Source organism: Bos mutus, chromosome 7 (genome assembly GCF_027580195.1).
Source record: "Bos mutus isolate GX-2022 chromosome 7, NWIPB_WYAK_1.1, whole genome shotgun sequence".
NCBI lineage: Eukaryota > Metazoa > Chordata > Mammalia > Artiodactyla > Bovidae > Bos > Bos mutus.
The window spans coordinates 81879082-81951170 of NC_091623.1; the positions used below are offsets into that span (position 1 = coordinate 81879082).

General features: G+C 37.3%; 3 protein-coding genes and 1 pseudogene across 3 annotated transcripts; all 4 read left to right on the forward strand.

The window, feature by feature from the left end:
- Positions 1 to 28083: 28083 nt before the first annotated feature.
- Positions 28084 to 29025, forward strand: LOC102275228 (olfactory receptor 2T27). Its single transcript, XM_005896328.2, has one exon. The coding sequence runs from the start codon at positions 28084 to 28086 to the stop codon at positions 29023 to 29025; it is 942 nt and encodes a 313-aa protein (XP_005896390.2).
- A 12690-nt stretch (positions 29026 to 41715) lies between these two features.
- On the forward strand, positions 41716 to 42684 carry LOC102278058 (olfactory receptor 2T2). Its single transcript, XM_014478397.2, has one exon. It carries the CDS (start codon positions 41716 to 41718, stop codon positions 42682 to 42684), a length of 969 nt encoding a protein of 322 aa, XP_014333883.2.
- Positions 42685 to 50876: 8192 nt separating this feature from the next.
- LOC102277772 (olfactory receptor 2T11-like) lies at positions 50877 to 52594 on the forward strand (annotated as a pseudogene).
- An 8870-nt stretch (positions 52595 to 61464) lies between these two features.
- On the forward strand, positions 61465 to 62400 carry LOC102277487 (olfactory receptor 2T11). The gene has a single exon (XM_014478398.1). It carries the CDS (start codon positions 61465 to 61467, stop codon positions 62398 to 62400), a length of 936 nt encoding a protein of 311 aa, XP_014333884.1.
- Positions 62401 to 72089: the final 9689 nt, after the last annotated feature.

Consider the following 72089-nt stretch of genomic DNA (forward strand, 5'->3'; position numbering starts at 1 on the left):
CACACTGGGCATTGCTGGTGGTACACACAGGCCTACTACAGGCCAGATCATGGCAACATCTCTTTGGTTTCTGCTGGTCTGTTAAATTTTAACCTGAGATAAAACTGTTAGATTGCATGCTGCCTATTACTCAGACTCCATGTAACAATAAATTTTTCATGGCATGGGTTAGGTTGACGCAAAGTCATCTGCCACCTCAAGAAAGTTCCTGTGCATTGATGTACACTGGAAAACATCACACAACACCCAACCTAGTGGTACAACTGCTTAGGTATTAGGTTGGCTTTGAAAGATTCAAAAGCTAAGGAAATGGGATTCTCAAATTTCAAAGAATTGAGTGTGTGACCTTCCAACACATCTGCTTTATTTATGTATAAGAACTCAATACCCTTTATTTGGATGTCATCTGTACCTTGTGCCTTGGATTAAACCTTTATTTACTTAAATTCTGAAGACATTTGGGCACATTGTACCACATTTCACCTTGGCTAATAGGCATCTACTTATTAGTCCCTCAATTGACCTACTCAATAAATAATGACGTATTTTACATTAAAAATCTGATACCACGTACTTATGATTTCAGGTAAAGGGAAGTCAGATTATGACTAAAATTCTGAGACTATTACAATGGCTGCTTCACAGAGAGTGAACGGTAGGGGGAAAAAAAACACATTAAAGCAGAAAGACCTCTTTGGCTGTCTTTCATATGTTCTGAAGAAAGATGCTCCTCTTACAGCTTAGAGTTTCAGGAGTAAAGATGTTAAGATGTACTGTAACTTGACACATATTTTGAAGGCATGGGTAATAGAAGCTCATGATATGTTGAGTTTGAGGTGTGAAAGAAATAGGAGAGTCAAGAAGAACTTCTAGATATCAGGCCTAAACAATAAAGTAGATGGTGAATATCTTTGTTGAAATAGAGTGAAGCAGGGTTTGTGCATAGAATTGAGATTTCTTTTTAAGAATGTTAAATTTCAAATGTCTATTGAGTATCTAAGTGGAAATACAATATAAAAAGCTGGATATTTTAATCGGTATATAATTTGGGTTACTAAGGCTTTAGGGGTCATTTCATGCAGATGAATGCAAAGACATGCTTATCCTCCTGCTCAGGTTTAGTTGCTCAGTCATGTCCAGCTCTTTGCAATCCTTTGGATTGTAGCTCGCCAGGCTCCTCTGTCCATGGGATTTTTCAGGCAAGAATACTGAAGTGGGTTGCCACTTCTTCCTCTAGAGGATTTTCTCGACCGAGACTGAATTCACATCTTCTGTGTTTCCTGCATTGGCAGGTGGATTCTTTGTTCCTCAGCAGTTTCTCAGGGATTAGGTTAAAAGATATACCTAGAGAGGCATTGTATAGAGAAGAAATGAAAACTGCAGAACTTGGTCAGAGAAATTTCAATATACTGATGTCAGGCCATGGAATAGGTGGCAACGAATTATTAGAAAAGATGTGAAAGGGAGGAGCCCACCATCTGAAATACTGGGTGTAGTTTGACTAATGTGAAACAGAAAGTTGAACACCTGAGTAACCAAGTTCATAGACACATTTATTCTCTCTAGAGATATTTCCGTGGCATGATTGAGAACACCCAATAAAGTGTGTTTATAAACACCCTACAAACACCCTATCAGAAGAAAGGTGAAGTTATATCTTAAGAGTTATGTGGGGTTAAGGTAAGGTTTAACAATTCCTTTTGGTATGAATAATATTAATACCATTTGGGTTTTGCCAGTCAATCCTAAAGGAAATCAACTCTAAATATTCATTGCAAGGACTGATGCTGAAGCTGAAGCTCCAATACTTTGGCCACCTGATGCAAAGGGCCAACTCATGGGGAAAGGCCCTGATGCTGGGAAAGATGAAGGCAAAAGGAGAAGTGGGTGGCAGAAGATGAATGGTTAGCCCCAGTGGCTTAATGGACATGAATATGAGCAAACTGTGGGAGATAATGGAAGACAGAGAAGGCTGGTGTGCTACAGTCCATAAGATCACAAAGAGTCCTACATGACTTAGTGACTCAGTAAAAACAGCAACCATTTAGATTTTGACAAGAAATGTCTGGTGTTGAAGGAAAAATCAAGTGATTCCAGAAAGGAGTATTTCAGGATGCAGGTTTGTTAATTGGGTGAAAGAGATTGGAATACAGAGTCCAGGTGGAAGGTTTAATTTTGAGTGGGAGCAGAAACACTTGCTCATAAAAAGCAAGGCTAGATTACATAAAATGAGGAAAAATAAAATTGAATATTTTAAATTTGTTCCCTTACTTCCATTATTCCTACTCCCTAATCCATCACTATTACACAGCTACCTGCTTATTTATTGTTTGTTAACACATGCCTGATAGATGAATTTCTATGGTCTTGGAAACACGATCTATGACAGCCAAATTTTTGGTTGAAATTATTATTTGAGTTCTTTTAAACTATTAGATTGATTTAAGCAGAAGAATGTGAAAAATTCTAAATCCCACAGTTAGAAACTTCACAAATTTTTGACATTTTGCCCTTCAGTTTTGACCTGTCTCGTTTACTGAGAATTGATAAGAAAGCTCAGTATGCAGTCCATTTACAGTGCTATTTGCTTGGAATTTTTGAATTTACGACTACCTGAGTTTAATATCATTACAGAAGAATGTAATGGGTGACTAAATTGTGTCAACTTATACAACCTGCTTCTGTGCTTTGGCCTGAGTCTTCAATAGATCAGATATCTGGTTGGCACATGACCAGCTAGTTCTCCTTTCTTTTTTTCTTCATAGCTTTATCACTTAGGTATGCATCCTTAAAAATCATAGTTTATTTTTGCCTATTTTTGAACTTAAAAATATTGCTATACCACATTTATTGTTTTCACATTTGGTTATTTCACTGAATATTGCATTTGTGATATTAATCTTTTTTTTTTTTTTGGTATAGATGCAGTTTATTCACTTTTCCTTAGTGTTTGGCATTCCGACTGAATATATTCCAATTGATCTATATCCATTCTATGGTTTTTAGGTACATTTTTTGTTTCCAGTTTTGTCTATCTGAAATAATTTTGCTTTTGATATTTCTGTACCTGTGTTCTCACACACAAATGGCCCCAAAATAGGGTGTATACCTAAGAGTGAAATTTTTGGAAAGCAAAGTTTGCACACCTTAAAATCTACTACAATCTGTATTTCAAAATAATGATATAAGTTTATAATCCATCTAGCAGTGTAGCCCTTCATTTGGTTAATATTTGGTATTGACTGAATTTTTTATTATGTGTATATCTATTGATTATATAATGCTACCCAACATGGTTTTAGTATCTATTTATTTGATTTCTAATGTATTTGAATAACTCATTTGTTTTTCAGTCACTTACACTTCTTTTGTAAAGTGGCTACTTTTTACCCATTTTTAATTAGATTTCTGCTTTTTTCTAAAGATGCACACAATTTTTAAAAAAATAAATATGCTGTGTGTTTTTAGTTTGTTATATAATGTACAATTGGTGACATTTGCATTTTTGATTCTCACTTATATGTAAATAGAATTATCAATATTTATTAATGTCATTGTGTTTATGTCTTATTTAATTAATTATTCTACAACAATAAAGGGGCTTCCCAGGTGGCTTTAGTGGTAAAGGACCCACCTGCCAATGCAGGAAATGTAAGAGGTGGATGTGATCCCTGGGTCGGGAAGATTCCCAGCAGGAAGGCATGGCAACCCCTCTAGTATTCTCACTTTGAGAATCCCATGAACAGAAGAGCTTGGCGGGCTACAATCCACAGGGTCACCAAAGTCAGACATGGCTGAAGCGATTTAGCATGCATAACAATAAAGTCATGAAGATATTCTTCTATTTTGTCTTCTAAAGACTCATTAAAAAAAACTTCACATTTTTATTTCTAAGCAACTAGAATGATTTATATAACATAAGAAGCAAAGCAAATTTTTCATTTTCCATATTGATAATTTTTCCAGCATAGTGAATTGATAAAATTTCCATTTTCTCTAATCCGCAATGACATCTCTGTTGTTTTAAAATCACATACTTACAAAGTGTTTTTGTTCTTGATGTCTGTAATTTCGATCCCCTCTTTTTTTCATATGGCTTCTCTATCAGGATTTACACCTAATCACTTTAGTAACCTCCACGTGGGTAAATCCAATTATTAATTCTCAGGCCTCATTGTATTTAACCCATCGGCAGCATTTCGTCATCAACTGAGGATATGCGTTTTGTTGTTTGTTTATTTCTCTTTAGTTTGGCTTCAGGTGTACTATATTGTGATGGTTTTATTTCATTCTCATTGATTTTTGTTTGCTTTTCCTTCTAAAATCTTCATTTTTTTCATTGTTTCCTTTATTCTGGCTCACTTCTTAACATTGCAGCGCCTCCAGCTCAGTTATGTGTCTTTCTATATCTATTTCCTGATCAGCTCTTCTAGCTTATTGGTTTATTCATATAATATCTCTATAATGATGACTCCAGTTCAGACCTCTTTCCTGAATTCCAGACCCATCCATTCAACTCCTTACTTGATATGGCCACTTGGATATCTAACTGTTTTTACAAATACACCTTTCACCAAACATGTAGACTTTTCTAGGCCCACCAATGGCAGTTAATCCCTTCCTGTAGCTCTATGTGAACTCTTGAGTTATCTCTGAAACTTTTCTTTCTCTTTATAACCATATACAGTCAGTGAGCAATTCTAGTTGGCTCTATCTTCAGATTACTTCTAGTCTCTAGCCACTTCTGAAATAGGCTCCAGGTTTATCTTAGTCCCCTAATATATTTCCAAAGCAGCAGCTAAAGTGAAGACCCATGAAATCATGTCACTTCTGTGGTTAAAACCCTGCTATAGCTTGCTGTTTCACATTTTAGATCTTAGTGAAATTTAAAATCCTTGTGATAGCTTCAAGGACCCCTCCAATATGCTCCCTCTTATTACCTCTTGATGTCTGTTCCTACTATTCCCAGCTCCTTACTGTGCTCCAGCTACCCTGGGTGTCCCGCCCTTTATTAATAGGCTAAGCACACTCCTACCTCAGGACTCTTCCAGTGGATTTTCATTCTGGAACTCTCTTCCCCCAAACTATCTTTATGGCTAAATTCTATATCTCTTTATGATTTAGCTCAACTGTTATTCTCCTAAAATAATGTACAGTGGTCAATGTTATTTTTAAAAGCAACAAACATTACCTCATCCTCAACAATTCCTTTCTTCCCTCACTTTACTATTTTTTCTCCAGCATTTGAAATTGTTTATCATGTTATACTGTTAACTAATTCTATTTAACTTTAATATTTGTGTCCCTGCTAAAATGAAAGCTCCATGAGATCAGAAGCCTTTGACTATTTGACAGCACAGAGTAGAAGCTCAGTAAATATTTATCTGATGAATTAACACTTCATAAAAATGCTCATATATGCATGGACCTGTTTATGAACTCTTTATTCTGTTCCTTTGATTTAATTGTCTCACAATGTATCAGCTTTACATTGTTTTAGTTAGGATAGCTTTAAAATAAAGCTTGATTTCTGAAATAGCAATTTTGCCTAAATTGTTCTTATTTAACATTGCGGCACTGGAGCAGTGGCTGTGCAGCACTGGAGCGACATTGAGGAGATACCCCATGTCCAAGGGAAAAGGAGAAGCCCCAGAAAGATGGTAGGAGGGGCAAAATTGTGTTTAGAATCAAAACCCAAACCCGCCAGAGACACTCAGAGAACTCAAACAAACCTTGTGCACACCAGGACCCAGAGACCCCACAGAGACTGAGGCAGAACTGTGTGTAAGTGTCTCATGTGGAAGTATGGGTCTGCAGTGGACTACCACAGAGGCAGGGGCTCTGGGTGCAGCAGACTTGGGTATGGCATAAACCCTCTTGGAGGAGGTCATGATTAACCCCACTATAGAGCTGCAGAACTAACTCAAAACTGGGAAAATAAGACTCTTGAAGGGCACAAACAGAACCTTGTGCACACCAGGACCCAGGAGAAAGGAGCAGTGACCCCATAAGAGACTGACCCAGATTTGCCCGTGAGTGTCTCTGGTGGAGGTGTGGGTCAGCTGTGGCCTGCTGCAGGACTGGGGGCACTGAGTGTAGCAATGTGTGCATGGGACCTTCTGAAGGAGGTTGCCATTATTGTTATTATCTCCACCATAATTTGGCCCCAGGTAAATAACTGGGAAGGAACACAGCTCCACCTATCAACAGAAAATTGGATTAAAGTTTTACTGAGCATAGCCCTGCCCATCAGAACAAGACCCAACTTAGTCAGTCTCTCCCATCAGGAAGCTTCCATAAGTATCTTATCCTTCTCCATCAAAGGGCAGAAAAAATGGAAACCACAATCACAGAAAACTAAGCAAAATGATCACATGAACCAGAGTCTTCTCTAATTCAATGAAATTATGAAACATACCACGTAGGGCCACCCAAGATGAACGAGTCATGGTGGATAATTCTGACAAAATGTGGTCCACTGGAGAAAGGAATGGCAAACCATGTCATTATTCATGCATTGAGAACCCCATGAACAGAATGAAAAGGCAAAAATATAGGACACTGAGATGAACTCCCAGGTTGGTAGATGCCCAATATGCTACTGGAGTTCAGTGGAGAACTAACTTCAGAAAGAATTAAGAGATGGGGCCAAAGCAAAAACAACACCCACTTGTGGATGTGACTGGTGATAGAAGAAAAGTCTGATGCTGTAAGAGCAATATACATAGGAACCTGGAATGCTAGGTCCATTCAGTTCAGTTCAGTTCAGTCCTTCATTCGTGTCCCACTCTTTGCGACCACAGAACCGCAGCATGCCAGGTCTCCCTGTTGATCACCAACTCCGGAGTCCACCCAAACCCATGTCCATTGTGTTGGTGATACCATCCAACCGTCTCATCTTCTGTCGTCCCCTTCTCCTCCTGCCCTAGCAGAACTTTAGTTGTTTTTCACTTTCTACCATAAGGGTGGTGTCATCTGCATATCTGAGGTTATTAATATTTCTCCTGGCAATCTTGATTCTGGGTTGTGCTTCATCCAGCCCCATGTTTTTCATGGTGTACTCTGCATATAAGTTAAATAAGCAGGGTGACAGTATACAGCCTTGATGTATTCACACACACAATCATTCCTAGCATCAGGGTCTTTTCCAATGAATCAGCTCTCCACATCAGTTGGCCAAAGTATTGGAGTTTCAACTTCCCTATCAGTCCCTCCAATAAACACCCAGGACTGATCTCCTTTAGGATGGACTGGTTGGATCTCCTTGCAGTCCAAGGGACATGCAAGAGTCTTCTCCAACACCACAGTTCAAAAGCATCAATTCTTCGGATTCAGATTTCTTTATAGTCCAACTCTCACATCCATACATGACTAATGGAAAAACAATAGCCGTGACTAGACGGACCCTTGTGGGAAAGGTAATGTCTCTGCTTTTTAATATGTTATCTAGGTTGGTCATAACTTTCCTTCCAAGGAGTAAGCGTCTCTTAATTTCATGGCTTCAATCACCATCCACAGTGATTTTGGAGTCCAGAAAAATAAAGTCAGCCACTGTTTCCACTGTTTCCCCATCTATTTGCCATGAAGTGATAGGACCAGATCCATGATCTTAGTTTTCTGAATGTTGAGTTTTAAGCCAACTTTTTCACTCTCCTTTTTCACTTTCATCAAGAGGAACTTTAGTTGTTTTTCACTTTCTACCATAAGGGTGGTGTCATCTGCATATCTGAGGTTATTGATATTTCTCCTGGCAATCTTGATTCTGGGTTGTGCTTCATCCAGCCACATGTTTTTCATGGTGTACTCTGCATATAAGTTAAATAAGCAGGGTGACAGTATACAGCCTTGATGTATTCATTTTCCTATTTGGAAACAGTCTGTTGTTCCATGTCCAGTTCTAACTGTTGCTTCCTGATCTGCATACAGATTTCTCAAGAGGCAGGTAAGGTGGTCTGGTATTCCCATCTCTTTCAGAATTTTCCACAGTTATTGTGATCCACACAGTCAAAGGCTTTAGCATAGTCAATAAAGCAGAAATAGGTGTTTTTTTGGAACTCTTTTGCTTTTTTGATGATCCAGTGGATGTTGGCAATCTGATCCCTGGTTCCTCTGCCCTTTCTAAAACCAGCTTGAACATCTGGAATTTCACCATTCATATATTGCTGGAGCTTGTCTTGGAGAATTTTGAGCATTACTTTACTAGCGTGTGAGATGAGTGCAATTGTGTGGTAGTTTGAGCGTTCTTTGGCATTGCCTTTCTTTGGGATTGGAATGAAAACTGACCTTTTCTAGTCCTGTTGCCATGGCTGAGTTTTCCAAATTTGCTGACATATTGAGTGTAGCACTTTCACAGCATCATCTTTCAGGATTTGAAATAGCTCAACTGGAATTCCATCACCTCCACTAGCTTTGTTCTTAGTGATGCTTCCTAAAGCCCACCTGACTTCACATTCCACGATGTCTGGCTCTAGGTGAGTGATCACACCATCGTGATTATCTGGGTCGTGAAGATCTTTTTTGTACAATTCTTCTGTGTATTCTTGCCATCCCTTCTTAATATCTTCTTCTTCTGTTAGGTCCATGCCATTTCTGTCCAATATTGAGCCCATCTTTGCATGAAATGTTCCCTTGGTATCTCTAATTTTCTTGAAGAGATCTCTAGTCTTTCCCATTCTATTGTTTTCCTCTATTTCTTTGCATTGATTGCTGAAGAAGGCTTTCTTATCTCTCCTTGCTATTCTTTGGAACTCTGCATTCAAATGGGTTTATCTTTCCTTTTCTCCTTTGCTGGTCCCCTGGAGAAGGGAATGGCGAACCACATCATCTTTCTTGCCTTGAGAACCCCATGAACGATATGAAAAGGCAAAAAGATAGACATTAAAAGATGAACTCCCCAGGTCAGTAGGTGCCCAATGTGCTACTGGAGATCGGTGGAGAAATAATTTCAGAAAGACATGTTTTCATGGTGTACTCTGCATATAAGTTAAATAAGCAGGGTGACAGTATACAGCCTTGATGTATTCACACACACAATCATTCCTAGCATCAGGGTCTTTTCCAATGAATCAGCTCTCCACATCAGTTGGCCAAAGTATTGGAGTTTCAACTTCCCTATCAGTCCCTCCAATAAACACCCAGGACTGATCTCCTTTAGGATGGACTGGTTGGATCTCCTTGCAGTCCAAGGGACATGCAAGAGTCTTCTCCAACACCACAGTTCAAAAGCATCAATTCTTCGGATTCAGATTTCTTTATAGTCCAACTCTCACATCCATACATGACTAATGGAAAAACAATAGCCGTGACTAGACGGACCCTTGTGGGAAAGGTAATGTCTCTGCTTTTTAATATGTTATCTAGGTTGGTCATAACTTTCCTTCCAAGGAGTAAGCGTCTCTTAATTTCATGGCTTCAATCACCATCCACAGTGATTTTGGAGTCCAGAAAAATAAAGTCAGCCACTGTTTCCACTGTTTCCCCATCTATTTGCCATGAAGTGATAGGACCAGATCCCATGATCTTAGTTTTCTGAATGTTGAGTTTTAAGCCAACTTTTTCACTCTCCTTTTTCACTTTCATCAAGAGGAACTTTAGTTGTTTTTCACTTTCTACCATAAGGGTGGTGTCATCTGCATATCTGAGGTTATTGATATTTCTCCTGGCAATCTTGATTCTGGGTTGTGCTTCATCCAGCCCCATGTTTTTCATGGTGTACTCTGCATATAAGTTAAATAAGCAGGGTGACAGTATACAGCCTTGATGTATTCATTTTCCTATTTGGAAACAGTCTGTTGTTCCATGTCCAGTTCTAACTGTTGCTTCCTGATCTGCATACAGATTTCTCAAGAGGCAGGTAAGGTGGTCTGGTATTCCCATCTCTTTCAGAATTTTCCACAGTTATTGTGATCCACACAGTCAAAGGCTTTAGCATAGTCAATAAAGCAGAAATAGGTTTTTTGGAACTCTTTTGCTTTTTGATGATCCAATGGATGTTGGCAATCTGATCCCTGGTTCCTCTGCCCTTTCTAAAACCAGCTTGAACATCTGGAATTTCACCATTCATATATTGCTGGAGCTTGTCTTGGAGAATTTTGAGCATTACTTTACTAGCGTGTGAGATGAGTGCAATTGTGTGGTAGTTTGAGCGTTCTTTGGCATTGCCTTTCTTTGGGATTGGAATGAAAACTGACCTTTTCTAGTCCTGTTGCCATGGCTGAGTTTTCCAAATTTGCTGACATATTGAGTGTAGCACTTTCACAGCATCATCTTTCAGGATTTGAAATAGCTCAACTGGAATTCCATCACCTCCACTAGCTTTGTTCTTAGTGATGCTTCCTAAAGCCCACCTGACTTCACATTCCACGATGTCTGGCTCTAGGTGAGTGATCACACCATCGTGATTATCTGGGTCGTGAAGATCTTTTTTGTACAATTCTTCTGTGTATTCTTGCCATCCCTTCTTAATATCTTCTTCTTCTGTTAGGTCCATGCCATTTCTGTCCAATATTGAGCCCATCTTTGCATGAAATGTTCCCTTGGTATCTCTAATTTTCTTGAAGAGATCTCTAGTCTTTCCCATTCTATTGTTTTCCTCTATTTCTTTGCATTGATTGCTGAAGAAGGCTTTCTTATCTCTCCTTGCTATTCTTTGGAACTCTGCATTCAAATGGGTTTATCTTTCCTTTTCTCCTTTGCTGGTCCCCTGGAGAAGGGAATGGCGAACCACATCATCTTTCTTGCCTTGAGAACCCCATGAACGATATGAAAAGGCAAAAAGATAGACATTAAAAGATGAACTCCCCAGGTCAGTAGGTGCCCAATGTGCTACTGGAGATCGGTGGAGAAATAATTTCAGAAAGAATGAAAGGATGGAGCCAAAGCAAAAACAACACCTAGTTGTGGATGTGACTGGTGATAGAAGCAAGATTCGATGCTGTAAAGACCAATATAGCATAGGAACCTGGAATGTTAGGTCCATTAATCAAGGCAAATTGGAAGTGGTCAAACAGGAAACGGAAAGAGTGAACATCGACATTCTAGGAATCAGCAAACTAAGATGAACTGGAATGGGTGAATTTAACTCAGATGACCATTATATCTACTATTGTGGACAGGAATCCCTTAGAAGAAATGGAGTAGCCATCATAGTCAACAAAAGAGTACAAAAGGCAGTACTTGGATGCAATCTCAAAAAAGACAGAATGATCTCTGTTCATTTCCAAGGCAAACCATTCAACGTCACCGTAATCCAAGTATATGCCCCCACCAGTAACACTGAAGAAGCTGAAGCTGAACACTTATATGAAGACCTACAGGACCTTCTTGGACTAACACCCAAAAAAGATTCCTTTTCATTATAGGGGACTGGAATGCAAAGGTAGAAAGTCAAGAAACACCTGCAGTAACAGGCAAATTTGGCCTTGGAGTACAGAATGAAGCAAGGCAAAGGCTAACAGAGTTTTGCCAGAGAATGCACTGGTCATAGAAAACACACTCTTCCAACAACAAAAGAAGACTGCACATGGACGTCACCAGATGATCAACACCATAATCAGATTGATTATATCTTTTGTAGCCAAAGATGGAGAAGCTCTATACAGTCAGCAAAAACAAGACTGGGAGTGGACCATGGCTCAGTTCATGAACTCCTTATTGCCAAATTCAGATTGAAATTGAAGAAAGTGGGGAAAACCACTAAATCATTCAGGTATGACTTAAATCAAATCCCTTATGACTATACAGTGGAAGTGAGAAATAGATTTAAGGGCCTAGATCTGATAGACAGAGTGCCTGATGAACTATGGATGGAGGTTCATGACATTGTACAGGAGACTGGGATCAAGACCATCCCCAAGAAAAAGAAATGCAAAAAAGCAAAATGGCTGTCTGAGGAGGACTTACAAATACCTAGGTCCATGAATCAAGGCAAATTGGAAGTGGTCAAACAGGAGATGGAATGTCAACATTTTAGGAATCATGGAACTAAAATGGACTGGAATCGGTGAACTTAACTCAGATGACCATTATATCTACTACTGTGAGCAAGAATCCCTTATAAAAAATGGAGTAGCCATTACAGTTAACAAAAGAGTCCAAAATGCAGTGCTTGGATGCAATCTCAAACATGACAGAATGATTTCTGTTCATTTCCAAGGCAAACCATTCCTTATCACAGTAATCCAAGTCTATGCCCTGGCCAGTAATGCTGAAGAATCTGAAGTTGAATGGTTCTATGAAGACATACATGACCTTCTAGAACTAACGCCCCAAAAAGATGTCCTTTTCACTATAGGGGACTTGAACTCAAAAGTAAGATGTCAAGAAGTACCTGGTATAACAGTCAAGTGGGCCTTAGGAAGCATCACTACAAACAAAGTTAGTGAAGGTGATGAAATTCCAATTGAGCTATTTCAAATTCTAAAAGATGATGCTAAGTTCTGCATTCAATATACCAGCAAATTTGGGAAACTTATCAGTGGCCACAGGCCTGGAAAAGGGCAGTTTTCATTCCAATCCCAAAGAAAGATCATGTCAAAGAATGCTCAAATTACTGCACAATTGCAATCATCTCACAAGGTCGTAAAGTAATGCTCAAAATTCTCCTAGCCAGGCTTCAACAATACATGAACTGTGAACTTCCAGATGTTCAAGCTGAATTTAGAAAAGGCAGAGGAACCAGAGATCAAATTGCCAACATCTGTTGGATCATCAAAAAATCAAGAGTGTTCCAGAAAAACATCTATTTCTGCTTTATTGACTATACCAAAGCCTTTGACTGTGCGGATCACAGCAAACTGTGGAAAATTCTGAAAGAGATGGGAATTCCAGACCACCTGATCTGCCTCTTGAGAAACCTGTATGCAGGTCAGGAAGCAACAGTTAGAACTGGACATGGAACAACAGACTGGTTCCAAATAGGGAAAGGAGTATGTCAAGGCTATATATTGTCACCCTGCTTATTTAACTTATATGCAGAGTACATCATGAAAAACGTGGGGCTTGATGAGGCACAAGCTGGAATCAAGATTGCCAGAAGAAATATCAATAACCTCAGATATGCAGATGACACCACCCTTATGGCAAAAAGCGAAGAAGAACTTAAAAGACTCTTGATGAAAGTGAAAGAGGAGAGTGAAAAAGTTAGCTTAAAACTCAACATTCAGAAAACTAAGATCATGGGATCTGGTCCCATCACTTCATGGCAAACATATGGGGAAACAGGGGAAACAGTGGCTGACTTTATTTTGGGGGGCTCCAAATCACTGCAGATGATGACTATAGCCAAGAAATTAAAAGTCCCTTGCTCTTTGGAAGAAAAAGTAGCACCAACCCAGACAGCATATTAAAAAGCAGAGACATTACTTTGCCAACAAAGGTCCATCTAGTCAAATTAATGGTTTTTCCCATAGTCAAAGAGGGATGTGAGAGTTGGACTATAAAGGAAGCTGGGCACCAAAGACTTGATGCTTTTAATCTGTGGTGTTGGAGAAGACTCTTACGAGTCCCTTGGACTGCAAGGAGATACAACCAGTACATCCTAAAGGAAATCAGTCCTGAATATTCGTTGGAAGGACTGATGCTAAAGCTGAAACTCCAATAATTTGGCCACCTGATGTGAAGAACTGACTTATTTGTAAAGACCCGGATGCTGGGAAAGATTGAGGTCAGGAGGAGAAGGGGACGACAGAAGATGAGACAGTTGGATGGCATCACTGACTCAATGGACATGAGCTTGAGTAAACTCCTGGAGTTGGTGATAGGCAGGGAGGCTTGGTGTGCTGCAGTCCATGGGGTCACAAAGAGTCAGACACGACTGAGCAACTGAACTGACTGAACTGAACATTGTCTTGGCTGCTTTTTTTGGCCCTTTACTGTGTGGTTCAGCTGGTAAAGAATCCACCTGCAATGTGGGAGCCTGGGTTTAATCCCTCGGTTTGAAGATCCCCTGGAGAAGGGTGGGTACTCCAGTATTCTGGCCTGGTGAATTCCTTGGACTGTATAGCCCATGGGTTCGCAAAGAGTTAGACACAACTGAGTGACTTTCACATTCACTCTTTTTGAAAAGAATCAGCTTTTCAAATTATATTTATATATGTAAATTTTATTGAGATTACATTGAATCTAAATCTCTATTCTATGTTTACGTCTATCTCTAAGTATCTATCTGTATCCACTGTCTCAATAAACCAATTTTATTTTTAACTCAACCTATTTTTATATCAGAACATTCAAGATACATTGCTAATTCTTTGGTATTCTAGCCCTACATATATTATTATGCATCTATAAAATGTAGTAATACACCAGTCTGCATGCACTAAACCCTGTTGTAGGAATTACATACAACCCCTAAAATCTCAATGACTTACACCACGAATTTATTTGTGATATACAAATTTGTGTAGATACCTCACAGTTCATTGAAGATAACATTTCTCTATCTTTTGACTTCCTTTGTTTGCAATTAAGAAATCAACTTTCAATTTAACTGTCTGTACTTTAAGTAACCTCTCTTTTTTTAGATCATTTTGTAATTATCTTTGTCTGTTATGTTTTGTAATTGTACTATGAGTTGCCTAGCCATGAGTCTCTCTGTTACTCATCCTGCTGGGTATTCATCAGGATTTATAGATATGTTGGTGTCTTTTAACAGTTTTGAAAAATTAGCACCCATTATCATTTACAGACCATTGGTGTGCCCCTGGCAATATGATCAAGTGACAAATATTTTTGTGTCATAAGCCATTTTCCTTTAGAAAATTTGCAAAAGGAATACATTTTAACTATTAGGCTAACTCTATTTACATCTTTATATCTGATATCCACAGACTTGCTTCTGGCTCTATTAAGTGTTTTAAAATTTATTTGTAATCCCAAGGGAACCCAAATATCCAAAACATTTTGAAAATTAAAAGCAAAGTTGGAGAACACACACTTTCCAATTTAATTCAAAATGAATCAAAGGCCTAAAAGTAAGACCTAAAGCTACAAAACTCATAAGAAAACACAAGAGAAAATCTTTCTGAGATCTGGCAGTGATTTCTGGATGTAAAACCAAGATCACAGGAAAAAATAAGTAAATTGAGCTAAACCATACTTTTAAATGTGTATCAAATGACTTATCAAGATAGTAAAGAACTGAGCACATAATGGGAGAAAATACTAGCAAATGGTTTAACTGAATAGAGATTAATATCCAGAGTAACAAAAAGAACTCTTATAACTCAACAAGAAGAACCACCCAAAAAATCAGTTACGTTCTGAATCAACAGACTTCATGTTGGTAAGCCAGATGGGAACTCATCTTTGCCAGACATCTCTTCCTGCTCTCTATCAAGAAGAATTTATCTACCCTTTTACCAGGGTAAAAGGGAAGATAAATTCTAAGTTTGTGCAGGCACAGTCTGGAGGGAAACCTTAATAGAGACCTGGTGGGCTGGTAATGGATGTTGATCCATTTCTTCCTTATAAAGGGCAATGCTAAGATGCATCTAACCTGGATTTCCCAGGGTCTCTGGGAACTTCCAGACAGCAGTTTTTGTGGTTGCTACCACATCAGGTTATCTTAACACTGGCTCTCTCTTTTATCCTGTTTCAACCCCCATCTCCCTTTGTCCTTCCCTTTGACTACCTGGACCACATTTCTTTAGAAAAACTTACAATTCAATATTCATTTTCTAAGATCAAATTTCTGGGAAGTTCAGGCTAAGGCAGGCCATATATAAAAGTAATTTAATGACAATTATCTAAAATTGGATCACAATCTCAAAAATGCAGAAGACACAGAAATGAGCTTTTCTAAAGTTATGAAAATGAAAAAAAAAATTCTCAGTCAGCCACACTAGATTAAAATTATCTTTCTCTTTACAGAAAAATGTCATTGTCTTATAAAGTGCAATCACAGAATATGCAGCCCAAAATTGTTGGAAACACAATTTAAGTGTCAAGCAGTTAAATGGCAATAATATTATGTTAGTATTTTTTATGAATTTATTCTTGGCATTTATTAACTTTTTCAATTTGTAATTTGAAAGGATTTCTTTCCTCATCCAAAGACAATATGTTCGTACATAGCTATGCAATAATGAGTAAGACTTCCTGTATTACTTTAAGCTTGAAACACCTGAAATCCTATCTTCATTTACATACACAGAAGGCACAGTTAAATGTGAATTGCATGATAGAGTCAACAGATGATATAGAGTGAGATAACAACATAACAAAGACCCTGGTCAAAGGATTCTTTTGTCTGGTTGTTTTTGTTGTTTTTGTTTTGTCTTTTCCCCAAGAGTAGAGGATAGGCACTTGTGAGAATATTAGAAACAAGAGGAAAGGGGACCTTATTCCTTAAGTAACTCAAAGATTTTGTTTTCTTATATATTTTCAATGTTTTTCTATATATTCTAAATGTTTTTCAATGCTGAAATTTTTGCTTATAACTCGTAACAAGTTATAAGAAATATAAGATGGTTACATACCAAGTGAATGCTTTAGTGACAGGATAGGCCTAAAATGTAGTGTCTTTAGCAAAACAATACTTTATTAGGAGAATTGGATTTTCCTTTTTAACCCTTGAGAAGAGGAATGCATAAGGGTTAGAAATGTAAAAAGGGAAAGAGTGATTCAAAATAATGCCATGAAAAATTCTTTTCTAGAAAAAGTAATTAGTTTGAGTATAGAATCCCACAGCCTAATTTATTTGAGGGCAGCTTAACTATTCCAATTCTTTGAAAATTGATAGGTTTATGATTTTTTTTAAATCATACATATTTATGAATTATTAAAAAAAAAAAAGGCAAAGGAACAGATCGCACCTATATAAACTGTGTAATTGTAGGTTAGGGACAAAGTGCCCCAGGGACTGATATGCTGATGTCAATTATTCTTCTAAATGAGGGCACTGTTCTACTCCGATAACTCAGGCTTTCTTATTTAAATTGTTTGCTCTCTTTGTTTGCACCAGTTTACATAATGTAGCTGGTGCCAGTTGTCCTTGCACCACATTTATTAGGCATTTAAGGACTCAGCCTGTCCATCTATAGGTTCTCAATCTATTTGCCTATATTTGCCTATTGAAAGTATCTCACTTTGGTTGGGGCCAACCCTTAATCTTAAACCAACAAGATGTGTTAATAATTCTATGCTCAAGCCAATGTACCATTTTATTATTTGAATCCATAGCCACTCTCTCTTAATATACTCCCTTCTCTTTGCTTTTCTTGTCTTTTCTTTGCCTGCATCTAGAATACCAGCTCTCAGCTTGAAAAGCCTATTCATGCCTCTAAGTTACCCAAAGTTACTTAAAAATTGCTGAGCAATTCCATGTTACTCCTTTAGTTCTGTAAGATTTTTCTCTGTACAGTAGGTACTTGATCTTCACTTCAGACCATCAGATTTGGGGGGAGCCACTGTGTGAGGTAAGTAACTCTGAGGACTTTTTCTCAATTAGTTATCTGGTATTTTAAATAGTGTCCTATTCTGAACTCATTGGGAAGCTGTTTTAAACTAGGGGCATACTAGGGAATCTTGAGGTTAATATACCTCAATGTTCCAATTATAGGTACTCATGAATCAGTACTACTCATATAAATTTTATATCTTTTGATCTGATTTCTTCTCCCAGCTTTTCTCTCAATTCTTTATTGTGTACATTAGGATGTAGATAATTCCTCTGCTTTGGAAAATACTATACAGATTTGTTTCCATGTAAGGCTTCAAGAATGTTCCTATTGTTGGAAAAGTATATTTACTTATATAACTTTGAAGTATATACAAATGCTAATTTTTTTAGAAATCGCCAATATAAAAAGGGCAAGCGTCATGAACAATGAAGCCCCAAAATAAATGATAGAAAGACAAAATATACATACAGTAATATGTTCATTTTTTATTATCAAAGAAAGTCATACTAAAGTAAGTTTGTGAAAGTGAAGTTGCTCAGTCGTGTCCAACTCTTTGTGACCCCATGGACTGTAGCCCACCAAGCTCCTCCATCCATGGGATTCTCCAGGCAAGAATACTGAAGTGGATTGCCATTTCCTTCTCCAGGGGATCTTCCCAACCCAGGGATCGAACCCAGATCTCCCACGTTGCAGGCAGACGCTTTAACCTCTGAGCTACCAGGGAATGTTGCAGTATCATACTACATGTGTGCTCCATTGCTGTTCTTTTAGCATCACTAGTCATCGGCTTTGTATACCAATTTGGTGATAGACTTCAAGAGTCTAATAACCCATTCTCCATGGCCTATTTTCATAAAATTCATTCCACAATGTTGTACATTGTAATCAAACTTATAAACAATGTGAATGTCAACCAATTAAGAAATAGGTAGTTGCATATTACTTTATTCACCACAATGATATACTGTGTAAGAACTGCACTTCTACATGAAAAGGTACACTTAACAGTATAAAATACTAGTATATATACTTATATTAATATACTATTTTAATATTAGTATTAATATGATATTGATACTAAATATATGTATGCTATGCTGTCACTTCAGTCGTGTCCGACTCTGTGCGACTCCATAGACGGCAGCCCAACAGGCTCCCCCATCCCTGGGATTCTCCAGGCAAGAACACTGGAGTGGGTTGCCATTTCCTTCTCCAAAAATATATGTAGATATAATCAAATAGAAAATATACTAAGATAAAAGAAATTATACATAAGCATAGAAATAGTTATTATATGTATGGGGCATCAAGAGTTCCAGTTGATTCCTTACTATTTTCTTATTTTCAAATATTTAATATATGCTTTGTAATTCTCTAAAGGCTGGGCATGATTCAATACTAATAGAGTATGATAAACATGCTTTTATAATTAGAGGAATTGTGGAGATGCTGAAATCCCTTTCCCTTTGTGAAGAATGCTGAGATCTCTAGGGACTCATCATTGAGTTGCAGTGCTAGAAATCATCGTGGTCAGGGCTAGGGACCTCTTTGCCTGTAAAGAGATTTGGAGGCCCATTTGTCTCTCTTGAGCGTTAACATTTTCCATGGACCAATAGCAAGCACTGTACTTGATCTCTACTAACTATCTACCATCCTCTGGATTTCTAGTGAAATAAGGAGCCAAGTCCTCTAAGGAGCTTGTTCTTATTAAGTTTCTAAAGGTCAGGTCTGAATGGGCATTTCCCTCTCTCTTCATCATGTGAATTGCTGTGGTGTGCTTGCTTTTAATTTCCCTAGTGATTTAACACATGAGGAATGAGGGAAAGAGTGAAACAGAAGCACTCATGTCAGAAAAACAGTGTATGAAAGCCCTGATATAAAGCTTGTAATATTTAAAGAATGAAAAGCTGAAAATTTGTAAGAATATAATGTGGGTCAAATAAATAAGAACCTAGCTGAAAATGTGCTTTTCATAGTTACAGATCTAATCTGTCATGACTTAGTTTTGGTAAAAAGTGCAGAGGGTCCATGGTATGAGTTTCCTCACGAAGCTGCCCCTGAAATTCAACTTCCATCACTTCCATTAAGTTCTTATCACAAGGTTCTGCCCTTTTCATGTTCTACATTTACACACAAGTTAGAGAGAAGTCAAAACCACAAAGGTTGTAATCAAAACCATTCTTAAAGTGCCCCTGTGGCCACATCTATTTTAGAGATTTTTATTTGTCTCAATTCAACACTCGTGAAAGGCAGGAACCATGTCTCATACATTCTTTTAGGTCTTTTCACAATTTAAACTATGACTCACACAGTGCGCCTCAGGAAATATTTATGAAATGAATGAATTGATATTTATTTTGGATTACTGGAAAATGGCAGAAAGCTACTATACTTCCACTGGTCTTATGCCTTTGAAAAATATTACTTTAAAAATATGTAGAATAGATAAAGCAGTGTTTCATTGGGTTGTTGAGGAAAGCAAATTAATATTTATGAATAACTAAAAAGCACTAAGCACTTTGTTATCAATGTGCTCTGACTACTTTCTAATTTGCTATTAAACCTAAATTTGTGCTCAGTTCTTTCTAATATGAATTTTAATCAATTCTGACAAACTTGCTTGGACAGAGCTCTATTTGGAAAAATCACTTTTTGGGAAAGGGAAGCTTCTAGAACATTGCTCTCCATTAGAAATCCGTTGGGAGTCACAGAGGTGATTTTAAATTTTCTAGTAGCAACATTAAAAACATAAAAATAAACAAGTTAAACAAATTTAATCTATGTTATTTAACCAAGTATATGCAAAACATTATCATTTCAGCATTTAGTCAATATAAAAAATCTAATGTAATATGTTGCATATCTGTTGTCTTACTAAACCTTTGATTCTTAATGTTATTTGTACTTTCAGCACAACTTAGTTCAGAAAAGCCATGTTTCAGGTCCTCAACAGCCTCATGTGGCTTGTAGCACCATACTGGAGAGTCCAGTTCTATATGATACCAATAGGAACTTTTGTTCAAATAACCTAGGACTTCATTAAGTGTGGTAAAATATTATTTAAGTAAAATAAGTAAATGTGCATAACTAAATATCAGGCTTAAACAGAAAAGCCCCTCTTTTGGAAGATCATGCCCTCTAGTATCATTTAAATCCATTTTTTTTCACTTATTTTTCTATTAAAATTGTGTATTAGCTATTAATTTCATCTAATTGTTATACAAGCTATTTATGTTATTAATTATTAATTTCTGCTGAAAAAAAGAAAACTAAGCACAACTTGGCTCTAAGTATTTCTGCCTGATTGCCTTTCTTCTAATGATTTATGATTATTTCTAGAGTTCAGAACTTTTGTACTTTTTTTCTTCAAAATGAAGTAATTATTTTCAAATATCCAAGACCTATGAACTAAATACTCAAGTTTTGCAATACAGAAAAATGTCAAGAATAGGGTTAAGTTAGTACTTTGCCTGGAAAATCCCATGGATGGAGGAGCCTGGTAGGCTGCGGTCAGTGGGGTCGCTGAGAGTCGGACATGACTGAGCGACTTCACTTTCACTTTCACTTTTCACTTTCATGCATTGGAGAAGGAAATGGCAACCCACTCCAACGTTCTTGCCTGGAGAATCCCAGGGACGGGGGAGCCTGGTGGCTGCCGGTCTGTGGGGTCGCACAGAGTCGGACACGACTGAACCAACTTAGCAGCAGCAGGTTGTTTCTATATCCTGGCTAATGCAAAGAATGCTGCAGTGAACATAAAAGTGTATTACTTTTCCAAATTAGTGTTTTTGTGTTCTTCGATAAATATCCAGAACTGTAATAGATAGGTCATATAGTGGTTCTGTTCTTATTGCTTGCATAATCTCCATAATCTTTCCTATAGTGCATGCATCAATTTACAGTCCTACTAACAACGAACTAGAAAGATTCCTTTTTTTCAACAATGCCTCCAACATTTGTTATTACTTGTCTTTTCCACAATAGTCATTCTAAAAGGTATGAGATAATACCTCATTTTGATTTTGTTTTTTGTTTCCCTAACAGTGGTGTTGAGCAACTGTTAATGTTTGTTGACCATCTGTATGTCCTCTTTGGAAAAATGTCTATTCAGATCTTTTGTTCCTTATAAAATTATTTTTTGTTGTTGTTTGCATGGAGTCATATGAGCTCTTTATATACTGTGAATATTAGCCCCTTAATGGGCTCTTTATTTGGAAATGTATTCTCCCATTCAGTGGGTTGCCTTTTCATTCTGAAGATGATTTCCTTCAATGTGCAGAAACTTTTTCGCTTAATGTAGTCCCATTTGTTTATTTTTGCTTTTGTTTCCTTTGCCTATGGAGTCAGATCCACAAAATAGTGCTACAAGCAGAGTCGGTAACATTATTGCTTGTTTTCTTCTAGGAATTTTATGATTTCAGATTTTGCATTAAAGTTTTTAATCCATTTTGAGTTAATTTCTATATATGGTATAAGATAGTGGTCTAGTCTCATTTGTTTGCATGTAACTGTACAGCTTTCTCAGCCCTGGTTATTGAAAAGGCTCTGATTTTTCTATTGTATGTTCTTTGCTACTTTGTGATAGATTAATTGTCTAAGTATGTCTATGTGTATGTGTGAATTTTTTTTTCTTCTGGGCTTTCCATTCTGTTACATTCATTCATATGAGTATGTCTGTTTCTGTGGCAGGATCATACTATTTTAGTTACTTTGTAGTATACTCTGAAATCAGGGAGTGTGATTCCCCAAGCTTGGTTCTTCTTCCTCAAGATTATTTTAGCTATTTGGGGGTCTTTTATATTTTCATACAATTTTTAGAATTATATGTTCTATTATATGAAATACGACTTGGCATTTTGATAGAAATTACTTTAAGTCTATAGATTGCTTTGAGTAGTATGAACATTTTGACAATATTAATTTTTCCAATTCATGATTACACAATATCTTTTTTCTTTTTCAGTTTTTATCATCAATGTCTTATCATTTCTAATATAAAAGATTTTTACTGCTTAGGTTAAACTTATTCCTATGTATTTTATTCATTTTATTGTGATCACAAGTGAGATTGATTTGGTAATGTATTATTAGTGTATACTGAGAACTTATTAATTTATTTATTAGTTCTAACAAATTTTTGATGGAGTCTTTAGAATTTTCATCCATGGCAACACATAATCTTTAAATAGTGACAGTTTTTCTCTTCCTTTCCAACTTGGATTCATTTTATTTATTTTTCTTGCTTAGTTGTTGTGGCTAGTCCTTCCAATACTACATTGAATAAAAGTGGTGAGAGAGAGCATCCTTATCCTCTTAATCTTAGGGGAAAAGTTTTCAGCTTTTCACCATTGAATATATTAGCTATGAGTTCCTCATATATGGTCTTTATCATGTTGAAGCACGTTTCCTCTGTACTTATTTTGATGAGGCTTTTTATTATAAATGAATATTGATATGTGATATGATTTCAGTCTTCTAACATTTACCGAGACGTGTTTTGTGACTTTACATGTAATCTATCCTGGAGAATACTCCAAGTATACTTGAGAATAACGTGTATTTTGAAGCTTATGGATGAAATGTTCTATATATCTGTCAAGTCTATATGGACTAATGTATATTTTAAGTTCATTGTTTCCTTATTCATCTTTTTTGTCTCGATTTTTGCACTGATGTAAGTGAGATGTTAAAGTCTACTATTTTTATTGTATTGCTTTTTTTTTTTAATTAATTTTATTGGTTTTGCCATATATCAACATGAATCCGCCACAGGTATACACGTGTTCCCCATCCTGAACCCTCCTCCCCCCTTCCTCCCCGTACCATCCCTCTGGGTCGTCCCAGTGCACCAGCCCCAAGCATCCAGTATCGTGCATCGAACCCGGACTGGCGACTCATTTCATATATGATATTATACATATTTCAATGCCATTCTCCCAAATCATCCCACCCTCTCCCTCTCCCACAGAGTCCAAAAGACTGTTCTATACATCAGTGTCTCTTTTGCTGTCTCGTATGTATTGCTTTTAATCTCCCCTTTTAAGTCCATTAATATTTGCTTTATATATCTTGGTGCCCCATGTTCTGTGAATATATGTTTGTAAATATATTTTCTTACTGGATTTATCCCGTTGCCATTATGTAATGCCTTTGCTTGTCTTCTAATAGTCTTTGTTTTAAAATCTATTTTGTGATATGAGTATAGGTAGACCAACCTTCATGTAATTTCTATTTGCATAAAATGTATTTTTCCATCATTTAACCTTCAGTCTATGTGTGTCCTTATTTCTGAAGTGAGCCTCTTCAAGGTAGCATACAAATGAGCTTTCTTTCTTTTTTTTTTTTTTTTGGATAAGATGTACTTATTTCCATTTTGCTAACTATTTTCTGGCCATTTGTGGCTCCTATCTTTTCTTCTTCTCTTTCTCTCTTCTTTTACATTTTGGTGGTTTTCTTTAGTGTTATGTTTTGATCCTTTTCTCATTCCTTCTTGTGTACTGCCTATAAGTATTTTCCTTGCATTTGTCTTTAGTTTTATATATTAATATAAGATCTTAAGTAAACAGCAGTGTGTTTTATGTTGTTAGCAACTTAACTTTAAATACATTCCAAAGCTTTCTATCTATCCCCTCTATGCTTTACTACTTTTGCTTTTTTTTTTTTTTTTGCTTTTAACCTTGCCTTATGCATTTGATCCACTATCTTTATTGTATACTTATATTTTCAATAAAAATTTTACTTTATGTGCTTTCATATTATTAATCAGTGCCATTCTTTCAGTTTCAATAAGTCCTTTTCAATATTTCTCTCTTTTTTTGCTTTACTTGTTTTTATATATTTTATTTTATTTTTAACTTTACAATATTGTATTGGTTTTGCCATATATCAACATGAATCCGCCCTTTCAATATTTCTTGTGAGGCCATTTTAGTGGTGGTGAATTCCAGCTTTTGCTTCTCTGTGGTGTGCTTAGTCACTCAGTTGTGTCCAACTCTTTGCAACCCCATAGACGCCTTTCAGGCTTCTCTGTCCATGGGGATTCTCCAGGTAAAAATGCTGAAGTGGATTGCCACTTCCTTATCCAGGGGATTTTCCCAACCCAGGGACTGAACCCAGGAATCCCGCATTGCAAGCAGATTCTTTACTGTCTAAGCCACTAGGGAAGCCCTTTGCTTCTCTGGGAAACTCTTAATATCTCCTTCAGTTCTAAAGGATGAACATGCTGAAAAAATAACTTTTGGTGTGAAGTGTTTTTATTTTCAGCACTTTGAATATGTCAAGCCACTCCCTTCTGACATGTAATATTTCTGCTGAAAAATCTGCTGGTAGCCTTATGAGTTTTCCCTTATACATAGCAAGTTGTTTTTCTCTTGCTGATTTTAGGATTTTCTCTTTATCCTTAAGTCTACTATTTTAATTCTAGTATGTTTTGATGTGTGTCTTTTTGGATTTATTTATTTGGAGGTCTCTGGTCTCCCTGGACCTGGATGTCTGTTTCCTTCCCCATATGAAGGAAATTTTCAGCCATTACTTCTTCAAATATTTTTTCTGGTTCTTTCTCTTATCTTTCAGAGATTTTATATGCAAATATCATTCTGTTTGATGTTGTCCCAAAGGTCTCTTATGGTATCCACTTTTTATTTATTTTTCAGTTTTGCTGCTCCTTCTGGGTGAATCCCATAACTTTGTCTTCCAGCTTCCTGATTTGTTCTTATACATAGTCCAACTCCTGTTGAACTAATCTAATGTTTTTTTTTTAATTCAGTTATAACTTATGTTTAAAATTTTCTATCTCTTTGTTGAAATCTGCTTTCTGTTCATCCATTCTTTTCCTCAGTTTGGTGAACATTTTTATCACCAATACTTTTAATTCTTCAGCATGTAGACTTGTTATCTCTGTTTTATTAGGTCTTTTACTGAGATTTTGTCTATTGCTTAGTTGGCTGTGAGGTCCAGATGGGAGTCATGGGTAGATGGGGCTCTCAGTATGGTATGCATACTAGCGACAGCAGGTTAGATGGAAATGTCCAAAATAATGCTTGCCAGTATATTTTTGAGATTAGTTGTTTGTCAGTTGCTTCATTTGCTATTATTTTCTCCCATTCTGAAGGCTGTCTTTTCACCTTGCTTATAGTTTCCTTTGTTGTGCAGAAGCTTTTAAGTTTAATTAGGTTCCATTTGTTTATTTTTGCTTTTATTTCCAATATTCTGGGAGGTGGGTCATAGAGGATCCTGCTGTGATGTATGTTGGAGGGTGTTTTGCCTATGTTCTCCTCTAGGAGTTTTATAGTTTCTGGTCTTGTGTTTAGATCTTTAATCTATTTTGAGTTTATTTTTGTGTATGGTGTTAGAAAGTGTTCTAGTTTCATTCTTTTACAAGTGGTTGACCAGATTTCCCAGCACCACTTGTTAAAGAGATTGTCTTTAATCCATTGTATATTCTTGCCTCCTTTGTCAAAGATAAGGTGTCCATAGGTGCGTGGATTTATCTCTGGGCTTTCTATTTTGTTCCATTGATCTATATTTCTGTCTTTGTGCCAGTACCATACTGTCTTGATGACTGTGGCTTTGTAGTAGAGCCTGAAGTCAGGTAGGTTGATTCCTCCAGTCCCATTCTTCTTTCTCAAGATCGCTTTGGCTATTCGAGGTTTTTTTATTTCCATACAAATTGTGAAATTATTTGTTCTAGCTCTGTGAAAAATACCATTGGTAGCTTGATAGGGATTGCATTGAATCTATAAATTGCTTTAGGTAGTATACTCATTTTCACTATATTGATTCTTCCAATCCATGAACATGGTATATTTCTCCATCTATTAGCATCCTCTTTGATTTCTTTCACCAGTGTTTTATAGTTTTCTATATATAGGTCTTTAATTTCTTTAGATAGATATATTCCTCGTATTTTATTCTTTTTCGTTTGCAATGGTGAATGGAATTGTTTCCTTTATTTCTATTAATTAATTTTCCTTAATTTCTATTTTCTCATTATTAGTGTATAGGAATGCAAGGGATTTCTGTGTGTTGATTTTATATACTTTGTTCTTGGTGTTTGATGTCAGAAATAGCCACATTTTAGTTAACTGGTAACATTAACCTTCCATCACATGTTCAGCACCAATGCCTGTATCCTGAGGCTCAATTGCTCTCACATAATAAGAACAGTCAGTGTCATGTGGGAGCCCCAAAAGATTACAAGGGAACAGGACAAGAATTTTTAAAATTCTGCCCCAATCTGGAAAGGGGTTCAGTGTCCTCTCTTCACCGCCCCAGTCTGTGAACGGACCGTGTCTTAATCATTTTTAATATTTTTAGTACCTAGCACATACAATAAATGCTTGCTGAATGAACTAATGAGTATGGCTGAGCAAGAACAGGATGCATAAGATGAGCCCTGGGTAACCTAGGAAAGTTTAGACTAGATCATGGGCCCATCTAGCATTTTCACATGGAAGGAAGGAAGGAAGAAGCTATTTCCCAAGAAAGAGGAAATGCTTGGAAATGTCCCTACCACCTATGCCACAGGACTTCTGAATCCAGTTAAAGAGAAACACTATGAGACACAAAGGATTTGGATCTGAGGAAATGCAAATTAGCGATATGGGAATTTTATCTTCTCTACACCACAGGATTTTACCTGCTGCATTTTTATTAAAGTAACCCAAAAAGTGAAAAATAATAATAATAATGCTTGCCAAAAACAGTATTAGCAAGGTAGTCTGAGATCACAAAAACGACTCCCACTGATGTTTTAGTTCCCCAGTAGAATCCCAAATAGTTCCTGTCTGTCTAGTACATGCTTCAAGGTTAGTAATAAAGTTTATGCACATTTCAATCTGGTGTTTTTGGACTGCTTTAGGGTCAAGTCTTCATGCAAACCCTTGAAGAGATTTTCCATCTGCTGTAATTTTACAGCTTTCCTTGATGTATTCCCCATTGTTATTTTAAAATCAAGTGTTTTGGGGGCTTTTCTGTCCTATACAGGGTCCTATAAACACACCTTTGTGATCCTTCTCAATTGTTGACTGCCACTGCTGGGTGATGGTTTCTTCCTTTGCTATGATCATGTATCTGTGTCTACTATCCATCTTGATGCTGTATTTTTACCCTTTGCTTTGGCTATTGTTCCTTTAATTTTTATGTTCCTTTCACAGGGACTTAGTCCACATGTGACTGTAGATTTGCTGTGTCCATGGGAGGAACTATACTGTCCAAAATCTCATTTTTATCTGTTTTATGTATATCCATCTCAATGCAAGTTTGTGCTTGAGCACAAGTAAATAAATAAATATTCTTGAGCCAACAGACATAAAATTGTTTTCTTGTGACCTCAGAGTCAAAAAGTAATAGTAAATTAAGAATATCATCCTTGAATGAATGATGGCATAGTGTGACATAAGCTTTCTGTGGCTGGTCTTCCAAGAAATTGAAAGTTTTCAATTTTTTGAATGATGGTGGGTCTACCTAGGTCCCAAAGGTTAAAAACTAATTTCTTAAGACAATCTATAATTGGAATCAACCTCAGGAAGTATTGGAAATAGTGGACTATAACACAAAGAGATTTGATTAATTTATCTTGATTTTTGTGTGGCCACATCAGGCTTTAAGCAACCCAACATTTACCTTATGTGTCCAACTTTACCTATTATATCCATCTCTCGTTTGTGTATCCCACAGAGTTATGGAGTGGAGCAATTCTTCCATGTATGCGGACTTTGTCCTCTTGGGCTTGTTCAGCAACACACGTTTCCCCTGGCTTCTCTTTGCCCTTATCGTTCTGGTATTTGTCATCTCAGTAGCCAGCAACACAATGATGATCATTCTCATCCACCTGGACTCCCGCCTCCACACTCCCATGTACTTCCTGCTCAGCCAGCTTTCCATCATGGATATCTTGTACATTTCCACCATTGTGCCCAAGATGCTGGTTGACCAAATGGTAGACCAAAGGGCCATTTCCTTTGCAGGATGCACTGCCCAGCACTTTCTCTATTTGACCTTGGCAGGAGCTGAGTTCTTCCTTCTAGGACTCATGTCCTATGACCGCTATGTTGCCATCTGCAATCCTCTGCGCTATCCTGTGCTTATGAACCGCAAAGTCTGCTTGTTGATTGTGGTGGCAGCCTGGCTGGGAGGGTCCATAGATGGCTTCTTACTTACACCAGTCACCATGCAGTTCCCTTTCTGTGCTTCTCGGGAAATAAATCACTTCTTCTGTGAGGTACCTGCTCTTCTGAAGCTCTCCTGTATGGATACATCAGCTTATGAGACAGCCATGTATGTCTGCTGCATCATGATGCTCCTCATTCCTTTCTCTGTCATCTCAGCCTCTTATACAAGGATTCTCATTACTGTTTACAGAATGAATGAGGCGGAAGGGAGAAAAAAGGCAGTGGCCACTTGCTCCTCACACATGGTAGTTGTCAGTCTCTTTTATGGGGCTGCCATGTACACCTATGTGCTACCTCACTCTTACCATACTCCTGAGCAGGACAAGGCTGTGTCTGCCTTCTACACTATCCTTACTCCCTTGCTCAACCCACTTATTTACAGTCTCAGGAACAAAGATGTCACAGGGGCCCTACAGAAAGTTCTGGGAAGGTGCTCATCCTCAGGAAGGTAACCACCTTCCAGAGAAACTGCATTTGCTGCTAGAGGTTTGGAGAAGAGGATATAGGACTTGTCATCTTTGGATTTAAACATTGTCTGCCTGGAAATAGCAGGTCATCCACATGCCAGCAACTGTGAGGCATCCTGGGATTTAGAAAGCCTACAGTAGCATTTTGAAGATTTTCATCATCTTTTGAAACATAAGAGGATTCTACAAAGGTGTTGAATGGAACTGGAATAAAATAGGGGTTTCAGTAGACGGTTCCACCCATACGCTTTCTACAAATTTTGCATCCCACTGAACAGATGTTTGTTTCCTGCCATGGTCAGTCATGGCAAAAGAAATGCTAATCTTCTGCTATTCCTCTAGCTTCTCATCACAGTTTCTTTTTAGACATCATACAAATTGACTACTTCAAAGAACCAATATGTCCAATATTATTTTGATTGTATTCAAATGCTATTTTAATAACTAATTGAATTTTTTACAAATGATGTTTTTAGCCTTCCAAAACATTTAATTCAATCAAGCCAATATTGGCAGTATCATTATTTTAAAAATTGGTTTGACTTTATGTAATCAATTTTTCAACTGAATTCTATTAACATGGCTAGTAGACACAATAGTAAACATCAATTTCTGGAAGAGACCAGTACCTTTACTTTTTTTCCCATGAAGTTTTGCTAAAATAATCTCAGAATAATGGACCAATGTGCTTTTGAGACTGGTAAACATGGATGGCTTCTACATTTTCTATCCTTCCTAATGATATAATTTAATAGGAACATCCAGGGCAGTTTGAAATCATATCTTTTTCGCTGTATTTAAATTGCCTGATGATCTAATATATTTCATTTGAAAGATTTTCATGCAAAAGAATGGAACTCCTTTGAGAGTTAAATGTTGATTTATTCTTTTAAAAATTAATATATACTACTCCTTATTTTCTATTTTATAATATTTTAATTTAGTTATAATTATTTTATTTAATAATTTAATTACTTGAATAATTGTGGTTAACCAATAGTCTTCTGAAGTAGAAAATTTTATTTTTCATCATCTTTTTTCTTTTATATGCTTTTCCCTACTTGACCAAACTCCTTCTATTTTGAGTCCTCAGTCTTTCTGTCTTTCTACCTTTATATCTTCAGGTTTGCTCATCTTAGACTTAATTTTCTAAAAAGAAAACATTTTGCATTACTAAAATGAGAATGCAATTATGTGTAAGCTCATTTAAAATTTTATTAATATCAGAGTGGTCTGAATATGTATAAGTCAGCTGAGAATTGACATATGTTTCAGAAAATCCAATGCTTCTACATCTTGGAAAAAAGGAGGAACATATCATTAGAGAACTTTCTAATGCATCTCACTTTTCTATGTTGCATTTCCATGTGGGTGAAAAATAATATTGTTTAGTATACCTAAATGTAAAAATTTGTCCTATTTTCTCTCAATAACACCTATATTATAACCAGAAGTTGGAGTCAACTTTTAAAGACTCCACCATTTTATCTAAATTTCCTAGAAACCTTCAAACTAGTCCTTGGAATTCATTTTCTAACATTTGTGTCATGAAGAGAATGATTCTTGCCAAGATTGGAAATTTTGGCTTTTTATGATATAGGAATAGTGAATATGCTTTACAAATAGCTTCTGGATAGAAAAGATATAGATTAGAAAAATTGCACTCACATTTAAAAAGATGCCTTGGTATTATAACCCTTATTAAACTCTAATTACAGACATGAAATTAGTTTTTTCAACCTCTCTATGTCTGGTTGAACAGATTAATTTAATTTCTTGAAATCCTCTTTTTCAAGGTATTAAATTAGAACATTCTAACTTAATTCTTACCTCAGAGGAATAATTTTAAAAGAACACGATATAACCGGTGCAAAGCAACTTTAGCTTTGGAAGGTGCTATATGCCATGATGTATTATTATAACTGACACAACACTATAGAGAAGAGGCAGTGAAACCTGCTTTCTTCACCCATTTCTATACCAGAAGTGGTCTTGTCTCTTGAATTGTACTTAACATAGAATTTCCTCTTGCAGAGATGAGGTAACAGAGGTGATTAATGTCCCCTAACTCTAACATAAGACCTTTATTAAAACATTCAGAAACTGTTTCAAGGACTGATGTTAGTCTGTCCACAGATAGCTTACAGTGAACAATGTCAGATTTGTGATCTCTGAAGATTTAGCTTCAGGTTCAGGGACCAGGCTTGATCACTCAAGAGCTTTTGTGTAGCAGAGTTTTATTAAAGTGAAAAAGGACAGAAAAAACTTCTGACATAGCCATTAGAAGGGGGATGGAGTGTGCCCCCCTTGCTAGTCTTATCAAGGCCTTATATACTTTTACCAGACTGACTCCCACAACAGACACCTTAAATTAACAAGATTAGAACTAATAATAAAAAGATCTTAACAGACCCACTCTTGAAACAAATGTCTTAAGATAACAAGATTAGTCAGAAGGTTCTTGTTAAAAAGGAGAAACATGTCCTTGAGTAAGATGCATTGTTGTTATATAATCTTTAGTACAGAGTTTAAGGGAAAACATGCTCTTGAGCCATTAGCTCTGGGCTTAAAGAAAAAGCATTTTATTTGACTAAGAGGAAAGAATGTAGAAAAAAAAAAAACATTTATCCTTTTCTCCTCCTTGAGAGCCCCAGGCCCCTTTCTCCTCCTGGAGGATCCTGGACCTCTTCTCCTTGAGGGCCTCTGACTCTTTATCAATCTACCTAAATTAACTCTCTCAAAAACAATGGTCATTGCCTCTAGTGTATCATGAGAGGACAGATATCCTAACTTCACTTCACACTAAATTCTACCTGACTTCAGAAGCTGAAGAAAACAAGCAAGAACACCCTATATGAAGAACGCTTCTTGAAAGAGAACTATATAGCCACCTGTGTAGGGGTTGATCACTTTCTTTTTCCACATGGTAAATTAAAAGGAGCCAGAGAATATTTACTTTTCTTTTGTTAGGTAGTTAGAATAGGCATAGGAGTCCAGAATGGCTGGGCTAAAAGACAAGGAAGGGAAAAGCCAGCGAAAATAGAACAAAGGAAGTTCCAAGGACCGGAGTGAGGACCTCAGGTAGAACAAACAGCACTCCTGGCTAGCCCAATTTACATAGGGCAGGCCCAGGGGGTTGGAAAAAACATATAAAAAGAGGAGCCGAAGGGCCGGGGGCCCTCTCTTCTCTTCTCATCTTTGTGTTGGCATGCCCCCACACCTTGAGGGTGTATTTTCCTGCTATTTTCTAAATAAAATTGAGCTGTAACATGGAGCTGTTAACACTGATCTGTTCAAAACCCGAGAACTATAACATGGTCTGTCCAAGAGCTGTGATGCACCACAGGCTTTAATGTCCATTGCTTCAAATTTTTGTCTAGATGAGACAGAACCAAGGACATTACATTTGCCTGACACTTTCCAGCTTAGTGACACTTATAGTTGTCACTCAGACGATATAAACTGAATAAATAAAATAAATGTCACATGTCTTATAATGCATTTGTTTTCAACATCAGTCCAGTTTCTCCCCTATACTGTAGTGTTAGCAAATCCAAGGCATATTTGGACATAGTAGGATCTTCTTTTCTTCAATTTTTGCTTTTTCTCTCCTTTTTTTTCTACAAATTCTTTCTCTTCCTTAATTTATACCTCTCCCTCTTCTATTCCTAACAATTCTTACTTCCCAAACACATTCCTCTTTTTTTTTCTCTCTCCCTTGCTCTTGCACTTTATCTATTCCCAACTTATTGTTTTATTGACTATGCTCCAGCTCTCATTGCTCTTGGTAGTGATGCTGTTCTTCTCTAGTGAATCATGGGATTTTAATTATTATAGATTACTAGGATAGCTAGGGGTTTGGGGATTTCAGGGACTTTTAAAATGGGCTTCTGTAGTGTGCTGGCAATAAAATGAAAGAGAAGATGAGGTTTTAATATAGAGAGAATTTTAATAGAAACTACTTAACATAGATGTGTTTGTCTTGGTTAGATGTATTTAACTGTAGCCAGAAGGTTTGCATAATGGAAAATGTAGACAAATCTAATAGTACTTTCTTAATTGTGTACTCTATAGGCCTCTTTAGTTCTGCTATTTCAACATAATTTTTAGTCTAAGAGTTCAAAAAAGGATACATGTATATGTATTCGATATTACTGAATCACTTTTTTGAATCACTGAAACTAACACAATGTTGTTAATCAACTATGATCCATTATAAAATTAAAATGTAAATAAAAAAAGAAAGTTATAGTCTGGAGAAATTAAAAAGTAAAATAAAATAAATGGATTTTCCCCAGCATTGAGAATCTACTGTTCCACAGTGAGCAAGGTAAATTTAGAGAAAGTTGTTTGCATCTCTAAGCAGAGAAGCAGAGACCTCATTCTCAGCTTATGATTGGGCATTCTTTCTGTCTTACATGTCTGATCCTTCACGTGTGCTCTGGGTAAGTTCTGTCATCTGCTTATGACTGCTTCTTTGATATTTGAATCAACAATTTTTTACTTAAAGTATAGACTTGCTGCTCCTGCTACTGCTGCTAAGTCACTTCAGTCGTGTCCGACTCTGTGTGACCCCATAGACGGCAGCCCACCAGGCTCCCCCGTCCCCGGGATTCTCAAGGCAAGAACACTGGAGTGGGTTGCCATTTCCTTCTCCAACGCATGAAAGTGAAAAGTGAAAGTGAAGTCGTTCAGTCGTGTCCGACCCTCAGCGACCCCATGGACATGGGATTTTCCAGGCAGGAGTACTGGAGTGGGGTGCCATTGCCTTCTCCGAAAGTATAGACTTATATTTTAGTAACTCCCAGTCTTTGTTTAGAGATATCCCAGAGCATCTTCCATAATCTCAAGAGAAATAGAAATACTCTAAACATTATTTTCTTCACTGTCTTATTTGTAAACAATAGATAATATTAAGTCTATTTTGGTTATAGTGAGGGATTATTAAAGATGAAGTAAACATAATAAAATAATGAGAATTAAAAAGGAAAAGAAGGAAACATTACTTGAATTCTGCATCATAGAAAATTTGAGTCTGAAGTAATCTTAGAGATGATTGTGCCAAACCTTTTCATTTAATAGATGGAAAAACAAACCCTGAGAACAGAATCCCCTTCCCAAAGACATATGGGAAATGGTAGAACTGCGGTTGCAATCGAGGTATCCTTATTCTAGTTTCATGGATATTTAGCATATCCTCTGAGGCTTTGTTTTTAATCATTCTCCCAAGAAGATGGGTGAATTATGTGATTTATGAGTCATTTAGATTAAATATTCTGGCAGCTTTGGAATTTTTCCCACTAGGTCTCTCAGTATCCTCACACTTTTTTCTTCCATGTATGAAGTTCCAGTTAGGGAACCTGATATGTGCCTCTGTCTTTCAAGAACATCAGCAGAGAACTAACTCTTTAGAAATTTAGAAAGAGCTTCCTAAAAATATATTAATTTAGGTCTTATCGTGATAAATACTGGGATTTTTTGTGTCATTAAACAATTATTTATTTAGGACTTAAGCAGTAAATAACTCATTTACTACAAATGGTGGAAAAGAAAATAATGAAGGACAAGAAGAAAGAACTGCTTATCAGCATCTGCTTTGAACAAGGCCCTTAGTTCAGTATTGTATGTTCTATCTTACTTCATTCTCTTTTTTTTTATTTTATCTTATTTTTTAACTTTACAATATTGTATTGGTTTTGCCATATATCAACATGAATCTGCCACAGGTATACACGTGTCCAAGAAGAATTCACTCTAAATGCCAGGTAGCACTTTGGAATGGGGTAGGCAAACAAAATTATCTGAGGTTAAACAAAACATCTAGAATTTAAGAATTACTATCTTAAAATATAGGTCTATTTCTACCTCTGTATAAGGACTGTTACTGGAAAAGGCTAAAGGAGATAAAGGGTATTAGTAGGAAAAGAGCTAAAAGAGAAAGATGAGCAAGAAAAAAAGAAAGAAAACCTTGAGAAGTTACAAAATATCTATCATATATAAATAATTTAGACTCTGATACTTTACCAACAAAAATTGTCATGTTCAGAAGCTGTGTTATTTTCCTTTGTAAACTTGGTAATAATAATAGAAGACCAGCTTGTTATAGCAGCACTTCTCAACCATTTTCCTGACATGGACATCAAAAAAAAAAAAATGGTAGTCATTGGGGTAAATTGAGGTGGTTGTTGACTGCCAAATCAATTTCCTGGTGGCTATACCTGCTCAGGTATTATCAGACCCATTTAGCGTTGGGGACATCAATGCTACTGCTGCTGCTGCTAAGTCGCTTCAGTCATGTCCGACTCTGTGCAACCCCATGGACAACAGCTCACCAGGTGCCTCTGTCCACAGGATTCTCCAGGCAAGAATACTGGAGTGGGTTGCCATTTCCTTCTCTGGGGACATCAGTACCTGGTTGTAAACCATTGGTGGCTCTGTATTGAGCTACATCACACTGGAAGGAAAAGGATATTCAAATAATTCTATTTCCAAATTAAAGGACTTTTATATTTGTTGATAAGTGATATAAACTATTCTTTAAGAAGCATTAGGTAGTTATTGAATAGCACTCTAAATGGCTGGAAAATTTTATCACATGTGATAAATCTAGTCTTGGTAAATTCAAAAAAATTGAAATCATTCCAAGCATCTTTTCTGACCACAATGCAGTAAGATTAGATCTCAATTACAGAAGAAAAACTGTATGGAGGCTGAACAACACGCTGCTGAATAACCAAAAAATCATGAAAGAAATCAAAATATGCATAGAAATGAATGAAAATGAAAACACAACAACCCAAAACCTGTGGGACACCGTAAAAGCAGTGCCATGGGGAAGATTCATAGCAATACAGGCATACCTTAAGAAACAAGAAAAAAGTCAAATAAATAACCTAACTCTACACCTAAAGCAACTAGAAAAGGGAGAAATGAAGAACTTCAGGGTTAGTAGAAGGAAAGAAATCTTAAAAATTAGGGCAGAAATAAATGCAAAAGAAACAAAAGAGACCATAGCAAAAATCAACAAAGCCAAAAGCTGGTTCTTTGAGAGGATAAATAAAATTGACAAAACATTAGCCAGACTCATCAAGAAACAAAGGGAGAAAAATCAAATCAATAAAATTAGAAATGAAAATGGAGAGATCACAACAGAAGTTTTAACTTTAGAATGATCTTTACTTTCATCTCTACATTACATGCTTTTTTTATTCTTAAGAGATGCCAGGGTTAGATAAGTAGTTTTATGAAAAAAATCTCAAGAAGTAATTATAACTTTTGCTTTGGAAAAGAATAGACTCTCTGGTAAAAGGATTGGACTTTGGCTGGTCTTCCTCTTATGCACGAGGTGAGCCCAGTAAATATAGATTAATTACTAACCTAGGGATTTCTCCTGCAAGATGCTGAGATCCAATGTTAATTAAACACTTACTTTTGTCTTAGTCCCACCCTCATATCCAAGTATTTTAAAAGGCTGCCATTTCAATGTTGCCTAACTAAGGTCTGGACTCAATTGCTCTGAGGTAAGAGTAAATAATTTCATGGAAACCAAATAGAACATTTCCCATACACTATAATGTTTTCTTTAGGCATCACTCTAAGACTATTAGAAACTATCTTCAGGTTTAAGAAGGATAAATTTGTACATTCAGTTCTCAGAAAAGGGATACTTTAGCATGAAATAGGAAGCATAGGGGAATCTAGTATTAGTTTATGGGTGCTTGAATGAATTTACTAAAGAGAAAAAGGGCATGTAAAAGCTGATGGTTGAAAGATCTAGCTTAGTATTCATGATGAGTAATTTTTAGACTTTAATGTCTAAGATATGTATTACTAATGAAAAGCATGGATTGCCCTCTGAATATTTTTTATTTATTTATTTTTTCTGTCTGAATATTTTTAAGGCAAGAGTTAACCTTTTTGTATGGAAAAAAGTGTGGGTAGAGGTTTTTGCGTCCTTAGAGGGAGATTGAAATATATTGAATTATTTCTCTTTATTATTATTATTATTTTCTAAGCTCCCTTCTCCCTTCCTTACTCCATAGGCATGGTCATATGCTCTCATAGTGCTCAAAAGATAAAATCTATTTTTTTTTAATAGACAAGCAGCATTTCTTAAAGAAATTCCCTTAAAAGATTTTACCATGGTCCTATCAGAGACCACTGGGCTGAATCACTGAAGCAGAATAGGATTGTGTCTACATGTCAGAAACTTAGATCGCATCATGCAATAATGAGCACGTTACATTTAGAGCTACAGGTATCAGCTTTTTATGTTCCTCTGTCATTTCTGGTCTTGTACAGTTGTTCCTTTCCTCTGATTCTTTACTCCCCTATAGCACTAGCAGAGTAGAGAGTAGATGTCCCCTGTGCCTGATTCTTTGATTTCTGTTTACCTCTGCACAAACTGACACCACTACTCAGGATATATCTCTATTAATCAAAATAAGTAGCTGTCCTGGCATCTGACAGCTTTAAATTTAGACCCTTCATACAATATTCCAGGAAGCCAGATGTACTTATTGTTTCCAGTTCAGTCAGTTTTTAGTCGCTCAATTGTGTCCAACTCTTTTAAGACCGCATGGACTGCAGCACTCCAGGCTTCCCTATGCATCACCAACTCCTGGAGCATACTCAAACTCATGTCCATCGAGTCGGTGGTCACATCCAGCCATCTCAAATCTTGTTGTCCCCTTCTCCTTCTGCCGTCAATCTCTCCCAGCATCAGGGTATACCCTTAGCAGTGTGCTTTAGGTAACTTGGCACCTGGTATTAGAACTAACACTTTATGATTAAATATATGTACATATTTAAATCTTCTGTACCTTATGATGTTTTGACATCTTAACATTTCTAGCTGTGGAGAGACTGCCCCTCCCTGGACTAGTCAGTTATTAGAGATAGCACAAGTCTTAGAATGTCTTTGATATGAAAACTAAACTATCTGGAATCAGACCTTCTCCCTGTCAATTGTACATACAGTGAATCAGAAAGGATTGGTCCAAGACCTCCTTATCTTCGGTAATCCTTCTCCCTGATCTCACTTGAAGGCCTATTTTTACAAGATGTTGCAAGGATCTGAATTGTGTCCAGACTTCTGTGGCTTCTCTCAGAATAATTTCAGTCTTATTGTCCTGAAATGTTCAGGTTCTACCAGCTAGCACCTTGCACAGGAACCCTCTTTCATTTCCTTACCTTTACTTTCCACATGGCATATCAGAGAAAAAAATCAAAGCCTCTTGCAGAACTTACCCATCCTTTCCCATGGCAGAGATCCAGAGTCTCCATTCACAGTGCTCTTCTTACTTTGGCTGGATCTTCCCATACCCTGCTGCTGCAGCTGCTGCTGCTGCTAAGTCACTTCAGTCGTGTCTGACTCTGTGTGACCCCAGAGACGGCAGCCCACCAGGCTCCCCCGTCCCTGGGATTCTCCAGGCAAGAACACTGGAGCGGGTTGCCATTTCCTTCTCCAATGCATGAAAGTGAAAAGTGAAAGTGAAGTCGCTCAGTTGTGTCCGACTCTTAGCAACCCCATGGACTGCAGCCTACCAGGCCCATACCTTAGCCTCTGCCATACCAGGTGGTTATGGAACTATACTAGGTGATGTTATGTCAGTTCTGGAGGTGGGGCATTCTCTGTCTTGAACAACAGAAAAGCCTGAACCTGGGGCCATGCAGATACAAGGTTTCATTTTTTCTTCTAATTTTTAGAAGGATTGTAATTAAAGAAGGAAATGGTAGAAAACTTGAGACTAGGGAATAATGATGATAGTGGTAGAAAGGTTACCTAACGGGGAATGTAATCCAGTATCTAGTATGTGTAAACCAAATCACACATTACATTAAACAGTAGTCAATAGCGTTAACACTAATGTTAAAATTAGATACTGGGAACTGATGCAAATAGATTACATCATGACATGTCATTGTGCTCATAGTGTAGATGTTGCCATGTCAAACATTCCACAGTACAATGTTAACTACATATTTTGATCGTGTGTCACATTAGTTTTTTATATTTGATTCACTGACAAAAGTAACACATACACCTTTGTGCTAAGCCTCTTAGTATGCTATTCCTCTAACAGGATCTCTTCCCTACTCTTAAATATTCTCTCTCTTACACACACATACACACACACTCACATATACACAGAGAAGCAGCTTGGATCCAAATTGAGGTTCTTTTATTCACTGAAACTCTGATTGTTTTAGAAATAAAGTTAGTTTACAACATATCCTTGTCCTCCTTCAGTTTTATTAATATATTTTAACATTCTGGGATCTACTCTAAGAAAGGATCTGGAGTTTGAAGAAGTTGCGTTCCTTAATCAAAGATTTCTGAGGCAATGAGAATGATTTACTATTTTTCATATTCTGTAGACTCCAGTCTGAGTGTATGTGTGAAATAAATTTCTCTGACCCATATTTTGATTGCAAAGCAAGTTTTCCTTAGGCAATTTTCAGATTATTTGGCTATCTCAGTTTTTCAGTGTATTTTCAAAGTGATGATTAGGAGTGGATTTGATACTGTCAGTAGTGCACATAAAATCTACAATGTGCTTAAGTGAAAAAAAGGATTGTTGATCAAGATAAAGTTATTGTCTACCAGCATGAATATTTTTATCCCAACCAGTTATTGCAGAGCTCCATAAACACAGTTTTAATTCTAACATCTTAAATTTAATTTCTGTGTCTATGATTCAGAGCTGTGGCTTTCACAAGTAAATCTTTCACATATTTAAAAAGGCAGAAGTAGCTGACTTTTATCAAACTTATTGAAAGCTGATATTTGATATTTAGGTAAGGTTTATGCTGGTTTACCCAAGCATTTGTTTTTCTCCTTCTCAATTGAAAAGGTATATTAAAGTTTCAACACAGACCAACATAAAATTGCTTTTTACTTTCTTCCTCTGGAATTTTGCTCATTTACCTAGTCTATAATGTAATTACATCTTTAATAAACACTCAGAAAAAGTCCCAGTATTGTTCCTAATAGTTCTGCTTCAGCATAAAGATTAATTCATTCTTAATACCTCAAAGACTATATATTTATTTAAAAATCCAGATAAAGTATTAGTAACTAATATATTTTATTGAAATATACTTCTTCAGTAATTCTGTCACTAAAATGAAGAGATGTACACTGCAGAAATGTACACTATAAAACAATGGTAATAATAAACTCATTCCTCCATGTTCCTGAATATATCTAAGAAGTGCGCTTTTACATCTCTCAAGAATAAAAGATGCAAGAGTTCATTCCATCTAGTTCAACTGAGTTTTTCCCCTCTAAATTCAGGAATCTCATTTCCATCTAGAGTTGCCTTTACTTATAAACATAGAGGATAGATAACAATGTAGAAATATAATTGTTAAGGAATTAAAAATGAAAAACAAATCAAGTAGTAATGGATTCCTATGACAATATAAAATTTTCATAATTTCAGAATGTCAGAAAAACTGTTAATGTTTGGCTGAACAATAATTAAAAAGTTGCTTAGGTCACTATGAAATGATATGAGGCCATTCTAAGTGATAAAATCTCAGTCCACTCAGTGGTGTCAATCAGAAAGATCACAGTGTTGAAGAACCCAAAGCCTTGCTTGTAGAATACATTTAAGGTGATACTCATTTGAGATTTATGACCCTATATTATTCTGTGAGAAAAAAATGGATCCAAATACTTAAAATGACCTGTGCCTAAAATATGAACTTCCTTGGCAGAAAAACATCTAACCATAGGCCACAGATATTGACCATTAATTAAAGTTTGTAGTATTGCCTTGTTAATTCCTGATCAAAGCAGCTTAATTATAACAACAGCCAAATTATGTAAATTTATTGGCTTCATGCTTATTTTTTATAAGTTTATGAAATCACAAATGGATGTGCATGATGTTAACAATGCAATATTAAATGGCAGAGTGCAATTTAAATTTAATCTACCCATACATATTGATTGCAAGGCAATATGAAGGGTAAGGCACAGTTATCAAACTGGAGAAATTTTTATTCTAAAATAAGATTATAAAATATATACAGAAGATAGTTCAAAATAAAAATAAAGAAAAATTTGAAAATGATACTGTATAAATTATTACATTTATATCTTATATCAGCCTACAGAGATATAGACCTATGATAACTTTTCACAAGTGATGAAATTGAGTTAGTTTATAGATTAATTTTTCTGTCCAATGGTCAGTCAGTTCAGTTGCTCAGTCGTGTCCGACTCTTTGCAACCCCATGAATCGCAGCACTCCAGGCCTCCCTGTCCATCACCAACTCCCAGAGTTCACTTAGACTCACGTCCATTGAGTCAGTGATGCCATCCAGCCAGCTCATCCTCTGTCATCCCCTTCTCCTCCTGCCCCCAATCTCTCCCAGCATCAGAGTCTTTTCCAGTGAGTCAACTCTTTGCATGAGGTAGCCAAAGCACTGGTTTCAGCTTTAGCATCATTCCTTCCAAAGAAATCCCAGGGCTAATCTCCTTCAGAATGGACTGGTTGGAAATACCAAGACAGATTCAATATGATTCTGAACTGATGTTCTTTCCTTTATCTCACTCTGCTTCTGACATACTATCCATGGTAGGCCCTCCCTAAATTTTGGATTATTAATTAACCTAACAACTTCCTGTCTTTGCAGTTCTAGGAGCTATTATGTGCTGTAAACATGGAGACGGTTCTTCAAAATTCCACTGACTTCATCCTCTTGGGCCTCATCACACATCCCACATTCCCTGGGTTTATCTTTGCAGTGGTCTTCTCCATCTTTCTGGTGGCTGTAACAGCCAACATGGTCATGATTCTGCTCATTCACACAGACTCCCACCTCCACACGCCCATGTACTTCCTGCTTAGCCAACTGTCCATCATGGACACTGTCTACATCTGCATCACTGTCCCCAAGATGTTGCAAGATCTCTTGTCCAAGGAAAAGACCATCTCCTTCCTGGGCTGTGCACTTCAGATCTTCCTCTACCTGACCCTGATTGGAGGGGAATTCTTCTTGCTGGGCCTTATGGCCTATGACAGGTATGTGGCTGTGTGCAACCCTCTTCGATATCCTCTCCTCATGAACCGCAGGATTTGCTTGTTTATGGTGGTGGGTTCCTGGGTTGGTGGCTCCTTGGATGGGTTCATGCTGACTCCCTTTACCATGAGCTTCCCTTACTGTGGGTCCCGAGAGATCAATCACTTTTTCTGTGAGATCCCAGCAGTACTGAAGCTGTCTTGTATTGACACATCACTCTACCAGACCCTGATGTATGCCTGCTGTGTGCTGATGCTGCTCATCCCTATATCCATCATCTCTGTTTCCTACACACGCATCCTGCTCACAGTGCATCAGATGAACTCTGCTGAGGGCCGGCGCAAAGCCTTTGCTACCTGTTCATCCCATATTGTGGTGGTGATCATTTTCTATGGGGCAGCCTTCTACACCAATGTGCTGCCCCAATCATATCACACACCAGAGAAAGACAAGGTTGTATCTGCCTTCTACACCATACTCACTCCAATGCTCAACCCACTCATCTACAGCTTGAGAAATAAAGATGTGGCTACAGCTCTAAGAAGAATACAGGGGAGATGTACATACTCCCAGAAAGTCAGAGCAGGGGATGTGTCCAAGAAGTACTAGAAGGATCTGGGTACAAACTTTCTTGGTACTGTGGCTACTGGCACACAGTAATTCTAGAAAATATATTGTTGGTTCTGAAAAATATTCACTATCATTTTCACAATCCTGGATTATATCAGGCAAAATAATTCTTTTGACACCAACACTTAAGAACTGTAGCTGAACACAGCCAGTATCTCAGCAACAGCCAACTCACTTGTCTGGATTAACTGACAGACATCTCTCAGAAAGCATTTTCTTCTGGTAGCATTATAAATCCAATTCCAGTCAGTCCAAACATCCCTTTGAAAGTCCTGAATGGATATTTTTATGTTACATATTTTCATGTGCCTTTTGTGTCTGTATTTCTGACAAACTTTTGAATAGAAAATGCGAGGAATAATTTTCATGTCCTTGTTGATTTAAAGTCAAATGTTCAATACAAATTAAATATTTTCTGATGACTATAGTCTATGTAGCACCTCCATTTAGAAAACTTTTGTAAGGATAATTCAGTTGGGTTTGGGGTTCAGTATTCTTTGTTATCTTTTATAAATGTCTGTGTTCTCTAATCTCTAAATTTAAACTGTTATCATAATTTTATTCATGTAGAGTTCATTATGTGTCTGGAAATCACTAACTATTTACTGATTGATTAGATTTGACTTCTATTATTATTAAGATAGATATTGCTACAATCCTTTAGTAACTTCCATTTATTGCCTAATAAAATGACTTATGAAACAAAACATGAATAAATCAAGACCTTTTGTTAGTTAAATCAGCTCCCTTGGTCAATTTTCCTATTGTAAAAGTTTTCATCTAGTAGACTGGTAATATTTTTTCTATTAATTATCTTTTGGTTATTTGAGAAGCTTTAATAGATACAGGATCCTGATACAACAGAATGTTTATTTAAAAAGACCACACTCACTAAGGACTGTCCGTCCATTTACCTACTTAATTTTAACTTCCTTCTTATGTGTAAGGCACTAAAATATGACAAATAAATTTTTATTCACCTAGTGTTTATTTTGTTTTGCAATCAAAAGCTTAGAATGTGCTGGGATCATTTTTGGGTGATTTTGTAATTGACAAAGATTAAGAATAGGTTACTGTATGTCCTTGTAGTGCCAGTGCAAAGTGAAAACTGTATCCTTCATAGATGTTCATGTAAGTAAATCTCATCCTCACTAATATGCTAATCCAGGGTTCATTTTGCCTTGGAAGATTCCCCCAAATTTGATCTTATGCTGAAACAAACAAACAAATAGAAAAGAGATGGAAAAATGGCTTAGATGGATGAATCTCTTCAAGTAGAGAAACTAATAAAACACTAATGAAAGAAATCAAAGATGATACAGATGAACAAATTACCATATTCTTGGATTGAAAGAATCAATATATTGAATATGACTTCAGTTCAGTTCAGTCACTCAGTCGTGTCCGACTCTTTGTGACTCCATCAATTGCAGCACACCAGGCCTCCCTGTCCATCACCAACTCCTGGAATTCATTCAAACTCACATCCGTCAAGTTGGTGATGCCATCCAGCCATCTCATCCTCTCTCATCCCCTTCTCCTCCTGCCCCCAATCCCTCCCAGCATCACAGTCTTTTCCAATGAGTCAACTCTTCGCATGAGGTGCCCAAAGGTTTGGAGTTTCAGTCATAGCATCATTCCTTCCAAAGAACACCCAGGACTGATCTCCTCTAGAATGGACTGGTTGGATCTCCTTGCAGTCCAAGGGACTCTCAAGAGTCTTCTCCAACACCACAGTTCAAAAGCATCAATTCTTCGGCTCAGCTTTCTTCACAGTTCAACTCTCACATCCATACATGACCAAAGGAAAAACCATAGCCTTGACTAGACAGACCTTTGTTGACAAAGTATTGCCTCTGCTTTTCAATACGAATATGAATATTTTATTAATTCTTGAGAAGCCACTCTCCAGCCAACCACCCTATGAAGCAAGCTAGATGGATCTTGTCTGTGTTTCAGTGGTATGATCATTTAGTAAACATCTTTATGCCAGGTCTTGAAAATGTAGTTCACACTGAGGCTCTAACAATATGTATTCAAAAAGCTTTAAAATGATAGCAATGTTATATCCCTCCTAAACAATGAAATGACTCAATGAAAAAAGCTGTTCTACAAAATAAGATGAGCTTGATTGACTTATAAAGCAAAACACGTCACTTACCAGTAAAGTCAGATTGGCTTGCTTAACACTAAAACCAAGCTACCTTGCTTAGCAGAAATACATGTGACAGAAGCACAAGACATGCCCTAAAAAACAAAACAATGGTGTCATGAGACCCACATCCTTCCCTGTGAGTTCAGTGAGTTAATAACTCCTAAAACATACTTTTTGGCCCCAACGACATGTTCTTTGCACAATACCACCACCACCACCACCACCCCCCCCCCAAAAAAAAAAAAACAATAGTAGAGAATAAAGCCTAAAACTTGCCCAGTGGTGTCATCAAGTAATTACCCCCCAAGCATGCTCTGTGCACACAAAAAACAATCATTTATGGAAAGGTGACTTTTCAGAATGAAAGACCCTCATTGTACTGAGACCTGAAAATATTTTTTGAAAGTGCTGTGACAGTCCTGACCTGACCATATAGGGATAAGTAAACTTCTCTGCCTTATTTGGGAGAGGGAGATGGAAATATGACATCTACTCAAGAAAGACAAAGGAGATCTTCTCCCCCTCCCCTCTCTTTCTTTGATTATAAAAATATAACCCACTGAGTGCTGGGGGCAGTGCAACTTTTGCCTGCCTATTTGTTAACCTTACAAGCATCTCATTCTAATAAATCACTCCTTATTTATCACTTTGCCTCTCACTAAATTCCATTCCACTGTTGAAACATAAAGGCCTGTGATGCTGGAACTCTTCAGAGTCCTGGAAATGACACCTAACAATTTCACCATAAGCGTCCACATGAAAAATCTCCCAAATGTCAGACCATAATTCCTTTCCCCATAGTTCTTTGGAGTGAATTTTCCAGTTATTCTTAACCCATAGGGGTAGCCAAGTGGCCAATTCATTGTTTTCTGACCAATAATATATATATGTATATATATGGCATTCAGTTAAATTTTATTGTTTTAGAACCTGATATGCTACTTATAATTCATCAAAATGGCCACTATTAATATAATTCTTTATGACTTCTGGAAATTTCCTACTCCAGAAATCCAAGAGCACTCTTTTGTCTTGTTTTTGCCATAAGCTCCAATTAGCATATAGATAGATACATTTAATTTTATGTCTCCTGGCTGTAGCTCAGAGGGTATTTGATCTCTATTCAAAGATAGATTACTGAGATAAACCTTAAAATAACTCAATCAAAATTTTAGCAATAAAACATGACAGCAAAGAAGTAAACCTGGGAAGCAAGTCTTAGTTAACATACATTTCAATTAACAAAACTAGAATGTACTATTCAGTGAAACATAATTTGTATTTACTTTTTTTTCTGTGTATGTGATGGCATTAACCCTGAAGCCAGGGAAAGCTTTATCCTATCAAATAAAAAATGACTTTTGTGAGGGAGCAAGGGTTTCCCAGGTGGCATTAGTGGTAAAGAATCCACCTGCCAATGAAGGAAACATAAGAGACTCAGTTTCGATCCCTGAGTTGGGAAGGTCCCCTGGAGGAGGGCATAGCAATCCACTCCAGTATTCTTGCCTGGAGAATCCCCATGGACAGAAGAGCCTGTCGAGCTACAGTCCATGGGGGTCACAAAGAGTCAGACATGACTGAAGCAACTGAGTGCACAGGAAAAAGCCAAGCAGCCTTCTTGGATTTCCCATAGCCCTGCCTTTTTGATTTTCAACTATTGTTTATCCATCTTTAAATCCTTGATTTAGGAGTAGACTGTTGCCATTGTCCTAAGAATATCAGGATAGTGAAAGTTTGATAATCAGGGGTTAATTTTTCTGTACAAGCAGAATGACCTTTACCTATCTGTACAATCTTCATAGATCATTGTGAAATAATATTTATTTACTTTACCAAAGTAGCAAAGGCTTTTTAAAAACAAGTATAAAGGCAAAGAAATTCACATATCAGTCTGTTATCAAAATGTACATCCCAACAAAACTTTGCTCTCTTAACCAAGAGAAAAAAAACAAATTCCAGTCTGATATACAACATAAATTATCTTACAGAACTTCCCATGTACCTTTAACATACCAAATAACCTAATTAGTCCAGTATTTTTCTTTGGGATGCTTCAGGGACCCTCTGAAGCACTACAAAGTTAGCTAGAAGTCAAAAGAGCTTCATTAGAATTTGATTTTAGGAGGCTCTGTCAAAAAAAAAAAAAACAAAGAGTTTAGAATACTCCGTCAGATAAAATTATAGGTTACTATGAAACAACAGTTATTCAGTCAGCCAAAGAGATAATAAAAGATTTCAAAGGCAAATACAGATTAAATCACTTAAGAGGCAAAGAAACGTAAAATCTGTCATCAAAGGCAGTTCAACATCCCAAGAAAACGTGTACCATGCATAAAATTCTTTTCTTAGGTCCACTTTCCACAAAAATTTTTTTTTTTTTCCTGTATTTATCACTTTATTTTCCCATTCAGAAATAGACACCTATTTCTGAAATCAAATCTACTTTCTTCACCCTTAACAACATTCAATTCCATTCCTCATACCTTCTCTACTAAAAACATACTTTCCTTAAGCCATGAACTATCCTTTATATTAGCATTCTGTAGATTGGCAAACATAAATACCAGTGATAATTTATAAAAATATTTACTTTCTTATAGAGAATACCTTAGAATGGCACCAAGCATATACATTCAGTTCAGTTCAGTTCATTCGCTCAGTCGTGTCCGACTCTTTGCGACCCCATGAATCGCAGCACGCCAGGCCTCCCTGTCCATCACCAACTCCCAGAGTTCACTCAGACTCACATCCATCGAGTCAGCGATGCCATCCAGGCATCTCATCCTCTGTCGTCCCCTTCTCCTCCTGCCCCCAATCCCTCCCAGCATCAGTCTTTTCCAATGAGTTAACTCCACATGAGGTGGCCAAAGTACTTGTGTTTCAGCTTTCGAATCATTCCTTCCAAAGAAATCCCAGGGCTAATCTCCTTCAGAATGGAGTGTTTTGTTTCTCTATAAAAGGAAGCCAGTGTTTAGTTAGTAATGTTAAAGCTTCTTATTTTATTTGGAAATGGCCTAGTTATTTAATAAACTTCCATCATTTAACTTAATTTAGCACTACCCTAGAAATTCAAGTGACCAAAAATCTAGAGAAACTATTTTAGGTAGGCATTTCTCAAGTATGGTTATTCTTAATAGACTTTATCTAAAAGCTCTTATCTCATTTAGATTTTCTTTCCTTAAAAGTTTCTTCACATCAAGTTACTTTGTAAAATGGACTTACCATCTGGCCCGTTTGTGGAAAATACTGTCACCAGAAACTAAATGGCCCTATACATTTTTTGAGCCTCCCTTTTTGTCTGGAGAGTTTTCAATTCCATTTTCTTTTGTTTGGCCTTAGATAAAATCTCTCTATGTCCTTTAACACATTGTATTGTCAAAAACTTTACAATTTGAGCAGATTCCTGAATTTTCTAGGGATTAATCTCTCATCCCAAGCTTCAGGGTCCAAGTCTATCCTTCCTTACCTATTGCTTTCTTTTTGTTAACCTAGCCATGTGACTTTCGATATTTAGCTTGTGCAATCTTTACTGTGGCTTTTTCAGCTACCGACTGGAAAGCAGAGACTTGGTCAGTTAAAATCTAATTTTGACATTGTAATGTAGAATGTCATCCTTGCAGATTGCATAATTCTGTCTCCAATTTTAACTTTTCAATCAATTTTAATTTGGCTTCATGTACCCTTCATGCAGAGAGGAGAATCCAATCTCTCCAACACAGCATGGTGGTACATTCTGATTCTTCCTCAGTTGGCACAAGTGGTAAACATTCAATAACTTCTAAAGGTTTGGCCCACTTTAATTTGGGGTCCCAATTCTGACATAGTCCAGTGGATATGCCCCATTCAGTAACTCATGAGCAGTAAGGCAAACTTTCCCATCAAGGAAAAAAAAGTTGAATAGTCTTAACCTCTTTCTTTTTCCTTTCATTTCACAAATCTTGCTTATAGTGCCAATTTATGTTTTGCTGAAAGTTTTACTTTTGTTTTAGGTTCCAAGGATTTGTTAACAAAAGAAACCATTCATGACACATGATAAACAATTTCAATATTTAATAGAGGATTATTTGACTTAATTTCAGTATATAATCATTAAAAGAAAAGATAAATAGAAACAAAAGAAAAGAGTAAGAGCATATATACCACCAAATTGGACAGACCAACATTCAGATTTAAACAGTGTAGAGAAGTCCATTGTTGACAGCAATCTGGAGTCCCAGTAGGGAACAGATCCTGGGCAGTGTGACCTCTCCAGGTGCAAGACTCCAAATTTCAGTTTTGGGGTTCCTTCATATAATCCCATGCCGAAAAATGATATCATCATCAGTTTGTGTGCAAGCATGCAGTTCTGACTTTACTTTAAACTTTTGCTTTCTACAATGCTGTTTGTTTTATCTTGTGAATCAAAGGATTTCATTATGCCCCAGGCAGTTGGCCAGACCTCCAGGAGTCATTCTAAGATGGACTCCCTTTCTTATCTAAAACTCCTCTTGACTTGCTGAGCTTCTGAACTGGCAGGGAATCCAGTCAGTGTTCAGGCAGGTCTGAAGCAAGGTCAGGACCTGCTCTCCTGCTTCTGAAGCCTGAATAAGATTTCTCCATTTTAGTTTCTCCAACAATTTTATAGTTAAATGGTATTTCACATTATATACTCTGCATATGGCTTCCCAGGTGGTGCTAGTGATAAAGAACCCACCTGCCAATGCAGGAGACGTAAGAGCTGTAGGTTCGATCCTTGGGTTGGGAAGATGCCCTGGAGAGGCGTATGGCAACCCACTCCAGTATCCTTGCCTGGAGAATCCCATAGAATTTCCTTTACTCTGGTCACAACTCAAGGTTTTCATTCTGCTCACCTTTAAACTTCCAAATAAGCAATGATTCAATCATTCTTTTCTCTAGTTGTCAACTGAAAAACAAAATGCATAATGTGAGAATTGCAAGTTAAGTTTTATTGGGGCAAAATAAGGACTGCCACCTGGGAGACAGCACTTCAGATAGCTCTAAGAAACTGCTCCAAAAGGTAGAGGGAAAGGATAGTATATACGTGATTTTGGTAAAGAGGGGAGTGCAATTAAGCACATGCAATCAAGCACACATTTTTTGTAGAAAGTTTCTACTGGTCTCTGAAGCTTTTCTTAGTCCTGAGAATCATCATCCAGAAGAATTTTAGTGCTTTTCTAGATATGAGGAGACACAAGAATTGGGCTCATGAAATCAGTTCCTGAGAATATCTAACTATCTGAAGACTTGTCCTGCCAGTTTTCCCAGAGGACAGAATGCATCATTTCTGCTCTCTACCCTGAACTATTTCAGGGGGTGTTGGAGGTCAACAACAGCACCAGCAGTAGCACATGATTTAGTCCTTATAGAGGTGGGAGGCAAGTGCCTGTGTGTGTCATTGTCGCTCAGTTCTGTCTGACTGTGACCCCATGGACTGCATCCCACCAGAGAATTCCATGCAGAGTCCAGGAATTCCAGGAGATTCCATGGAATTCTCTCCAGGCAAGAGTACTGGAGTGGGTAGCCATTCCCTTCTTCATGGAATTTCCCAACCCAGGGATCAAACCCGAGTCTATTGCATTGAAGGCAGATTACTGTCTGAGCCACCAGGGAAGCACAAGTGCCCATGACTAGTGCCAATTTGTAGTTGACATAGTGTTCATTTAACCCAACTAAGAGACAAACAAGATTCTGAAGGCTAAAACTGTAGAACAAATAGGGCAGATATAATTAAAACTCTAGATATGAGCAACCACAAATTTTGTTATGCATAAACTATATATCATAACATACATATGAGCACAGTATAAAATGGGTTGTTCTCCAAAAAGAAGAAACATATCTCTAGCTACTGATTTAAGACATCTCTGGGTCTGATTTTCTCTAGCATTATTTTATCTGAACCGTGGCCTCTAAGATGTCATCTCCATTGTGAGTTTCTCAGTTACAGGAAGTGTTTTCTGTCTCTTTTTTCCCTCTGGTATTTGTGGCTTCCTGTTCTTTGGCACTGTCATAGATGATGTCAATGAAGAATACGAATTCAACCTCTGACTTTATCCTCCTTGGGGCTTCTGGTCAACAGTAAATTCACAGGGATTGCCTTTGCAGTTATTTTGGCTATTTTTGTGATGGCTGTAACTGCAAATCTGGTCGTGATATTCTTGATTCACATAGACTCCCATCTCCATACCCCCATGTACTTTCTGCTTAGCCAACTGTCTATCATGGACACCCTTTTCATTTGTACTACTGTCCCAAAGCTTCTAGTCAGCATGGTTTCTAATGAGAAAACCATTTCCTTTGTGGCCTGCTCTTCCTCTACTTGACCATGATGGGAACAGAGTTCTTCCTGTTGGGCCTCATGGCTTATGACCACTATGTGGCTGTCTGCAACCCTCTTAGGTACCCCGTGTTCATGAACCACAGAGCGTGTCTTCTTCTGGCTGCTGGTGCCTGGTTTGGTGGATCCCTGGATGGCTTTCTGCTCACCCCTATCACCATGAATGTCCCCTACTGTAGATCCCACAGGATTGATCACTTCTTCTGTGAGATCACTACAGTTCTCAGATTGGCCTGTGCTGACATATCCTTGTATGAAACTTTGATATCTGCTGTATGCTCATGTTGCTCATTCCCATATCTATTATCTCAACCTCCTACTCCCTCATTTGGTTAACCGTCCACCACATGCGCTCTGCTGCAGGACCAGAAAAAGGCCTTTACCACTTATTCTTCCCACTTGACTGTAGTCAGCTTTTTCTATGGGGCTGCCTTCTACACTTATGTGCTGCCCAAGTCATTTCACACCCCTGAGCAAGACAAGGTAGTATCAGCTTTCTATACCATTGTCACACCCATGCTCAATCCTCTTTTCGACCCTATGGACTGTAGCTGCCAGGCTCCTCTGTCCATGGGATTCTCTAGGCAGGTATACTGGAGTGGGTTGCCATGTCCTTCTCTAGGGGATCTTTGCAATGCAGGAATCGAACCCCTGTCTCTTGTGGCTCCTGCATTGCAGGTGGATTCTTACTGCTGAGCCAGCAGGAAAGCCCCATATGCACACTACTATATACAAAATAGATAATTAATGAGGACCTACTGTATATCACAGGGAACTCTACTCAATATTCCATAATAACCTATAAGGGAAAAGAATCTGAAAAAGAATGGATATGTGTCTAACTGTTTGTGTATACCTGAAACTAACACAGCATTGTAAATAAAATATACCTTAATATAAAATAAAATTAAATTTAAAAATATAATGTATTAGCTTGAGATTGAAAGTGATAAATTGTAATAATTTAAAATTAATTTAAAAAACCAATTGCATACTTGCAAGATGTCAGATACTGTTCTTAAACATGGGGTAAACATGAAGGGAAAACTTTTTCCATGTTTCAAAACACATTTAACTACATTATTTGACTTTGATCTTCATAAAGTTCTGCCAAGTATTTTGAGAAGGAATTAGCCTCATGGGATATATAGAAATTTATAACCATATTTTCTGACTTCTGGTCTTGTGATTTTGTGCTAAAACTTGCTATTCTTTGATAGACAATTTCCCAAAGCAGGGAGGCATATGGCACAATACAAACCTGGACGCTTGTTAATCATGATAATGACCTGGGGAAAACATATCCCTCTGGGAGTAACATGCAGATAAAATCTATGTTCGGCTTCTGTTGTGTGCCAGCTAGGCTGGTCTACCAAGGACCTGATGTTCCATGCTGAGAGGCAGTCAGACCCTATCTGAGGTCTTTCTACAGGTGAGGGATATGGGCATAAAATTAACTGAACCATTTCTTCCACATACTTATTTCATTTACACAATAAATAAAATATATATTTATATAATATGAAAATTATAATAATGGATGATATAAAGTCTACTTGTTAAATAGCCCATTAAATCCTTTATTGAATACCAAGAAACATTCAGACATAAAAGGATGATTGTCAATACTGAAAATATTTAGAGAAGAATTGGTGTTCAGAAAAGAATTCAGAATTTTGTTGCCAAAAAAAAAAAAAAATGACAGTACATCCCTGACAACTTAGACTACTATTCACTTTGAATGAAGTGGAGTCCTGCTAACAGTTCTATTAACCAAGTGAAAATAAACTTTTAAAACTTCAGATAATCAGAAAAGAAGATTTACATGAGACAGGATAATTGTAATAATGGAAAATTTCATGGTATTGAAAGCTTAACTCAAAGAACAGGCTGACATACATAATTATCCCAAACCAGAAATATTTCTACTTTTTTCTATTTTTTCTTCTTCTTTTTTTTTTCTATTTCTATTTATTTTTTCAAGTTGGGATTATGCTGAGAATAGATCTGATTAACAGAGGATGAGACACTTGGATGGCATCACTGACTCAATGGACATGAGTTTGAGCAAGCTCTGGGAGTTGGTGATTTATTCAGTATTATTAGATCTTAGTCATCACATGACAAAGGACAAGGATCTTGACTTTTGCTCCCTGATACATCCCAAGTACCAAGAAATTTTCCTGATGTAAAATACAATTAATTTGAATGAAAAAATGTCATTTCATTTTAGAATTCACACTTGAAAATACATACTTTAATGTTTATGCAGTTCTTTTTTCTTTTTCCTGGAAAATCAGTTTTGAAGAGTTACAGTGAAAGTGATTAGGTACCTTTTGCATGTTTGCACAGAATTGCCTGTCCAGGATGAGAGTGGAAGCCAAAGAAATATACTTAAATTCTTTCCTAATTCACCAATTCAGATATCATTTCTATTGAAGCATTTTAGAACTGTGGCTCCCACAAAGAAACATCATTGTTTTTTGCTAGATTTGTCATAGGTATCTGTCCTCCTTTGGAGCCAATAAGAGGTAGGTATCATAAGTAGGCATTTACTCAGGTATAGAGATAGAAACTTGCATTTTTTCCATATTGACTGAAAACTTACATGTTAGAACAAGGCTTATGATTGTATAAATGAGCTGGCATTATCAAAAATTATCCTTTCCCTGAATTTCCATAGTGTTTACCTGCAATGGGCAGTGGTTTTAATCAGCAGCCAATAACCTTAGGAAGATAAAATGAGGAAACAGGTTAGAACATAGTTAAGTCCATGTCTTTGGACTTCATCTACAGTCCAATTAATAGAACTGATGAAGCTGCAACAGAGAGCTGTTTCCTTGCATCCCTGGAAATATTGTGGGAAAATTTCTATGAGACAAAAATGAATATAGAGCTGAAGGAAGTCAGAACTCCCTGTAAATAATGGTCCTTTGTAATCTGAAAGATTATAACAATCTTTATATTTGAGTATATTTAACAACAAGATAGCAACGTATGCAGTGCATGTCTTCAATGGTCTCAGTCTTAAGACAGAGAACTTTTCCAGTGCTATTTTAATTGAAAATAAATGTTTTTATAAATTTATACTTATAATCCAAAACTTATATGTTTACTATCATGTTTGCTTTAAATACAGGGAAAAATAGGCTAAATGGATTAAAGGTTATACATATTGGCCATTTTCAAATTCAGAAGTTAATACTATCTTCTCATTCTGGAGCCTGTTCTGTTTCCACAATTGCCAAATTAGAGAGTTCTTTATTTTGAGTGAAGGGAGAGTCTAAACATTTCCATAACATTATCAGGTGCCACTATTGTTATGAGATCCTTACACAAAACACTCCCAATATCCCGGAGGGCAGGGGCTGCTCTGATGTACTTTTGGCTAGTTACAAATTTGAAGAGGGACTTTCCCACTGCCATATGTCTAATAAATGGCAGGTCTTGGATTTTCACCCAGGTAATTAGGTACAGGTTTTACATAATGATCAAAGGTAATCTGACAGGGTTTGAAGTGATGATAGAAACCTGGGAAATATAAACTATCAAACCAGAGTTGTTTATACCAATGCATAAATCTATCACTTATGGGAATTATTTTGTATATATTTCTCCTCTCTTTGATAAAAAGTTATTTTACTTTTATAATAAGTTACATGTTTACAAGTTCACATTTTCTGATTATTTTGATGTATGTATGTTAGTGAGTCCCTTCAAATATAACATGCAGAGACTAAAATGAATATTTTAAGGCCAGAAGCACATACTTCAGGTGACATCTTGCAGTATGGAAGCTTAAGAGTCAGAAGGAATCAGATGAATTCTGTTTTAGAATGCAGGATCCAATTTAAGCAGGATTCTGGGGTAAATTTGATACATCTTAGTGACCCTACTGATACTGAAAGATTGAGAAATGGAACATTATAGATATTTATTGCCCAAGTTGTGAACAAGAGGCTTATTATTTAACTTGAAATTAAATTATTTTTACACACATAATCTATGATGTAGGCAAACGGAAAATATAGTGAAGACAAACTGATGTTCTTGAGACTCAACCATCAGTGAAACTTTTACTTCATAATTGTGTGTGTATATATATATGTGTGTGTGTGTACATATATACATACACATACTTATATGTGCACATATATATGCACATTAAAATATGTGTATATATGTTTTTGTATATAGCTCTTTACCACATGTATACTAGTGATACATATACCCTTATCACATATATATTATAGGTTATATGTATAAGACTTTTTTTATCAAAGAGAGGAAAAATATATACATAATAGCATCTGCTGTTGGACACATACAAAAATTTTATATATATTATGGTAAGATATTTATATTATATATAAAGAACATAAGGGTTTCTAACTGCTGGAGTTTTCACTTAAGAATGCAGTGAAATTGTCTTACTATAATGATTTTCGTTCTACCTCATATCCTAAAGGATGCTTGGAATCGTGTTATTAATTCCAAAAACTAAATAATTTTGTAAGTGTCCAATAGCAGATGCTTAAGCTGCATCTGCTTTCTTAGTAATACAAAAAATACCAAGATGAATATTTATATAAAATTGCTCACCTATTTCTTAATTTCTATATAAAATTTGCTAGGAGTAGAAAGTATATGTTATTTTTAAAGTCCAGATATTGGTTTGCTGCTCTCTCTAACAAAAATAATACCTACTTACATTCTCACCAGCAATATATGATAGTACTCTCTAGATACTCAGTGTTGATACAATCTAACTCTCAAATAGAGGTTCAGTTTGAGTAAGATTGGCAGTTCCAACCCCATTTCTATAGCCTGTGTCCTGTGCAGTAGAAGAGAATGCAACCAGTGCTCTCCAACATCAGTCTTGTTGAGGAAGCCTCTTTCAGATCAGATCAGATCAGATCAGTCGCTCAGTCATGTCCGACTCTTTGCAACCCCATGAATCGCAGCACGCCAGGCCTCCCTGTCCATCACCAGCTCCCAGAGTTCACTCAGACTCACGTCCATCGAGTCAGTGATGCCATCCAGCCATCTCATCCTCTGTCGTCCCCTTCTCCTCCTGCCCCCAATCCCTCCCAGCATCAGAGTCTTTTCCAATGAGTCAACTCTTCGCATGAGGTAGCCAAAGTACTGGAGTTTCAGCTCTTTAAGCCTGTACAAACAAGAAGAGTTAGAGCAGATTAATCTTATGCTCCAACTTTTTCACTTTAAGCATGCAGTGCACAGCTGAGTACAATCAGATTAACAGCTTAACATTTCATCACATCTCATAGCCTCATAGTTAAAGAAATATGGCACAAAAGATTCAGTGACTCATCATACATATTCAGGGGAGAAAATGGTGGGATTTGTTTTTCTAAAATCACCCAGGAAAATACAGAGGGGACAACCTGGCTGGAAAAGAAGCTTGGGAACACACTTAGTTTTGAAATGACATTCTTTAATAATAAGTCCGATCCAGCTCCAGCAGGGAATAATTGTACTGGAAACATCTGGTCTGATGTAACCACTTGTCCTAGATTAGTGAACTTTCAAAGTACCACTGCCTGGAGGGAGGCTTTGCTTTAAGACAATGATGTACTGTGTTTCAACAAAAATTGCACATAACCATAAAACATAGAAGTCTAATCGCAGGGTTCACATTTGACAGAGTCTTTTGAAAAATGCAATTTAAAATGTTATGTCTGCTCCCCATTTGGGAGCACCTGTATGTAGGAAAATATAGTAGAAGAGGATAATTATAATTTGAAAATGCTTGCAAGTATTTGATTTTAGATTTGTATATCACTGACAGGATAATTCTGAAGACATTTCAGTTTATTTCACAAGGATTTAAAATGGATTCATGTGCATGTGTTTGTGCTCAGTCACTCAGTCATGCCCACCTCTTTGCAACTCTATAGGCTGTAGTCCACCAGGCTTCTCTGTCCATGGGATTCTCCAGGCAAAAATATTGGAGTGGGTTGCCATTTCCTACTCCAAAGTGGGTTCATAACTCTATGCAATATTTTGAAATGGTTTTGTTGTTTATTCTTTACTCAACTTCATGTAATAGTCTTGTCCTCAGGGGTTCTTTATCCTTAAATGAACTCTGCTACTTTCCTCTGATACACATTAACAGAAGACTTAATTCAATACTGTATTCAAAAGGAAATTTGGGACAATCTTTACTGAGCTGTATTTGTAATGGTGGATACACTGATGACAGCCTGACAGCGAGACTTTTGAATGGGACATTACTAGGTCTGCTTGGAGATAAGAAGCTGTCATCGGCTGTGTGTGCTCAGCAGTGAGATTTGTGAATCTGATGTTTGCAGGATCTTTCTCAGCATCCATTTGGTGAGGACTTTTTTCCCCCTGGACATCACTAGAAAGCCACAGGTATGAGATTGCCCAGGAGTTAGAGAGAATTTTGAATATCTGGAAATATTTAACTTCATTATGTTACTTTGTAATTTGTTGACAAGTTTTGACCAGAAATTCAAGTTTTTCTTGATTGTGATTATGGTCTTGCAGTTGGTATTCTTCTGACATTTTTTTAGCTGGTTGAAGTTACTGATGATTAAAAGGATACTATGCATTTAGGGGCCAGTTGAGTGTAGCTGTGGAGTATATGGAAAACAAAGCCTTAGATTTGAGCCAGGACCCATCTCCACTACTTATTCTTTATGCCTCACTTTGTCCAACCATAAAATGGTAATAATTAGCGTAATTTTCCCCACAGAGGTGCTGTGAAGAGGAACTACATCAAGCACTAGAGCACGCAAAAAGATGCCTGGCATAGATGGATGCTGGGTATTTTATTATTAGCAATATGACTCCCTCATGTTATACTTATGTTTAAAATCTGGTAAAATTATTTATGATAATTTCTTGTGGCTACTATTCGAATAGAGCAAATTCAGTGCCTTAAAATAACACAAATTTATTATCTTTCCATTTTGAAGACTGCAACTCCAAAACTGGTCATGCTGGGCTAATTCCTTGCCTCATAGTCCCCTTCATTTTCAAAACCAGCATTTGTATTACTTGGACCTTTGTTCATAATGTCACATCTCATCTTCTTATCCCTGCCTCCTCTTTCCTGTCTCTCTCTTATAAGGGCCCTGGAATATAGATTGGGCACAATGGGACATTCCAGAGTAATCTCATCTCATCATCTGTAACTGAATCACAATTGCAAAGTCTCTTTTGCCAAGTAGGGAAGATATTTATAGGCTGGAGATTAGGACGGAGGGTTCTTTGAGTTGGGGTGGGAACATTATTCTGCCTTTCAAGATAGGCTTTGTTTAACACTAAATTAATCTATTGGGCTTCCCAGGTGACACTAGTGGTAAAGAACGCACTTGCCAATAAGGGAGACATAGGAGACACAGATTTAATCCCTGGGTTGGATGATCCCCTGGAGGAGGGTATGGCAACACGCTCTAGTATTCTTGCCTGGAGAATCTCAAAGACAGAGGAGCCTGGTGGGCTACAGTTCATAAGGTCACAAAGAGTCAGACACAACTGAAGTGACTTAGCATGTATGCACACAAGTTAATCTATTATAGACTTACTATTTTAATAAGATACCAAATTAAAAGTATCATTTACTGCACAATTTTTCTGATACTAGATGGAAACTTGTTGCTAAGAATAATGCATAATGATTTTCTGTGCTTTTAACTGTGGAACATAAGGTGAGTTCAAACTATATTAACTTCTACAAAACAATCACTGTATGAATAATAACATCTGAAGTTAAATTTGTCTTTTACTCAATAATTGATACATAATGAATAAATAGCTGTCACCAAAAAATCAGATTCAAAAGAAAGATACAGAAGTGAGTTTCATTTTCTAAAAGAATGATGCTTTTAACTCACAGTGATTGTTTCAAATTTTTTTACATAAAACTTCATTAAGATGTAATATTTGTATTGATCTTGGATTGTAATATAGTTCTGTTTCTTATTGCTGTTTTTTTTAATATAAATTTATTTTAATTGGAGGTTAATTACTTTACAATATTGTATTGGTTTTGCCTTTAGAAAGTGTGAGTGAATCCTATTTTATGATATTATTTTAGATTGAAGATAAACAGAAAGACCTGGACTATAATTTCATTTTGGCATATTTTATGGAACATACTAGGGTGAATTTTAAAGAAATTCTACTAAAAATGAATCATATTAAAAGACAAAAATTGCATTTTAAGGAGTGCATATGCTAAATAATCATTCATTTAAATATTCAACAAAGTTATCAGATTTTAGACATTATTTTATATTTTGAAAGTGTACAGTAAGCAAAATAAACAAATACCCATGCCCATATTGATCTTACTGTCTAGTGGGCAGGACAGAAACCCAAAATAAAATGATTGTGTATGACAGATTGTGTTAAGTACAATGAAAAATAGAAAGTCATCAAGTCCTACAGAATAGATCCTTCTGAGAAGTGGATTTTGAGGAAAGACCTGAGGAGATGACCACATAGAGTTATGAGGGTGAGAAACAAGCCAGGGTTAGGGCAGAAGCAAAGGACTTGGGCTGGAAAACTCCCACAAAGTGAGGACAAAGGATCAGCAAGGAGGTCATAGGAGCTGTAGCACCAGAGCAAATGCATTGGAGGCAGAATAAAATGACTCCAGAGGATGAAATTGTCATAACACAATGGGCCTTAAAGCAGCATGTGAAGCTCCACAACAGAGTTTTGAGGTTAAAGTTACCTGTCTGATGTAGATTTCTCAAAATCACGGTGCTCTACTGAGATCAGAATAAAAACATACAAGAAAGAACAAGTAGATGATGGCGAAGCTACTGAAAAAACTTAGAAAACAGCTTTAACATTTTACTCATAATGCCCAAACAAGTTTTTCTAACATTTTGTGATATTGTGGTGTATAATAAGAAATATATTTGGTCTTTGTATGAATTCCTTGGCAGAGACCCTAAATTCCTCAGAATTTCCTAAATGAAATGAGGCTTCCTCAGGTATCTTATTCATAAGGAATCCCTTCTAGCAACACCTGAATTTATGTTAATGAGGTTACTTATGGAAAGCCCTACGGGTGGGAGCTGGTTACCAGGAGACTAACCACACCTTCAGTGGTTTGGAACTTCTAAATTCCTACCTCTTAGATCTCCAAGGGGAAAAAAAGCGTAGAGATTTTATTAATCACCAGTGACTAATGGAGGCAGGCTTCCACAGTAGTTCAGCAGTAAAGATTTCACCTGCAGTGCAGGAGACACAGGTTCAATCCCTGTGTCGGAAAGATCCCCTGGAGAAGGGCGTGGCAACACACTCCAGTATTCTTGCATAGAGAATCCCATGGATAGAGTAGCCTGGCGGGCTTCAGTCCCTCGTGGTACAAAGTGACACTACTGAAGTGACTTAGCATGCAAACACAAATGATGGAATCTTCCTACATATTCCCCATCTTCCACTTCTGTTGTTCCTGAGTTACACACTAGTCAGTTAAGTGAAATGTTTTCCTGAGATCTATGAAAGACTAGAAAATTTGATTTTACTCTTGGAGAGAGTCATAGGAAACTCCAATATATAGCCAACAGATTAGTAGCACAGGTGATGACATGTACTAGCAACTGGTTTCTCAAGTGGGGTCAGTCTTAGAGGACTGAAACTATGGGATATTGGGTTCTGTCTAGGCAGAGAGTGTGAGAACTGAATCAAGTTGTAATATGCCAATCTAGTGTCTGGAAATTTGATGGTTGCTTCACAAGTGGGGAAAACCCCACACATCTGGTTATCTGAAGTGTCAGAAAGTGTTGCTGAGAGTAGACACACAGGAGGTATCTTCTCCTTTATATCCTTCACTTCATCAGCTATTCATTCTGCCTATCTTTGGCAATCCAAATAACCAATTTTATTTGTTAAGCCTACTATTAGCTGGACAAGATTCTGAAGGCCACCAATGCAGAATAAATAGGGCAGATAGTGATATTTAAAACTCCAATCTAGATATAGCAAATGCCAGCTTTATTATGCAATTTGCATTACCTATGTATTACAGCACAATATAGAAAGGGTTGTGCTCCAGAAAGAAAAAAATAGGTCTATAGTTCCTAGTTTATAATGTCTCTTGGCCTGCTTGTTTTTCTCTAGCTTTATGACTTGGAAAATCTTATCTGAACCAGTAGCCTCTGAGATATTATCTCCATTGTGAGTTTCTACCTCCTAGGAAGTGTCTTCTGTCTCGTTTTCCATCACATTTGTGGCTCCCTTTTCCCTGGAGCTGTCAACAGAAATGTCAACGAAGAATAGAACTGCTTCCTCTGACTTTATCCTCCTGGGGCTTCTAGTAAACAGTAAAGCTACGGGGATTGTCTTTGCAGTTATTTTGGCTATTTTTGTGGTGGCTGTAACTGCAAATTTGGTCATGATATTCTTGATTCACATGGACTCCCACCTCCACACCCCCATGTACTTTCTGCTCAGCCAACTGTCCATCATGGACACCCTTTTCATTTGTACTACTGTCCCAAAGCTCCTGGTGGACATGGTTTCCATACAGAAGACCATTTCCTTTGTGGCCTGTGGCATCCAGATCTTTCTGTACTTAACTATGATTGGATCAGAGTTCTTCCTGTTGGGCCTCATGGCCTATGACCGCTATGTGGCTGTCTGCAACCCTCTTAGGTACCCAGTGTTGATGAACCGCAAAGTGTGTCTCCTTCTGGCTGCTGGTGCCTGGTTTGGTGGATCACTGGATGGCTTTCTGCTCACCCCTATCACCATGAATGTCCCCTACTGTGGATCCCGCATCATCGATCATTTCTTCTGTGAGATCCCTGCTGTTCTCAAATTGGCCTGTGCTGATACATCCTTGTATGAAACCTTAATGTACATCTGCTGTGTGCTCATGTTGCTCATCCCCATCTCTATTATCTCAACCTCCTACTCACTCATTTTGTTTACTGTCCACCGCATGCGCTCTGCTGAGGGCCGGAAAAAGGCCTTTACAACTTGTTCTTCCCACTTGACTGTAGTCAGCATTTTCTATGGGGCTGCCTTCTACACTTATGTGTTGCCCAAGTCATTTCACACCCCTGAGCAAGACAAGGTAGTATCAGCCTTCTATACCATTGTCACACCCATGCTCAATCCTCTTATCTACAGCCTCAGAAACAAGGATGTTTCAGGAGCATTTAAAAAGATATTTGCACAATGCTTATCTACATAGAACATATTCACAAGTGATGCTTAGAGATTCAATAATCTGGAAATAGGTTTTCCCAATAATATCCTCAGTGTGTTTTGTTTCACAAGAGACTCTCTGCAGCTATTAAATATTTTTTTAGAGGTGACAATTAAAGAAGATTTACTTAGTCAGGTTTCTTCCTCTTAGACGAAAGGAACCCAAAATATTTCATTAGTTATTCAGAGTCTATTTGGCTAACTGTCAAAACTATGTATTATTCATTTCAGTTCGGTTCAGTTCAGTCGCAGACTCATGTTGGACTCTTTGTGACCCCATGAACCACAGCATGCCAGGCCTCCCTGTCCACCACTAACTCCAGACTCCACCCAAACCCATGTCCGTTGAGTCGGTGATGTCATCCAACCATCTCATCCATTGTCTGCCGTCCCCTTCTCCTCCTGCCCTCAATTTTTCCCAGCATCAGGGTCTTTTCAAATGAGTCAGCTCTTCGCATCAGGTAGCCAAAGTATTGGACTCTCAGCTTCAACATCAGTCCTTCCAGTGAATCTTCAGTTGCAGTCCAAGGGACTCTCAAGAGTATTCTCCAACACCACAGTTCAAAAGCATCAATTCTTCAGCACTCAGCTTTCTTTATAGTCCAGCTCTCATATCCATACATGACCACTGGAAAAACCATGGCCTTGACTAGACAGACCCTTGTTGGCAAAGTAATGTCTCTGCTTTTCAATATGCTATCTAGTTTGGTCATAATTTTTCTTCCAAGGAGTAAGTGTCTTTTAATTTCATGGCTGCAATCACCATCTGCAGGGATTTTGGAGCCCAGAAAAATAAAGTCTGACACTGTTCCCACTGATTCCCTATCTATTTGCCATGAAGTGATGGGACCGGATCCCGTGATCTTAGTTTTTTGAATGTTGAGCTTTAAGCCAACTTTTTCACTCTCCTCTTTCACTTTCATCAAGAGGCTCTTTAGTTCCTCTTCACTTTCTGCCATAAAGGTGGTATCATTTGCATATCTGAGGTTATTGATATTTCTCCCAGCAATCTTGATTCCAGCTTGTGCTTCTAGCCCAGCGTTTCTCATGATGTACTCTGCATAGAAGTTAAATAAGCAGGGTGACAATATACAGCCTTGACATACTCTTTTTCCTATTTGGAACCATTCTTTTTTTCCATGTCCAGTTGTAACTGTTGCTTCCTGACCTCCATACAGATTTCTCAAGAGGCAGGTCAGGTGGTCTGGTATTTCCATCTCTTTAGAATTTTCCACAGTTTATTGTGATCCACACAGTCAAAGGCTTTGGCATAGTCAATAAAGCAGAAATAGATGTTTTTCTGGAACTCTCTTGTTTTTTGGATGATCCAGCAGATATTGGCAATTTGATCTCTGTTTCCTCTGCCTTTTCTAAAACTAGCTTGAACATCAATAGTTTTAATTTATTTTTATTTTGCTTTGTGCCCTCTTGAACTTATCCATGGCACGGTTTTCTCATTGCTCAAGGCAAAATTTTATGGATATATTTATTATTTTAATATTTCAAATTATGTGAGCAATTAATATTTTAATAGTATTTATACATATCTTCTTTATCCATTCATCCTTACATCCATAAATCTAATTAATTTATTTCCACATCTTGGATATTGTGAATATTGTTACAATGAATCAGTTCAGTTCAGTCACTCAGTCGTGTCCGACTCTTTGCGACCCCATGAATCGCAGCACGCCAGGCCTCCCTGTCCATCACCAACTCCCGGAGTTCACTCAGACTCATGTCCATTGAGTCAGTGATGCCATCCAGCCATCTCATCCTCTGTCATCCCCTTCTCCTCCTGCCCTCAATCCCTCCCAGCATCAGAGTCTTTTCCAATGAATCAACTCTTCGCATGAGATGCCCAAAGTACTGGAGTTTCAGCTTTAGCATCATTCCTTCCAAAGAAATCCCAGGGCTGATCTCCTTCAGAATGGACTGGTTGGATCTCCTTGCAGTCCAAGGGACTCTCAAGAGTCTTCTCCAGCACCACAGTTCAAAAGCATCAATTCTTCGGCGCTCAGCCTTCTTAACAGTCCAACTCTCACATCCATACATGACCACTGCAAAAACCATAGCCTTGACTACACGGACCTTTGTTGGCAAAGTAATGTCTCTGCTTTTGAATATGCTATCTAGGTTGGTCATAACTTTCCTTCCAAGGAGTAAGCGTCTTTTAATGTCATGGCTGCAGTCACCATCTGCAGTGATTTGGGAGCCCAGAAAAATAAAGTCTGACATTGTTTCCCCGTGTATTTCCCATGAAGTGGTGGGACCGGATGCCATGATTTTCGTTTTCTGAATGTTGAGCTTTAAGCCAACTTTTTCACTCTCCACTTTCACTTTCATCAAGAGGCTTTTGAGTTCCTCTTCACTTTCTGCCATAATGAATATGTAAGTACAAATATCTCCTCAGGATACTGTTTATTTCCCTTTAATATATTTCCAGATGTGGTATTATTGTACTTTATTGTGGTTCTATTTTAATAAGTTGAGGAGCATCCATATTTTTTTCCATATGGCTATACCAATTAACATACTCTTGCCTGGAAAATCTCATGGCCAGAGGAGCCTGGAGGGCTACAGTCCATGGGGTCCCTAAGAGTCAGACACAACTGAGCGACTTCACTTTCACTTTTCACTTTCATGCATTGGAGAAGGAAATGGCAACCCACTCCAGTGTTCTTGCCTGGAGAATTCCAGGGACGGGGAGCCTGATGGGCTGCCATCTATTGGGTCGCACAGAGTCAGACATGACTGAAGTGGCTTAGCAGCAGAGCAGCAGCAACAGTGTCTAAGGGTTACCTTTACTTGATATTCTCACCAATTTGTATTCTGTCGATAATTTTATAAAAGCTATTTTTAATAGGTGTGAGTTATCACATTGTGGTTTCCATTTGCATTTTCCTGATAACAAATATTGTTTTACACATTTCATAAGTCTGTTGGCCAATGTATGTCTTCTTTGGAACAATGTCTATTTGTGTACTTTGCCGAATTTTATGTTGGATTATACAATGTCTTTATTCATTTATATTTTGCTACTGGGGGGCTTTCCTGGTGTCTCAGATGGTAAAGAATCTGCCTGGAATGCAGGAGACCCTGGTTCGATCCCTGGGTCAGGAAGATCCCCTGGAAAAGGAAATAGCAGCCCACTCCAGTATTCTTACCTGGAGAATTCCATGGACAGAGGAGCCAGGTGGGCTGCAGTTGATGGGGTTGCAAAGAGTCAGACACAACTGAGTGACTTATATTAAACTATATAAACTCCATATAAATTTTGAATATGCAACTTTATCAGTTTCATGATTTCCACATATTTTCTTCTATAATTTGTTTTTATATCTGGTTGTTTGCTGAGAAGAAACTTTTTAGTTTGATACAGCCTTAGGTCTTAATTTTGCAGTTTTGTCTGTACTTTTAATGTCATGTCCAAAATTGATTGCCAAGATCAATGCCAAGGTAGTTATTTTGTATATTTTCTTCTAGGAGTCTTATGGTTATAGTACCTATGTTTGAGTCTTTAAACCATTTATATTTTCTTGTGAGTTTTGTGAGCTAGGGCCCCAGTTTTTATTTCTCAATTCATTCATTCATTCACACATTAATTTACTTATTTATGTTTTGTACTTGTATATTGTGTTACTGATATGTTTTATTGAATTAATTGCCTTTTGCTGTTACTTATGATAGGCAACCTTGTCAAAGATTAGTTGACAATATATGTGTAGGTTTATAAATGAGTCAATAAACCCATACATATATTCTATTCCTTTGGTCTGTTTCTCTTTCTATACCAGTGTCTTATTGTTTTATTTAATATAGCTTTGTAATGTTTAGCTTTGAAATCCAAAAATGCGTCTCCAGCTCTGTTCTTAAATTTCAGGATTGCTTTGGTTATTTAGGTTCTGTACAAATATTAGACATTTGTTCCATTTCTGTGAAAAATTTCAATGGAATTTTGATGGGGATGGCATTGAATCTGTAGATCAGTTCAGATTCAGCACAAGGGAAGAAAGTTTTTTTTTTCTTTTTTGGTTATGCTAATTTTCAGCTGATTTCTTTAAAAATTTCCTTGAATGCTCAATATGTATTTCCTTATTTATTATTCTATCAAGTATAATAAGACATCATGAAACATTATCATTTTTAAATTGATACATATTATATTGCATGACGAAAATTATAAAATGTCATTAATGTTTTTTCCTTTTGCAATATAATTTAATTTATATTTTATAATATAATTTAAATTTAATTATAATTTAATTATAATTTAAATTTATAATTTAAATTTATAATTTAAAATTATAAAATATCTTGTCATGAATTAATATTTTTTTACTTAAGCATAACAGTGGATAAGCAAATATTGATATCCGTAATTTGATGCCTCTGATGCCGAGGAAATCACAGGCACAGGATAAGGCTGATATCCAAACTGTCTGGGCTTCAAGACTCTGGGTTTGTGAGTGTAGTCACAGGACAAGTTTAAGAGGTAAGGCTCAATTAAACCTGACGCTCCAGGACACATGAGAAAAGTTCCCATCAATATGACTGCCTACGTTCCTTTTTCTGTTCAGTTTCTCAGTCATGTTCCACACTTTGCCACCCCATTGACTATAGCCAAGCTTCCCTTCACTGTCTCCTGGAGTTCAAACTCATGTCCATTGAGTTGATTAAGCCATCTAACCATCTCATCCTCTGTCAGCCCCCTTCTCCTCCTGCCCTCAATCTTTCCCAGCCTCAGAGTCTTTTCCAATGAGTTGGCTATATGCATCAGTTGGCCAAAGTATTGGAGCTTCAGCTTCACCATCAGTCCTACCAATGAATATTCAGGGTTGATTTCCTTTGAGATTGATGGGTTTGATCTCCTTGCTGTCCAAGGAACTCTCAAGAGTCTTCTCCGTCACCACAGTTTGAAAGCATCAATTTGAAAGCTTCCAGGTACCTTTAGGTAAGAACTATTTTATGGGGATTTCAGTAAGCTAACTTACACTTATTGCTTAATAACAGAGGCAAGAGCAGAGGTCCTAGAGAGACAACCACATTACAAATGACTTTTATTTCTTTTTATACTATAAATAAAACGCATAAAAGTAATTAGCCTCCAACTAAAATAAATAAATTTTTAAAAAAGAAGTGTCCAAAATTTACTGCTTAATCACAGAAAAAACAATCATGAAACCATTCATGTAATGTCCCCACACATCCTTGGAGAACATGGATAGCTCTCCATAACCATCTTGTGCCTCTCTCTTATTGAGCTATCTTTAGACATTTAGAAAAGTTGCAAAGTTAGTAAAGTTTCCATGTACTCTTAACCAACTTCTACCAGTATTAACATATTATATAACCATAAAAAGTTGTCAGAACAAGGAAGTTAATATTTCACCCGTGTTTTGACTCTTGCCATTGTTTTTTTTTTTTTTTCCCTCATTCAGAATCCCACACAGCATCTAGTTGTTATTGTCACTGAGTCTCCTTCAGTCTGTTTCCTTCATGAAATATTGACAACTTTGAGGAATATGAACTGCTTATTTTGTAGAATCAATTTGATTGTCATCATTTCTGGGAGTTACTGTTGTATCCCTAGATAAAAAAATGTATTTTTAAACACAACAATTTAGTTTTTCCTGTTAGATGAAAATTACAGAAATAAAATTGTATAGTTTATACTCTTAGTGTTCAGCTTGTATTTGAGGAGAATACTAATTTTTGCAGTGAGGGAAATGCACAGCATGCACATAAAGATGCATCACAATCAAAAGCACAAGAAATTTAACAATAGTAAGAAAAGATAAATACTGGAGTAGAAAGGGACTTCTGAAATCCAAGGTTGAGATCACTAAAAAAAAATAAATAAAACAACTCTTGATTCCTAGTGGCAAAAGATATTTATCCAAAATGCCAATAGATATCATATTACTCAAGTGAAAATACCAAAAAAAGGAAAAAAAAAAGGATTCAAGCAATTAAAAAATAAAATCAGAATCCTTGTTGTCTGCCTTTTCAACAAGAACATATGCTCTCCAGATTTTCTGCTATTTAAAAAGTACAAAGAATGGTCACAGACTAAGCTCAACATGAATTATCTGAGAATCAGACATGGAAAACAAAATCCGTAGAGCCTGTTACTGTTACTTAACCTGAACTTGAGTACTCTCATTCATCCACAGTAAAGTCAATCTTCTGACACCAGGTTGTGGTGAAGAAAAGTACATAGTTTATGCAGAATACCAAACAATAAGAAATGGACTTTCCTGGTGGCTCAGATGGTTAAAAAAAAATAAAATTCCCCCTGCAATGAGGGAGACCTGGGTTCAATCCCTGGGTTAGGAAAATCCCCTGCAGGAGGGCATGGCAACCCACCCCAGTATTCTTGCCTGGAGAATCCCCATGGGGAGCCTGGCAGGCTACAGTCCATGGAGTCACACAGAGTCGGACACGACTGAGTGACTAAGCACACACATACACACACACACAAATAAGAATGTGTAGCTCATGCTCAAAAGACTCAAAAGGCTCAAAATTCCCAATGACCTTCAGAAAATGGGTTTCAGAGGCAAAGTGAATGAAGGGGCTGCAGGATGCATGATCAGATCTTTTACAATTCTCAGATTGGTTGGCATCAAAGTAAAGTGTTTTTTTTGTTGTTGTTGGTTTTTGTTTTTTTTTCTGACATGTTTTTATTTTTACTTTTTTAATATTTTTAACTTTTTTATTATTTTTTTCTTATACTTTACAATATTGTATTGGTTTTGCCATACATCAACATGCATCCACCATGGGTGTACACATTTTCCCCATCTTGAACCCCCGTCCCACCTCCATCCCCATACCATCCCTCTGGGTCATCCCAGTGTACCAGCCCCAAGCTTCCTGTATCCTGCATTGAACCTGGCGATTCCTGGCATTGAACCTGGCAAAGGACTGGCGATTCCTTTCTTATATGATATTATACATGTTTTAATGCCATTCTCCCAAGGTAAAGTTTTAAGTATCACTAATCTTCTGGTTCGGAGAAGGCAATGGCACCCCACTCCATTACTCTTGCCTGGAAAATCCCATGGACAGAGGAGCCTGGTGGGCCACAGTCCATGGGGTCGCTAAGAGTCGGACAAGACTCAGCAACTTCACTTTCACTTTTCCCTTTCATGCATTGGAGAAGGAAATGGCAACCCACTCCAGTGTTCTTGCCTGGAGAATCCCAGGGACAGGGGAGCCTCATGGGCTGGCGTCTATGGGGTCGCACAGAATCGGCTGCGACTGAAGCGACTTAGCAGCAGCAGCAGCAATCCTCTGGTTTCGATTGGTCTGGGCTCCAAAATCACTGCAGATGGTGACTGCAGCCATGATATTAAAAGATGCTTACTCCTTGGAAGAAAAGTTATGACCAACCTAGGTAGCATATTCAAAAGCAGAGACTACTTTGCCAACAAAGGTCCATCTAGTCAAGGCTATGGTTTTTCCAGTGGTCATGTATGGATGTGAGAGTTGGACTGTGAAGAAAGCTGAGCACTGAAGAATTGATGTTTTTGAACTGTGGTGCTGGAGAAGACTCTTGAGAGTCCCTTGGACTGCAAGGAGATCCAACCAGTCCATTCTGAAGGAGATCAGCCCTGGGATTTCTTTGGAAGGAATGATGCTAAAGCTGAAACTCCAGTACTTTGGCCACCTCATGCGAAGAGTTGACTCATTGGAAAAGACTCTGATGCTGGGAGGGATTGGGGGCAGGAGGAGAAGGGGACAACAGAGGATGAGATGGCTGGATGGCATCACTGACTGGATGGATGTGAGTCTGAGTGAACTCCGGGAGTTGGTGATGGACAGGGAGGCCTGGCGTGCTGCGATTCATGGGGTCGCAAAGAGTCGGACACGACTGAGCGACTGAAGTGAACTGAACTGAACTGAATCTTCTGGTTTCAATTGGTCTGAAGTCTACATGCTTGTGGTCAGCAATTTTCATCTGTTAGGGGTTTACTTCTCCTAAAAAAAACTTTGGAATGTTCCTCAAGCCTTTATATTTTTCAGGGGACTGGGAATTTGGTGTTTCTGCTTTATGACTGGTATATAGTTTAAATTTTTACCAGTATCACAGCTCAGTGTGTATTCTTTATTTCTACATCTTCACATTTCCCATTTATTAACTCTTGGGCTAGCCTATTTAGACTCAGAGGAGGCCTGGGAGACTAAAGCAAAAGCCTTTTACTTCAAACGACAGGAACGCAGGAGCTTGGATATGTTTTCTCAGTGTCTATTTCATTTATTTATGCTCTGATATTTATGATTTCTTTCCTTCTATTAACTTTGGATATTGTTTGTTCTTTCTCTAGTTGCTTTAGGTGTAAAGTTAGATTGTTTATTTGAGATTTTTATTTACCGAGGTAAGATTGCACTGTTATAAAATTCCCTCTTAGAACTGCTTTTGATGAAACCCATAGAGTTTGCATCATCATGTTTTCGTTGTCAGTTATTTCTAGGTATTTTTTTTTAATTTCTTCTTTGATTTCTTCTAGTGTATTTTTTAATTTCAATTGTTGTACTGTTCAGTTCTGATTATTTGTTATTTAAATCTTATAATTCCTTGTTAAATTTTTTAATTAGAGGGAAATTGCTTTACAATATTCTGATGGTTTTTTGCAATATATCAACATGGATCTGCATTAGGTATACATATATCCCCTCCTTCTTGACCCACCTGTCACCTCTCTCCCCATCTCACCCCTCTAGGTGGTCACAGACCACTGGTTTTGGGTTTCCTGCATCATACATCTAACTCCCACTGGCTATCTGTTTTACATATAGTAATGTATATGTGTCAATGCTATTCTTGCTTCTTAAATTGTGCCTCCATTTTTTTTTTTTCCTGAGATTTTGGGTCATCTCTACTATTATTATTCTGAATTCCTATTCCAGTAGATTGCCTATCTCCTCTTCATTTAGTTGTTTTGTGGGGGTTTATCTCATTCCTTCATTTGCAACATATTTCTCTGTCATCTCATTGTGTCTAACTTTCTGTGTTTGTGGCTTTCTTTCCACAGGCTGCAGGATTGCAGTTCCTCTCACTTCTGAATATCTGCCCCCTGATGAGTGAAGTTGGTCCAATGGCTCCTGCAGGCTGTCTGGGAGTAGAAACTGGTGCCTTCCCTTTCATGGGTGAAGCTAGGTCTTGTCCCTTTGATGGGTAGGGCCATGTTAAATGGTGTTTTGAGATAGCCATGAGCTCAATATGACCTTAGGCAGTCTTTCTATTGAGGCTGGGATTGTGCTCCTGTCTTGCTGGTTGTTTGTTCCTGAGGCATTTCAGGTCTGGAATTTATAAGCTTTTGATCTTGAGGCTGAGATGAAGACCTCTGAGAGAGCTCATACCAATCAATATTCTCTGAATTGTCCTCCACTAGCGTCTTTACTTTCACAGTGAGCTACAGTGAATCCCCACCTCCTCAGGAGAACTTCCCAGACCCTAGTTATATCTAACCCCAGCTCCTGTGGAAGTACTTTGTGCAGTGTCTCAATGCACATGAGGTCTTGTGTGCACTCTCCAAGAGTGGAGTCTGTTTCTTCCAGCCCTGTGGAGCTCTCTCAGTCAGGCTCCACTGCCCTTTAAAGCCAAATGCTCTGGGGCTTCTTCCTCTGGATTCCTGATCCTTAGACTTTCTTGGAGTCTACTTTAAT

Excerpts from the sequence above, each read along its gene's own strand:
- LOC102275228 (XM_005896328.2), top strand. The coding sequence starts at position 28,084 with ATGGAGTGGAGCAATTCTTCCATGTATGCGGACTTTGTCCTCTTGGGC.
- LOC102277487 (XM_014478398.1), top strand. The coding sequence starts at position 61,465 with ATGTCAACGAAGAATAGAACTGCTTCCTCTGACTTTATCCTCCTGGGG.
- LOC102278058 (XM_014478397.2), top strand. The coding sequence starts at position 41,716 with ATGGAGACGGTTCTTCAAAATTCCACTGACTTCATCCTCTTGGGCCTC.